Source organism: Malania oleifera, chromosome 7, assembly GCF_029873635.1.
Source record: "Malania oleifera isolate guangnan ecotype guangnan chromosome 7, ASM2987363v1, whole genome shotgun sequence".
NCBI lineage: Eukaryota > Viridiplantae > Streptophyta > Magnoliopsida > Santalales > Ximeniaceae > Malania > Malania oleifera.
The window spans coordinates 5,034,758-5,106,846 of NC_080423.1; the positions used below are offsets into that span (position 1 = coordinate 5,034,758).

The 72,089-nt window shown below is 36.8% G+C and overlaps 2 protein-coding genes across 5 annotated transcripts; one reads left to right on the forward strand and one right to left on the reverse strand.

Moving 5' to 3' along the window:
- Positions 1–23,298: 23,298 nt before the first annotated feature.
- On the forward strand, positions 23,299–43,888 carry LOC131160660 (uncharacterized). Its single transcript, XM_058116513.1, has 8 exons — positions 23,299–23,858; positions 23,957–24,073; positions 25,280–25,506; positions 25,594–25,805; positions 25,922–26,024; positions 26,697–27,067; positions 37,755–38,253; positions 42,628–43,888. Exons 1-8 carry the CDS (start codon positions 23,696–23,698, stop codon positions 43,768–43,770), a joined length of 2,835 nt encoding a protein of 944 aa, XP_057972496.1. The 5' UTR covers positions 23,299–23,695; the 3' UTR covers positions 43,771–43,888.
- Positions 43,816–56,166, reverse strand: LOC131160661 (probable glucan 1,3-beta-glucosidase A). Of its 4 annotated transcripts, XM_058116515.1 has the most exons (11): positions 55,894–56,166; positions 55,494–55,748; positions 55,233–55,348; positions 55,011–55,130; positions 49,394–49,579; positions 48,607–48,765; positions 47,933–48,102; positions 47,687–47,842; positions 44,942–45,294; positions 44,332–44,511; positions 43,816–44,145 (listed from the first exon to the last, which is right to left on the reverse strand). In XM_058116515.1, the coding sequence occupies exons 2-11, from the start codon at positions 55,567–55,569 to the stop codon at positions 44,060–44,062; spliced, it is 1,602 nt and encodes a 533-aa protein (XP_057972498.1). In that variant the 5' UTR covers positions 55,570–55,748; positions 55,894–56,166; the 3' UTR covers positions 43,816–44,059. The 4 variants fall into 4 exon arrangements, with proteins under 4 accessions (XP_057972498.1, XP_057972499.1, XP_057972497.1 ...); XM_058116516.1 differs by having other exon boundaries at positions 48,607–48,747; positions 55,494–56,166; XM_058116514.1 differs by having other exon boundaries at positions 55,494–56,166.
- Between the last annotated feature and the right edge of the window lie 15,923 nt (positions 56,167–72,089).

Sequence of the window (72,089 nt, forward strand, 5' to 3'; positions counted from 1 at the left end):
CCATACAGACTCTTATTCAACCTGCAAACAAGTTCTTCTTTGCCTTTCTCTACAAAACCTTCAGGTTGGTGCATGTATATCTCCTCATCTAGATCACCATGAAGGAAAGCAGTTTTTACATCTAACTGTTTGAGGTGTAAATTCTCTACTGCAACAATGCTCAAAATTGTCTTAATGGTTGTGTGTTTCACAACTGGTGAGAAGATTTCTGAGTAGTCAATACCTTCTATTTGTTGGAAACCTTTGATCACGAGTCTTGCTTTGTATTCTCGAACCATTATGCTCTTCTTTTATGCGGTACACCCATTTGTTTTGAAGAGCTTCTTTTCCCTTGGGCAACCTAGCTAGCTCCCAAGTCCTGTTGTCAGTGAATGATTTCAGCTCATCTTTCATAGCAAGTTCTCACTTGCTAGTCTCATCCACCTGACATGCTTCGTTATAGCACTCTGGTTCACCTGCATCAGTTAATAACAAGTAATCCATTTATCTCTTATTTGGTATATGCGGTCAGGAAGACCTCCTCAGAGTCGGAGTAGGAGTTTGTGGTGCTTCAGAGCACTCCTCTGTGATAGATTCCTCTATTTGGGAATTATCAATAGTCTGTTGTGCCACGTTGCTGTTAGTGAAATCATCTAACTCTACAATATCAGGGTTATATAGTGCGAGATTACTTGAGGATGTTGCATCTTTGTACATAACCTTTTCATTGAAAACAACATCTCGACTTCTAATTATTTTCTTGTTTTGATCATCCCAGATGCGGTAACCAAACTCATCTTCACCATATCCAAGAAATGTGCATTTTTGAGATTTTGGATCAAGCTTGCTCGTAGCCTGATCACTTATATGTACATAAGCAATGCAACCGAAAACTTTTAAATGTGAAACTTTTTGCTCCATGTCTCCTCCAGTAACTAGAACTGCAATGGTACTGATGGACTTTGGTTGATAAGATAAGCATTTGTGTTGATAGCTTCTGCCCAAAACTACTTTGGTAAACTTGCTTGTAATCGCATACTTCTGGCTCTCTCAGTCAAGGTTCTGTTCATTCGTTCTACTACACCATTGTGTTGGTGTACCTGGCATGGTTCTTTCAAGTCTAATCCCATTCTCATAGCAAAACCTTTTGAATTCTCTATCTTCATATTCACCACCATTGTTTGATCTCAGTTTTTTGATTTTCAAGCCTGTTTCATTTTCCACCATGACCTTCCATTTCCTGAAAACATTATACACTTCAGATTTATGTCTTAATAAATAAACCCATACATTCCTAGAATGGTCGTCAATAAAGGCTACGAAATAGGATTTCCCGCCAATGGATGAAACTGGGCTCGGTCCCTAAACATTGGTGTGCACCAGCTCTAACTTTTCTTTCCTTGGAGTTCTACCGAATGTCTAAAACCTGACTCTTTTTTGTTTGCTAAAGATGCAGCTTTCACATTGGTCAATATTAGCTGACTAGAGACTTGGTATCTTTCCTTTTGAGTTCATGATTTTCAAACCTTTCTCACTCATGTGACCGAGTCTCTAGTGCCATAGGTTTGAATCTTCATTCCTTGCAGCAACTGAAATTGACATGCAAGCATCTGAAGTCATATAGAGACAACCAATTTTCTTACCACGCAAGCATGTCATTGCTCCTTTGGAAATTTTCCAACTTTCGCCACAAAAGGTTGTAGTGTAACCTTCGCTTGCAAGCTGTCCAACAGATATTAAATTTTTCTTGAGATCAAGGATATATCTGACATTAGTCAAACTCCAAGTGGTACCTATCAAATTTTTTTTTGCTTCTCATTTTCCTGCAATTTCAAATGGTTTGTCATCACCAAGATAAACATTGCCAAGATTACCCGGTACATACCTGTTAAGCATTTCTTTGTCGCCTATTGCGTGAAACGAGGCTCCAGAGTCTAATACCCAAGATTCTCCCTTTCTTTCCAAAGAGCATAACAGTGCATCTCCTTCTCCTAAGGAAGAGGCGACATTTGCTTCAGTTTTATTTTCTAGCTTCTTCTTCTAGGATCGACATTGATTTTTGTAGTGGCCAATCTTGCCACAATTCCAACACTCGATCTGCTTTTTGTTCTGAGTGTTGTTCGAAATTCCTGGAGCTCTTGATTTGGACCGTTTGCTTCTTGATCTTCCACGATTTTTATTTCTATTTTGATTTCTGCCCTTGGTCTGTTTCTCACCTTGTGTGACCAAGGCACGCCATTGGATGCTAACAGTTGGCTTTCTAAGGGTGTCAGTATCCTGTAGTGAAGCCATCACTTCTTCCAAATTCAAGGTTTCCTTACCAACAAGCAATGCTGTGACAAGACTATCATAAGAAGGTGGTAGAGATGCTAGGAGAAGAAGTGTTTTATCTTCTTCTTCAACTTTTACACCAAGACTCATTAGCTGGGTCATGATCTTGTTGTAATCATTTTTGTGATCAATAATATTTACCCCTTCTTCCATTTTTAGCTGATAGAATTTCTTCTTCAAAAATAGTTTGTTTGTTAGATATTTTGACATGTATCTTTGTCCTAATTTATTCCATAGCTCAACAGGTGATGATTCATCTAAAACAAAATATTTAACTTCATTTGATAGACATAAACGAATAATACTAACCTTTTTCCTTTTTATCTCTGCCCAATCATCATCATTGATATTTTCTAATTTCTTCCCAATTAGCGGCTTGATCAAGTCACGTTGAATCAAGATATCCTTGACTGTACTCTGCCATAAACGGAAATTATTCCGACCATCAAATTTCTCCACGCCGAACTTAGATAAATTCTCCATTATAAAATAGCAACTTAGAGACTGATTTTGGAAAAATCGACTGCACCAATGCGTCCAGAACGGTCAAAATAGCTAGGAATAGGTCTGACCCGATATGTGTGGGCTCCACAGATGACGTGGAAGGTAGGCCCCACTGGTGACGTGGCAGGTGGGCCCTTGGTGATGTGGTAAAAATGTTGCAAATTCTGGGCATGACAGCAAACACACCTCTACACACACTTCTCCGGTGCAAAAAAGAGCTCCAAAGCAATTATTGTCAAAAAAGTAAGATGTGACTTTTTTATTATTATTAAAAAAAACCTCCTTTGTTGTTTAATAATAATAAAAACTTCCTTGACTTGTAGGGGAAGATTTCAATTGTCTTCCTTTTCACCTTTCTCCATCACAGCTCAGTAAAAAAAAAAATGGAGGTTTTCGTAGGGCCTCACCAAGCAACCACTCTTGCGGCTGAGAGATCTGACACGATCAACATGATCAATAGCTGCACGCGATCTTCGTAGGGAAGCAACTTAAAGGAGCTAGTATGGTGGCGCGTAAAAATATTCCCTTCACACCTCTGCAATGTGGTTTGCAGTCGCAGCTCCGACTTGATGTCGCCAAACCCCGAACCCGAAGGTAAGCTCAAATCACGCTCCTCACCCTTTCAAGCTCTAATACCAGTTGTTAGGGAAAGGGGATAATAACAGCAACACAAACACAACACAATCAGAACACACAGAACACAAAGGAGATTACGTGGTTCGGCCAAACTCAACCTACATCCACGGGAGAGGGAGGAGAGAGAGAGAGAGAGAGAGAGAGAGAGAGAGAGAGAGAGAGAGAGAGAGAGAGAGAGAGAGAGAGAGAGAGAGAGGCACACTATATTATCAAGAAGAATACAGTGGAGGAGGAGAACATGGTCTCACTCAACTCTCAGCACAAATCTCTCTGCCTCACACACAGCTCTTTCTTCTTCTTCTGTCTGTATAACTTTTCTCAAACACTCACACACGGCTATACAAAGCAGTGTACATATATCAGAGAGGAACGTTGGGATGGAGCAGCAATAAAAGAAATATGCATGCTCGAGGCTGTGTATGCAGCACGACGCTGTAACTACCAAGCAGAATAAATGCACCCACATGGGTGGGTCAACTGATGAGTACTCCATGTTTTATGTTTTTCAACTATTTTACCCCCTTTTTTCTCCAAAACTCTTTTCGTTTAGGTCGACACACTGGAGAAAATTTGATGTCGATAGTTCCTCATGTTCTTCATCAAATTATTCTAATGTAATTTCATTTTAGACTTCCAATTTTTGTTTCATTTAAATTATAGAAAATACTATAAAAATCAAAGATAATGAGAGACATGGAGAAATTATAGTTGGTAGTATGACAAAGGATGCTTCTAGTTTTGAACTAGAGTATGAAGAGATAATTTAAGAAATCGAAAAGCTTAAATTAGAAATTAAGGCTCAAGGGTGAGATTAAATATCTCTAGTCAAAGCTCAACGACTAGGCACATTTTTTTGCTCAAAAGTATGTGAAAACCTAAGAATAATATCAATAAAATTGAGTGTGCATTTGGTTTAGCAATTGTTAACTTTGGTGTATTCCCAAGAGGGGGGGTGAATTGGAATTTTAAAACTTATTCCTAAGTTAAACCAGATGTTAGCAGGTCAGTCTATGCAATCCCAAATGCGCAGATTAATATAATATGAGGAAATTTAAACCATACACATCATTCACAATAAAACATACACGTGCAATAAATAAATTGCAGAAATGTAAAGAACACGCATGATATGTTATCGGGGTTCGGCCAACTGTGCCTACGTCCCCACCTCTAGCTCGCAAGCCCAAGGATTCCACTAATGGCTCACTTAACGGGTGGAGTGGCACCTAATACAAACAGGTCAATTAGTATAGGGCTGACCTCAACCTTTACAAACTCTCCTTGCGGGGCGGAGAAGGCCTTAGGTCAAATTCACAGGGCTGACCCCAACCTAATCCTTCCGGGCTACATCAAACCCCCTCAAGCCACGCCTGGAAATACAACAGTATTTTTCACAATCAAATGGTACAGTGATTATGCTTTCATGTAAAGCATATATGCACCCAAATGCGCGCAATATAATCAATGCACCTCAATGATGTATGAACTATAAACTCGGTGCTCTACGTGTGCAATCGACACTCAGAATATTGACTTTATCTAATCAAGCACAAGAGTGTATATCAAACAAGCTATTCTTTGAAAACCAGATAAACTATATCTCAATCTCAGATTAGGGTTTCAAAGATGTTAGCAATAATATTTAAACAAAATCAAAAATATTTTCTTCAATGTAGTAAGCACAAGAGTTGTTTGAAATCTAACTTTGAAAAATATTTTTGCACACAAAAGAATAAGCCCAAATGAGTATTGCAATGATAATGCAAACTCACTTAGCTATATAATTTTTCCCAACCAAAGATTTATCAAATGAAATCGGGGGAAAAATCAAGCTAAACCCTTAATATGAAAATCACAAGCACAAGAGCAAGTGAGGGTTTTTAGCAAGATGGAATAATCAATAAAACACTCACACAACTATATTTCTCAAAAGAATTGATGTATTATGAGTGTATGGGCATGGAATAAACAAAATAGGGTTTTGGAAATTTGAGACATTTTTTTGTCTAATCCAATTTGCTAATCCTTTTTAATCTAAGCAAACGAACCCCTATATATAGAGAAAGGGTAAATTATGACCGTTGGGGGACACACATGGTATTCTTAAATTTGTTTAAAAAGGTTTAGCAAAATTAACTATGTTTACTTAATTTTAACCCCAGTAGAAAACAATTTTACCCGTGAGATTCGGGTGGCTGAACCAAGGTTCGGTCGCCCGAATAGACTCATCTTGAAAAGCCCATTTTAAACAGTTCGGTCGCCCGTGTGTAGGTTCGATTGGCTGAACGAAAGTCAGTAGCATTTGCAGAGCGATTTGGGTGCCCGGTGCAAAGTTCGGTCGCTCGAGGCTTGATTTGAACTAAGTGGTTCGACTGCCCGAGTTGGTGAAAAGTACCCTAATAGAGGTTCGGTCGCCCGAGGGCGATAGGTTCATTCTTGGTTTAGTAGCTAAAACCCAAGTCAAACTGCTGACTTTCCAGCAGTTCGGGCGCCCGAGGAGTTTTGAACTCCTGAGGTTCAGTCGCCCGACCTCTCACATACTTGCCTATTATGTTCAATTTTAATTTCAATTTGATCCCCTAATTGAGCAAGTGATTATGGGGACTTTATTACATGCAAGTCTTAGGACCTAGGATCTTTCTAAGGCCTTTTTTTAAATGCTCCAAAACACCTGACGTCGGTCGACCGAATCCCTAAGGTCTCTAAGGTCTTGAGTTTTATAGTTCCTACATGCATGCAATGCAAATTATCACAGACCTTTTTGAAATGAAATTATTACAGACCCAATAACATTACAGCAAATAATAAATGTGTCGAGGTCTTCACTTCTCTTCAGGTTACCGCGTGCCATTATATGAACTTGTCAATGAGAACCTACACACAAACTTGGCAACCATTAAATACCAAGAGTATTTGTCATTATCAAAATCGGGTATGACCTATCAAGTCAACAGCAGTCAACAGCAATTTTAAGAGCTTTTGGATGATGCGTTCAATATTAATTTAAGGAAAAAAAGTAATAACTTTCCCTAAAGTTTGACAAAAAAATAGGGACCTTCCCTGAAGTTCCGAAAATTCTATAGAATTTTTGTCAACGTTGGATTTTGTCCAAGGTGTCGATGAAGAGGGAATGATGGTCCCCAAATGAGAAAGAGGTTTTGAAGATAAAGGGGGAAAAAAATAAAATCACATGACATGAAATTGTCACTTTTTTTTTAAAAAAAAAAAAATCACATGGACAAAACAAAGAAAAAAACCCTAAAAAAAAAAAAAAAGGTATGCAAAAATCAGATTTAGAATTTGGAAGTACATTTTGATGGGTGATCTTGGGCCTTCTCAACCCCAAAAGTTAGCTCATAGGGTGAGACTTTCTTTCACACTTAATAACTGACCATCAACCCCTTCCACAACTAATGTGGAATAACCCCAACAATCTCCCCCTCACACATAGGGTTTTAAATCGGCGGCCCCACACGTACTTGGCATCCCAGGAAGAATGTTGAACCATGGGCTCTGATACCACTTTTTGGGAAAGCAACAAGACAACTAGCGCAGTGGATAAATCTTTCCCAAAAATTAAATCTGTGACAAGCAAAAATAATCAACCAACAATAATAATAAATCACACACCACAATAGGAACACCACGATTTTTAACGTGGCAAACCCTTCTAATGTGAAAAGTAAAAACCACAGGTCCTATAAGACCCAATAAAATTTCCATTATAACAGAGGCAAAATTTATAGCAATACAATCACAAAAAATGCTCACAAACTTAGAGCGAGAAGGATTCTCAAAAGAATCGCGACAAAATAAGAATGAGCAAAAGAAGTCACCCGAACGCAGTTATTGTCAATACTACAAAATAAGGTTGTCCAAAGCTCTAAAACAGATCTCCACCGTCCGGATCGAAGGTCAACAAATCCCTAAGGTGCTCTCCAAATTTTAGCAAAATCAGATCACAACTTACCTTCCGATCATCGAGTTGATAAAGACTACATAACACACTATTGTTGCCTCACACGCTGCCACACACACTTCTTTTTGACTGTTGCGGTGCTTTAATTTTTTTTTTCCTTGTAGCATGTAATGACCCCAAAAATGTATATACGATTAAAGCATAATAATAATAAGAAAATAAAAATGGTCATTAAGTTAATATCAATATGAAGGTGTTTCTTTTGTAGGATCCTTGATTCCATGATTGATATCTAATAAAGACCTTATCTAAGTGAGTGCTCAGAGACCATTGTGACTCAGTCGCTCTCTCAAGGTTGGCTTAACCAAAATGAAATTTTATAAGATAAACAGAGTAGACACAGAAGATGTAATGATTTCAAAATAATAATAATTAATTAATTAAGTAAGTAAGTAAATTAATTAAAAACTAATGGGAGTGTTAGTAAGCACTTCCATTTTTTTTGTTTTCCCCTCATGTATCCCTATCCTCATTCCATAACTCCCATCCCAAGTCAATCCCATGCTCATTCATTCATTTTAAAAAAAATTATAATTTCACCTCTCTTCCCACACTTTTATAAATTCCATTTTATTCTCCAAATTTTCCTACAAATAGGAAGCTCTCAACCTTCATTTTTCATAAAAAATTTTCAAAGGAAGAGAATAATTAATGAGTGAAAGAATTAATAGTGGATGAAAAAAATTTGTTATACTTAAAATTCTCACTCACCCACTCTTTCCGATCTTATTTTTAGAGATACTCATTGTGACCGTCTCACAAGGTTAAGTAAGAGTAAGTAAATTTTGATTATATTAGTTATTTTTCATAAAATTTTTCCGAGTTTATTTTTACGCATATTTAATTATACCATTTTTATCTTTAATATATATGGGTATGTTTTTAAGTTAAGAAATATTCTAAATTCTTTGGCTATTTTACATCATTAATTTTTATTTAAGAAAATATTTTTAACACAAAAATCATGTGACATGAGTTTATTTTTACGTTGTATATTTCACGAAAATATGAGTAAAGATGACATGAATTTATTTTTACGTTGCGTATTTCACAAAAATATGAGTAAAAATGAGATCTTCATGAAATTATTTTAATTACATAAATTATATAATAAGATGTTTTCAAAACTCCCGATAAATCAGATGATACAGAAAATAACGAATGCTCAATACCATAGCCTAAAGTTTAAACGGATCATAGTGCACCCACATTATTTACAGAGTAATTATACATGATAGTGAATTTTTTCTGAGTGCACACCTGGTTCCAAGTCAGGACTTAATAGTGAAAATCTCACTTAATGATGATGTACGTTGATTTAATTTGGCCGATCAGTCAGCTAAGTCTAGTTTTTTAACCGCACAACTTAATCATGGGAGTAAATATGACTTACGATTGACAGGCCTAAGGAAGGTTTTTATAGTATATGTATATACATATATAATTACGTGTACAGAGCTATTGCTGATTTAAAAGAAAAGTATATGTTTATGTGAACATGACCATTTTTATGCCTAAATGATGATCTGAAGGAAATATATAAGGAAAAATATACATATATATAATTAAGTATTATAATTATATTTTTAAAGTTAACAAGTTCAATTTAACAGTTGCAGTATATCGTTATGAATTTTTATTGTTATAGTTTATGTTAAAAGTTTTATACAAAAATTTTTAAATTTACATTTATTTTAAATGCAGTCTTGAAGTTTCAATATTAAATGTTATTTCACGAAATTCTAATATTATAAAAGTTCATTTTGGTCACACACTAATAATAATCTTATTTACTTACTAAGTGTCGTCTCACCTTAATCATTATTTACATTTCAGATAATTGTGAAGAGCGTACCAGAAATCTAACTTAGCAAGTGCATGGGCAGGAATAGAAAGAATAGAGTAAAATAAAAATTTAGCATAATACAATTTTAGAATATGTTTGCGTATTTTAGAATTTTAAAAATGTTAGTTTTAATAGTTGAAATATATATTTGTAATAAAGCTAATTAGTGCTCTAGTAATAAAAATAATTTAGATTTATTTGCTTCCACTGAAAAATTTATATTTAGGAACCCACTTGGGTTCGAGTCCTTACATTGCAGTACTCCACACTGTCACCTCCTTTTAATTGCCCTAATGGGCTTTGTGACGACCCGAAAATTTCATTGCTCTGATACAACCTGTAATAAATATTTTCATATAACGGAAGACCTCAAATACAAATTACTTGAGTACCAATCTACCTCATCATGACAATAATATTTTTCAGTAGCATAATTAATATCCCTAAAATTATGGACTCATCAAAACATAATTTATTTAATATCTATTCTAAATAGAACCTTCTATCCCACTCATGCTTCTGCTGCGCTACTCTGACTTTGACTAATCTCCTCATGGCATCTGAAAAATGTTATGTAATCATGGGGTGAAACACTTCTCAGTAAGACGGAATATATTATCATTAGTGTATGGCAGATGAGTTTTTACATAAGAAAAACATAACTATTAATTTAACTTTAACAGCAAAAAAGCATTCATATACCATAACTCATACCTATTCAATTTTAAATACCTATTTTCTACTCAAACATAATTTAACTTAATAGATAATCTTGTTATCATAAATCTACATATATATATATATATATATATATATATATATACATGCAAAAAAGAATTTCCTTGATGGAACTATCATATATCATCATGTATAATCCCTCATGATTGAATTGTGCAGCTTGAATGCCGGACTTAACCATGGCTAGCCTACCAAGCTAAGTCAAAATTATGATGTCTATAGTACGATTGCCCACCTAACCTGGTTTGGACCTAGTGGATAACTTACTCCTGTAATACATCACTTCAAGGGCCAATCGATTGTCATCCGCCTACACTTTCCTGATAGTGTGGCTGCACTGCATGTAATACTAGCTATGGTACCGTGTCTTGAATCATAACTAATCTATTAGGGTTCTGCTACCATATAATACAATTCATATAATAAAATTGTAAAATGATCTTATTTTCATAAGTCTGTATAATATCTAACATGTTCACAATTCTGTATAAAATATGTCATATCATATCTCTGTATAAAACTGTCATTTCGTAACTTAGCATAAGTCGTTTGAACTCGACATAAAGCCGTCTTAACTCAGCATAAAGCCTTTTAAATTCGACATAAATTCGTCTGAACTGTCATTTCCTTACTATTTAAAAATCATCATGTTTAATCATACAATAATAATTATTCTCATGCCACACGATTTGACTGATAAATCAAAATATAATAACTGCCTGAGAAAAATATATTTTGCTGTAAACAAAGGTATGATTAATTTCACCTATTTAATTTAATTCCATTACATTTCAAGAAAACCCGATATACTCTAATCCCTGCCGTTTAATTTAATTCCAAATCATTCCCAATAATATGATAAAAACAAATCCTTACAGTTTAATTTAATTCCAAAATATTCACAAAAATATGATATAATTAAATTCCTGCAATTTAATTTAATTTCAAAATATTCCCAAAAATCTGATATAATTAAATCTCTACAGTTTAATTTAACTTGGGCATATTTTTAAAATAAAATCTAAACATAGATATAATTAATTTCATATACTCAATTTAAATCGGGCATATTTTAATTAACATAAATCTAATTAAATTCACGTACTCAAATTTAATCGGAATATTTTTAAAATAAACCTGACATAATTTATTCCCCTTACCTTAGCCTTGGAGTGGTACCCTACGACACCCAAACGATGAAATCACTCCGGTTAAAATGTTCAGGCGTGGAGTTAGGACCTGAAAGTGATGTTCGTTTTTTGATTTGGCCAAAAAATGGAGAGAAATTGAAAAGAGAGAGAGAGAGAGAGAGAATTCATGGCCAAATAAAAGGGGGGGGGGGGAGATTTGATTTCCAATTGATACTTCAGGATGCTTCCTGAAGTATCCTTATATATATAATATCATAATATTATATTATATTATATTATTTAATTAATTAATTTTTATTTATTTATTTTTTGGATTACACTTACAGGCATATTATTTTTGGGGTCGTTATATTCTCCCCTACTTATAAAAATTTCGTTCTCAAAATTTACTACATATAACTTTGAATAAAATCCTTTGTGAACCCAGTAAGTTTGAGTTGAACCCGTAAATATTTCTATCAATAACTAGTAACTAACATGAACCCATGGATTACACATCCTATCCTAATACCCCTTGTCTCAGCACCAACACTCAACAACTTTAAATCTCATTTCTAGTTCCCCAAAGATCTAACTCCGACATAACCTTTCTCTCTCAATAGATAATATATTCTGAATCATTCTTTAAAAAGTGGTACCTACAAAATTCAGTAATCAAGTTGCAATATGGTTAGGATCCTTAGCAACCACTCCCCTATCATCCTTTAGTTCCAAAATAAACTTCCTTCTTCTCCTACCACCAAGAACTCTATGGATGAGTCTTAGAGTCACAATACCCGTCCCTAAATCAATTCATTCCTGACTCCTGCCTCCAACTTATCTCATGAGCAAGTTTCTAACTTCCGAAGTATCTAGGTTCTTAAAATTACTTTATCATATTTAAAGTGAACATATTCCTACTGAGTACTCACAATAAACGCATACTCAGTTTTGCATTTTGGCCAATTAAACATGGTCCTTCATCTAGAATGTAGCATTAACTTTAAAAGAAAGGAATGCTCAAGCAGTACATTAGACTTCACAGCAAGGAATCTTATTAGTAATACCACGACAACCAAGAATCTAATAATTCTTAGCATATTTTCTAAGCCTAAATCCCCAATAACTTTGTGATTGCTTTTAAAACCTTGCAACATAGAACTCCACAAGGAAACCTCAACGACAATCTTATCCTACGATAAAACAAAGGTGGGTACCAATCTTGAAAAAAACTCTTGTATTATCCATGAAGACAATAGGAAACTCATCATCATAAGCGGGACTCAAACCTAATTTATTATTGTCCTATAATGAGATATTATATTCCTGCATGCACACAAGCCTATAGATCCAAACCTAAATTAATTAAAATTTAATTCACAACCTAACATGAACATTTTCATTTATTCTATGCACATGCATCTTTGACTCTACTACTCACTAGAATACATCACCAAAATCTCATTACACCTACTACATGAGTCCAAACCTCAAACAGCCATAAGCTCTGTACATCCACTTTTCTTGACCTTGTTATGGGTGGAAGCCTTATACAATAGGCCAAACCCAACTTAAGTGACCTCCAAAACTTAAACAAAAGTTGTCAAATATTTCCCTAGTACAATTGGTTGATCTGCAAAATGACTCTTAACCAAGACCTTACCATCGACTTCCAATTTAACTTCTGAAACAAAAGGATATGGTAAACCTCCATAATAATTGCTTCATTTCAAAACTATAGATTTAAAGAAATATGAGAAAACTTACCAAGACTAGTGTATCCTAGACTTCCTTTATGCTGCATCACCTCCATAAAAATTTTTGGAAACCCCGAGTACAAAAAATAACTATTAGACATGGCAATATTCCTACATCCAATGATACAGGATCAATATCCAACAACTTTGATTCTCAATTACCATCCCTCGAAACTAATGTATGCGGACCTTCATAGATCCATACTTAAAAGATAAGGAAACTAAATTAAGAAACCCAATTAAACAAAAATATCAATTTCCTAAATAACTTAAATTATTGCTTCCTAAGCAATAGTATCCTAGAATTCTAAAGATTTGCCCCCAATGAAATCATCATAAATAAATAACCGAATATACTGTTAACATTAGGAAATTAATAATAATTTCTTGATAACAAACTGCATTATTTTTCCACTATCAGAAAGAATTCAACCTCAAACTTTAAAATGCAAAACATGAATAACAAAGACCACAACTATTTTTCTTCTTTAACTAACTCAACATGTTGTGAGTTGAACCCCAAATGCAGTGGTGCAACAATTTCAGTAGCAACTTCCTCAACCACCTTTTCTCATTGATTGACCTCTTTGGAATGAACCCAAAAGGAAGGCTTCCCTTCTAACTAGCAATGCTTCAATATAAAATGATACCCATTCAGAACCACTAAATTTTCCAAATTGCCCCCTATTGTTCACCAAATCTTAAACAACCAGATATGACCTCCTTCATACCTCAGGATGACTGTTTGCAAATTAAGCCACAACTACATACCTCTTCTCCAAACCCACAATCGCCAGCAATTCTTGCAAGAATTTTTGCTATTCATTTGTAAACACAAATCTATAGGCTTACCATTCTAATTTTCTTTTGTCCCATCCAAATCTTTATCTTGCTAACTTTTTGTAATGAGTACTTCCCTTCAATTTTCAAAAGCGGAGGCAAATACTCACAAACCCCTCTATCCACCAAATAAGGGAATCCAACTCCATTAGCTGCAAATCTGGGTTTTCTCCTCCAAGCAAACAAAAAACCCTATCCAAACTCTTCCACTTGCAAATTGAAGGTTTCTTAGTTGGCTCACCAAGGCTTGGGTCCTTAACTATCAAAAACAATATTTATAAAAACTAACTATCCCAAGTTCAGTAAAAAGTGGGTAAGTCGGGTATTGATCCATGAAGACTTGAAGCGCAATTATTAAACCACTTCCAATTTAGTTTACTAAAGCCTTGTTATGAAAAAGAAGTGAAAGATGGTATTTTGCAATGGTGATTATCTAACAACTACTGGAAAGCATGTAATCAAAAGCAAATAAATCTAAACTACTGGAAAGCAAGTAAATTTCTAAGTTACCCTATGTAGAGACCCGAAGAATTATACTAATTAAATAATAAAATAAAATAGAGAAAAGAAAATTTTCCAAAGGGACTCAACAGGGTCTCGCCAACGAGAAGCCTTCTTGGGCTCATCGACGTGTACTTGTGTCTCGTCAACGAGAACTTACTGAAAGGGTTTTAGCAGAGCCTGAAGTTCATTGACGAGGGTTACGAGTTCGTCGACGAACTCCCTTCATGGACTCGTCTTCATGGACTCATCGACGAGGTGACGTGTCTCGTTGACAAATCCGCATTTTATAAATACGCTTAACTCGGATTTTAGTGAAAATTTTCATGCAGCAATCTTCTCTCTCTCTCTCTCTTTAAAATCGTCTCCTCTACCTTTTCTCTAGATTTCCGGCTTCGATCTTCGCCGTTTCGACGATTGAAAGCCGCCATGTTACTCCTAGGAAGATTCTTTTCAAGTCTGCTAGAGTAGATTGTTGGTTAGGCCAACTTGGGCACCATTCCAAAACCAGGGTAAGTTGATTATTTGGGTATTTTTAGTATTACCACGTTTATTTGAGCCTAGATTTTATATGGTATGAGGATATACTGGAGTTTTGTGAAGTAACATTGCGGTGTTGTATTTTTAGGATTAGGGTAATTTTAGGACCCTGCAGGTATGGGTTGAGGACCCCAGCGGGTATCTTTCTAAGAGCTTAGGTAAATTATAGTTTAGAAATGTTGGATATGTGGAGTTGGGGAAAATATGAATGTGATAATTATCATGGTAGATTCAGTTGTGTGACTGGGAATTATATGAGTGTTATTTCAGGGTGTTGAAAATTATGAACACCGCATGCGTGAGATTATTAAATAATATCTAGAGCTAGATAGTCTGGTAAGGGGAATACATGTTAAGCCTGCGTTATTAGACATTTTACCAGTATAACATAATATTTGATCAGAGCATGAAAATTATATAGCTTTACAGAATATATTTATATGGAATTTTATTTAGTTGTGTGGCATGAGAATTATTGAAATATTATACATTATTCAAACAGAGTACAGAATTATGCTTATATATAGTTTCTACAAAAATATGTTATACAGTTTTATAGAAACATGATTATATAGCCTACAGAGTTATGAAACATAGCTTATACAGTTTTATATACAGAGCTACAACTATATAGAATTATACAGGACTACAGTTTATATGATATACAGTAGGTTACAAAATTATGATTATGTAGTATATTTCAGAACATGATTGCACAATGTTTTACAGAGTTGATTATACAATGTTTTTATTACCATGATTATACAGAAATATATAGAACCATGATTATACAGAATTTTATAGAACCATGATATACAAACATATAATTGTGATGTACAAAAATAAATATAATACAGAGCATAGAGCCATGATATATAGAATTACAGAATTACAAAATATACAGATATACAGTTATTACAGCATCATGGCTATACAGTTGATACACAATCATGGTTATTACAGAAATATAGAATCATGGTAAAACTGTTAGATTTATATAGAGATATTAATATATAGTATCAGACCCCAATGGAACACAACAGTTTACACAGTACGGTATCGTTGCGATACAGTATAGATAGTGCAACCATACGTCTTAGATAGAGTATGGTACAACCGATTGTGCCCTCAGGTAGAGTTGTGAGCTCTCTGGCGTCTGGACCAGGTGGAACGGGCCTTTCATGCTACAGGAATCTAGATATGCATACAGTTAGGCTAGCACTAGAGGGCTAACCAGTGTTTACCCTCACCTACGAACCGCACAACCTAGTCATGAGGGGGTAAGTCATGACATATAGCTATCTAAGGGGAAGTTTACAGATTTATGTTTATGTATAGTACATACAGAAAGAAAATATTACTTATTATAGATAGAAGTATATACATTTGAATAGATAACTCAGAAATTTTCGTATTCTAAATGACATAAGCATGTGTTATACAGATGTTTTTCTTGATGCATATCGTATACAATATTAATTAAATGATATGTTCCCAATTAACTCATATGTCACACACTGGTAATAACATGTTTCTCCTTACTGAGAGGTGTCTCACCCCAACATTATTAAACATTTCAGGTAATCCAGAGAGGCGAGTCTGTGGAACCCACAGTATTTTTGGGACTTTTGGGAAGTGTTATGTATATATGTGTATGGGTATAGTTAGGTATATAGTACTTTGGTATTTTATTTTGGAATATGATGGATATGTATGTACTTCTACTGCTTAGGTATTATATGAAATGCACAGGATACCACGGTCCCACTCTAGGTCGTGATGACGATAGCTATGCTTATGCAAGGTATTAGGAATTATATTAATATAGAGAAAAAAAAATTGATGAAAATTTCTAGTCATTACGCCCTGCTCCTACAAAGCAATACTATGATTTGAATCAGATGCTGGACACCATGCTTCTAACTACGCTTATCCAGATTTCCATAGAAGTACTAACCCGAGCGGGCCAAAGCGGGAGAGGGGTCATCGAGGGCGCACAGGGTAGCAAGGGTGCACCAAACATCCAGAGTACGATCGGGAATCGGAGTATACCCTGTCTCAACGATAACGAACACCTCCGTAGTTTCATAACCGACTATTTCCCTCTGACTGATATGTAGCACTGCTTATCCTTATCTGCAATCTTTCATAAAAAACACAACAAGTAAATGGGAAGTAGTAAATTGAAATCGGTAAATGAAAGCATGAGTAAAAAGATCATCCCTCTATCATTCCAAACATCTGTCACTAACGCTAGAAGTACAAGAGGAAATCCTAATATACACGGTTGTCATACGAATGTCGCCAGTTGTCACAGGCTGTTGGATAGTCCACACACGAACTAAAACTACTCTACTCTTACTCTAACTTGGCTCTTAATGACTTCCTAGGTCTGTCACTCACCTAAGAGAGACCAAAGAGGAACCCAGAGCTTGTGTTCGTAGCGAATACTTATAAGCCCTAGGGTTTAGAAGGTTTGTTTTACAAATTAAAAAGGTTTGCAGCAAATCTCGCGCAGAAGATTGTCCTTGTTAACCAAGTCACCATTCTTTCACTCTTGTGCGCACCCTAGTGGATCTCGCAGGAGGTCAGGGATTCGAATCTTTAATATCTTTGACTTCGTCTCGCCTTAGGGTCTTGATGGTCGAGCTAATAGTCGAGACTTGCAGTATCTCAAACTTCAAGAAATCTCAGTATCTCGACATGGTCGCCCCAAAAGGTCTCTTGGTTGAACACTTGGTCAAGACTCTCGATACTTTTGAATTCTAGTTCTATTTCAGTATCTTGATGTGGTCACTCCAAGGTGTCACTTGGTCGCGCACTTGGTCGAACCTTCCAAAATTCTGATCTCAATCTGAACCTTGGAGTTTGCAGTGGAAGACTAAGTCGCCCCTATGGTTTGCTGGTCATGCCACATGGTCGAGCATCATCTTCATGTCTATTCATGATCTGACGCTTCTGGAGCTTGGTTGAAAGACTGAATTCGAGTTTGAATCCTCCAAATCCTCCTTGATTTCTTGTAATGCCAAACTCCATGGTTTTAACCTATTTTTCCTGAAAAGACAAACAAACCTTGCATAGCTTTGAACAATGATAACTCTAGGTAAATACATAATAAAATGAGGATAAACAAAGGTAAATGAGGGTCTAAAATCATGTATTTTAGGGACTCATCAATTCTCTTTCAATCTAACACTATTTTGTGAAAGTTTTGCTTCCATACTATACATGTGTGCTCATTTATTTGAATTCTAATTCCATACATTAAAGAACTTTGATGGTTTTCAACCAAAATTTTCTTTAGCTTATCAACTTAATATACTAGATTATCTTTTTAAACAGATGCAAGAATTGTAACTTCCAAATCTGAGATGACTGACCCGACTAATCATAGGACGAGTCTTAAGACACCTTATGCATCGTAGTCTCTTTTACATGTTGATATTCCCTTGGGTGTTGCATGTATTTCTATGGGCTAGTAATATGATTTCCTATTGCAAGATCTTCTCACACTCACCTGAATTAATTATTTCCGTATCCTTCTGTGTGTGGCCCCATTTAATTAAAATTAATCCCATTATTTTTGCCTCGTTTTTTTTAACCAATTAAAAAGATCCTCACTCTTTGAAATTCTAAATTCATCGGATGTTTGACTCATGGGCTATAAAAGTATCTTCTATTCCTCCTTTCCTCGAACAAAATCTACATTTACTTTCGTGACATTTTTATTACAGACTAGAATTGAATTTTGACCATATACTTTCCTTAGGAAGTGATGCAAAGTCCCATGGCTAACTTATGGAAATATGGAAAGATTGAATATTTTCTTTAAGCACAAGAAACACGAGAGATAGTAATTGATGCGAACCTCAAACGACACGCGTTGAGACCCAGCAAACAATGTTGGAATGCTTGCCCAAGAAAGCTAAAATTCAGATTTTGATAGGAAACTCCGACCCAACGTTTATAAGTGAAACGTGAACCGTAAGTATAAAGTAACAAACCCCGACCCAATGATTATAAATTAATCATGAACCAAAGGTATAAAATTTGAACGCCACAAGGAAGAATCCTTGATAAGTTCGCAAGTTCTCTAAATAATCAAAGAAGAAACAAATCCTCACTTTTCTTGATTTCTATTCCATCAATAATTTAGCTCTTACAATGGCTATATATATAGCTAGCATGGGGGACAAGGATAATAAACACTTAACAATTCCCATACAGACATGGGAGACAAAAACATTAAATACATAGCAATTCCCATACAAACATGGGAGACAAGGACATTAAATATACCAACTTACTAGACACATTTAATGACTCTCACAACTTACTAAAATCCCATGCAAGTTAAGTTGTCTTACAAATTACAAATTAAATGTAAAGACAAAAGGTCAAATCTCCTAATTGACTAGCACACCATTAATAAGGAGATTACAGCCACTAAGCAAGATTAGTTTCATCCAAAACATGGATTAAATTTATTAAGCCTTCATCCTTGTTTGGGCCAAGCTTGGAGTATCCCATTTTTGAATAAGCTCAAATATCTTGAATTAGCCCATGAAGTGCTTCTTTGATCTTTTTGGATCTCGCTCTAGTGATGGGCCCAATAGGAACATGCAATGGATCTTTTGATGGTGTTTGTTGATTCTCATCATTAATATACACCAAAGAACTATAACTTTTCATAAAACCTTAGGATAACCAGTATCCCCAAGAACTTCACCATTAAAGAACGCTGCACTACATTCTTTTTCAGCATCTCTAATGACATTCATTCCCAGAATGATTACTGCAATTACGTATGTGTTGCTTTTAAAAGGAAAATAAAATATAAAATACCCCTTTTGGTTCTCCAGTGATGATATCACTGTTCGAACACTCTAATGTGTCTTTAAAAAGCCCAAGGGGTCGATCTAGAATCCTAAGTTTGTGAAAATCATGATGATGATGATGGTGATGAGGATGAAGTGGTGAAGGCAATTAGTTAGAAAACTTTGTGCTTGTATTATCGACCTAAAAAATCTAGAGTTTTAGAAAAGGGATCGGACTTGTATTACCAGTATTTGGAAATGGTGAGTGAAAATAGTGAGCTTGAAAGGTGGCATTGGAGTTGAAAAGTACGATGAAATGCATGAGTTTTAAAAATTCTAAGGCTTCATCATTGGCCTATTAAAATTAGGAAAAACACTAAAAGGAACACAATATTTTTTGGGATTTTTGAAAGCCTTTTTTGAGAAAAGAAAAACAAATAAAACATGGTTCGTTCGATCTAATTTTATTGGTTAGAACAATAATCCTTCAATTCTTGAAGGTTAAAAACATCTACCACTCCTAGGAATAAGGGGGAGAACACACTATATAGTAAAATTTTTCCCTTTATTCTATCATAAACTATAATCAGATTATGAGAACCAATAGACAAAAACTCCTATTTTTTGGAATTTTTCATATTTTCTATTTTTTAAAATTTTCAATAATGACAAGATAAAATACACACTAAAATCCACATAAACACACACACACACACACACACAGATATATATATATATATATATATTATCAAATACCTATACATACATTATATATGCCCACACACACATAATTATCTGCATAAATAGATATATACCGTACCTATACATAACTATTTACAAAAATACACCCATACATATATACCATACCTACATATACATCATTTACATGAATACATACACACGCGTGCGCGCTATACACATTTATAATTATTTTTATGAAAAATATATACATATACATACACATGTATAAATACAAATACACACACACACAAATACACTTACGTCAAGGAGGTGATGGGGGGGAATTTGGGGATTATAGTGGGTTGAGGGAGACTTGAGGGCATGGGGGAGACATGGGAGCAGAAGTAGCATGAAAGAAAAGGAAAAAGAAATGATCGGCACCCAAAACGGTGTCGTTCTACTTAAACTAGGCATGTGAGTGAATTTAACTTTTTCTATTTTTTAAATAAAAAAAATAGTACCATTTTGGTGGAGACTTGTGCATGTGTGCACATGGTCTCCCACGTGCTATAACATGCAGCCATGCCCCAGCCTTAAAATATTTAATTTTTAATTTTTTTGAAATTATTTTAATTTTCAAATATTAAAATAATATATTATTATATTATTTTTTAAAATATATTTTATTAAATTAAAGAAAAGGTATGTGGGTTCTACAAAAAATTTTCAAAAATTTTAAGAATATTCAATAAAGCTAAAAAAAAAATATATCGAAAGACTAGAATTTTGTCTTGATTTTTGTGTAAACATTATAATTAACCTCTCATCATCATGTAGAACTGTTCTAAATCACCAAATATAGTCAAATTGGACAAAAAGAGAGCCACAAATTCACAAATGATTAACTTTCACCTCAAATTTTGTTTAGAAAAGGAAAGGAAATTTATTATGGGACACCATCTTACCATTTTAGACTGCTCTGGGTCACTGGGAATAGCCAAAATTGATTGAAAAAAAGACCAAAAAGTAAGAAATGACAAAATTTTACCTCAATTTGCACACATGCTTAAAGTAAAAATCATTGTTATACCTTGTCTTATCATTTTGGACTACCTTGAATCACTCAGTGCAGTCAGATGTGGTAAAAAGGGCAGAAAAGCCCATAATGATAGAAATTTTGCCTTTACTTGTGTGTTCAAAGTTAAAATTATTGTCAAACTTTTTTTCTGTCATTTTGGATTGCTTTGAATCACTAGTGCATTCAAAATTGACAAAAAAGAGGGCAAAAAAAGTCAAAATGACAAGATTTACCTTAATTTGCATGTCCAAAGCCAAAATCACTCTTGGATTTTTTTCCTACCATTTTGGCCTAATCTGAATCACCTAACGCAGTCAAGATTGGCAAAAAGAGAAAATCCTGGAATGACAAGGGTTTTACCTCGATTTGCATGCTTAGAGTCAAAATAACTATCAGACCTTCACTTACCATTTCGAACCACCTTAAATCACCCCGTGCAGTTAGAATTGATAGAAAGATAGTAGAAAAGTTCAAAATGACAGAAGTTTCATCTCAAATTATGTGCACAATGTCAAAATTGTTGTTGGACCGTACTTTATCATTTTGAATTGTCCCAGATCACCCACTATAGTCAAAATATCAATAACAAAGTAGAAAAGTCAAACAAAAAGTAAAAATTATGAAAAAGTATAAGAACTTGCCAATCTCCATTTTGGTCATTCGATCAAAATGGTCATCGACAAAAGTGTAACACAATCAACAAACATGACAATAGTTGATGTTAATGAAACAAAATTAACAAATGGCCACTAAAATTGAATATTAATCAATGAAACAAAACAAACAAATCCAATACACTCAATAAGAACTCATTAGATCTCTTCAAAATAGACTACTCACATGCTTAACAAATCCACAAAAATAAGTTTTAAAATCTTGAAAAGTATTCATCCAAGTTTAAGAGATACCAGCTCAATAAGAAGCCTTAGACAACAAAGAAGAACCTATGCTAATGACGACAAGAATCATCGACTCATCTTTACATAAATTTGTATAGAGCAGAAAATTTGAAAGGAATATGCACTAATTTTAGAAACAATGAAACCCTATAAATTTCACTGAAGGGGGAAAACGACAGGGGAAAGGGGTACGGTTTCAACCTCTTACTCTCTCTTCTTGAACCAGAAAAATGAAAAACACGAAAAGGAAAACAAGGAAAAAGGGGATTTGGGGAAATATGCGATTAAAAGTATTTAAGGACAAAAACTATCTTTTTTGCAATCACTTTTGTTTGTCTTTGATTAAAAAAATAGTTAAAAAAAAAAAAAAAGGCAGCAATGTAAATTGGTCGCCTATGTTATTGTTAAAACTTTTGTCAGAGGTTCAGTGATGAAACTTTTTGTCATAAAAATTCATTCATTTTATGTCATTTCAAAAATACTTTTAGCGACAGTTAAATAACTACAGGGACGACAAATTTTGTCGCCAAAAGATAGTAAATATATTTTGTGATTAAACCATCAGGTGGCAAAATTGGCAATCACTATTACCTTTAACTACAGCTTTCATAGTTCGTCGCTAAAATCAGCTACTAAACCCCACTTTTTTGTATATGTATGTATATTAATTAAATAAAACTCACAATTATTTTCAATCATCTTTATTTCTCAATTAAATCTTGTCCAAATAGTAATCAATAAATTAAGATAAAGACAAATAATATCTGAAATTGTATATAGGCTATGAATTTACCTTTACCCTCCTTTTATTTTTTTAAGGTATAACAATTTGTGAAACATTAATCCTATTATTTTCTACCTCTTCTATAAAATAGTAAAATGATAAAATAATTTTTAATTTAAAATTTTAATTTATTTATTAATTTATATGCGCACATAATGATAGGTTGATATTTTTTTTAGGTAGGTCAGTATCTATATAAGTTTGGCTTTCCATGGATTCCCTTTTAATTTTGTTGTGCCTACTTCCCCTCAAAAGCAACTTTTGGATGCATCATTGGCCTAACTCACGAACCGCCACTCGCCCGCCATCCTATTCATGTGTGCGTCGCAGACCGTTCGGTTGACTCGCTCCCCCGTGACCCGATCTCTACCAAATGTCAACAAAAAAACGTCCATAAACTACCTTCAACCCGGTTCAGATACCCCCTTGGACTGCACCTAACGGTCATCTGAAGCCCGGTAGTTGGAGAGAGAGAGAGAGAGAGAGAGAGAGAGAGAGAGAGAGGGTAATCAACGAATTATATCAAAAGCTTCAACATTTCAACGTTGTTGCTGTCTATCTATACCTTCTCTTCAAATCTTCAACCACCGGAGATGTCCTGTTCCTTCCATTATCACTCAACTCGTCTCTTAATCACCTGTATGCTTCTATCGGGATGCCCAAACTTCCCACCATTTTCACTCCAAATAATAATGGGATCGCTGTATCTTCCAATTCCATCTATCAAACTCTTGTTCATAGACACGATGAGAATACAGAGGGCAGAGAGGGGTTTGCAGGCGCAGTTTCGCATTTTTTGCGTCGGTTCATGTCCGGAAGTACTTTCTTTTGACCTCTCGTTTTTGTTCGAACTCGGGTTTTGTTTTTGTGGAGGGGTATTTGAGATGGGTTTGCATTTTTTCTTTGGAATCTACAGAGAAAATTGATGGAGGGTCACGGACCGAAGAAGAAGAGAAGGTTTACTCTTGGTTATATGCGTTAGCCCAGACACAGAAAGAGTTGGCTTTTGAGTATGTTCAATCGACGGAAAGGGGTGAGTGTTCATTGCTCTGTTAGTTTGAATTATTTGGTGCTGGTGATGTCTTTGTAAAGAATTCCATTGGTTTAGATGGTTGTAATGGTTTGGGGATTCCGCAAGTTGATTGGAGCGTTTTAGTATAACTGAATGCATATTATTTGTTTGATGAAATGTCTGACTGCATGCTCTGTTCACAAACAGCATACTCTTCACAATGAGAAATAATCTGGATAAGAGCCCCATTAAGATTTCTTTGGCCTTGTCTTATTCCAGCACTTCACCATCTTCAGAAAATATCAGAACTTAGTTCAGCTCATGATTTACACAAAATGAATAAGCTGGAGAAATACACCTTTATCGTTTAATCTGCATAATCAGTCAGTTGTAACTTTTAACAAGGAGTCAGTCCCACAATTTTCTCAACCTACTGCTCTATTTGTACTGAAAACATGAGGAGCGTAGAAAGTTTTAATTCAGTAAGTTTGGATGGTTTCTTCCAAGTAAACCTCACTCAACCATGACAAATCCAAGATCCGTTATTACCAAAGGATATATGCCATCCCTTGGACGTGCTTCATTTCTTGAGAATTTTGGCTCCACTCTCTTTAATATTTATCTAGACTTTGAGAATTTTATTTGCCCCTCCTATTTACATGCCACAAATATGTAGGACACTGAGCCATTTTGATGCACGTCCAGCTCAACACGCATGCCCACTGATGTTCCAAAACTTGTTTTAATCCTTAAAACAGTGTCTACATTATTTGCTTAGAAAGTGCAGAAGACAGAACAAGAAGCCAAACCATGGGTAAACCCTTGTCGGAGACTAATTTAGAACTTAGAAGAATTGGATCGAGGGATTGTTGGATGAGTTGGGTCCTTAACCCAAATGCGTTTAGTTTAACTAGTAGTTATTATATACTTATGTGTGGTGAGTTTAACTTCTTGTTGGCTTATCTGTATTTGGGATTTGTTAGTAATATGTATGTTTTAGGGTTTCATTTGTAATTTCATGTATCTTTAGGGGTCTGTGTGTAATTTCTTCTAATTTAGGATTTCTTGTAAATAGGGTGAGAAAGTAATGTAAGAGTTGATTAATTTGAATGGAGAAGTGAATTTGATGAATTTGAATTGAGAAGTGAAGTTGAACCATGGAGACCCTTGTTGGAGGCTAATTTAGAAGAGTTGAGTTGACCTGACTCATCCTGCTGCTTTGTGCAGGATTGAGCTTCACAGAAGCTGAGAGGAGACTGAAGGAAAATGGTCCAAATGTTCCTCATGAATATTCTTTCCCAAGATGGTGGCATCTTCTGTGGAATGCCTTTTTTCATCCTTTTAACATTATTCTGATTGTCTTGTCAGCACTTTCATACATAACCAGTGATGGTCCAAATGGATGCATCATGCTTGTATTGGTTTTTATCAGTGTCTCCCTTCGATTTTACCAGGTAGTACTTGCTTAGGTTTTTTGATATTATGTACCATACACTGATTTTTTACATTTGGTCTGTTTATGATTATCGCAATCCTTTCAGGAATTCAGCAGCTCGAAAGCTGCCATGAAACTTTCAGAATTTGTAAGACGCCCAAACAAAGTTCAAAGGTGTGCTGGTAGAGTTGTTCAGACTGAATTAATTGTTCAGGTTGATCAAAGAGATATTGTTCCTGGAGACATTATTATTTTCCAACCAGGAGACCTGTTTCCTGGTGATGTGAGGCTATTAACGTCAAAAAACCTTGTTGTAAGGTATGATAATTTGAAATCTTTCTATTCTATGGGTCAGTAGTGAAATCTTTCATTCCACTTCTTTCCATCAAGAGCCAATTATAGGACCAATGATTACATCTTGCTTCCTTTAACAGCCAGTCCTCGTTAACTGGGGAGTCGGGAACAATGGAGAAAACGGCCGATACTACAGAAAATCAAAGCACTCCCCTGCTAGATTTAAAGAATATCTGCTTCATGGTTGGTACAATTATTCCTTGGAGGGTACCTCAATTATTTTGGTACCATAGCTTTTTTACTACAGAGAACAGTCCCATGCCAGAAGCAATAAATTTATCATTTAAGAGTTTTTTGCTACTTATAATATCCAAAATTTCGGGAATTGTTTGGTAAAATGTAATAAGTAAAATGGGGAAAATTCGAGAATGAGTTTGACGGGGTAAAAGCATTGGGTTTTGCAAGTCAGAATCATTTGCAGTTAGTCAACCTAATGTTGATGCATTGAATTCCTTTGCATTCTAAACATTTGATTGCTGAAGTCTAAGTGGAAGATAAGTGCAAAATAAGTAGGAGGTAAAATATTCTGGATGTCTTTTTTACTTATGATTATCACTGCCCATATCAGAATAAGTAGAACAATTTCATTTATGCAACACAAAAACATATGTTGAAGTTTGAACCTAGGAGACCTCCTACTTGGTTTATAGTCGCAGAACCAAGAAATAAACTACGGTTGTTTTATCATGGGAAATTTATGATTTATGCATGTCATATGCTTTTTTTTTTTTTTTTCTTTTTTTTTTTTGTTTTCAAGTTTTGAACAGCTTCACTCAACTCATTAAAGTTCCTTTGTTATTTTACAATTCATTACCTTGTAAGACTAAATATTTGGGTTTTGATTCAACTTATCAGGGAACAAGTGTGGTGTCAGGTAGTGGTACTGGTCTAGTTGTTTCCACTGGATCCAAGACTTATATGAGCACAATGTTTTCAACTATAGGAAGGCAGAAACCACCAGATGACTTTGAGAGGGGCGTTCGCCGTATATCCTATGTGCTTATCCCTGTTATGCTAGTAGCTGTCACTATCATTGTCTTAACTGATTACCTTACTTCTTATGCTCTGACTGAGAGCATTCTTTTTGGGATTTCGGTTGCAAGTGCACTCACTCCTCAGATGCTACCCCTCATTGTGAACACAAGTCTTGCAAAAGGAGCACTCGCAATGGCTAGAGACAGATGCATAGTCAAAAGTGTAAATGCCATAAGAGACATGGGATCCATGTAAGTTTGAAGAGCAGTTATATTTTTTGCATCTAAGATACTCTCCTGCAATGTAAGTTTAAACTATACATTTTAGGCAACACTTGACCTACATGAGAGCCAGTTCTGCTCAAAATCTCATGATGGACATAGTCAGTTGATTTACTTAACAACCAGCTTGATTGGTAGATTTCACCCATTCAGTTTCTTTATAATGCTTGAATAAAAAATTTAAAGAGCACAACATAAAGCTGACTTTGCAAGCATGATGTACTAAAATATAGTGTGCTAGGTAATTTGTGCTAATCCCATTCTCTTACCAGAAGCTGCCATGGAAAAGTTTTAGTGGGAATCTAAGAAACTATATGCACATAAATGTAAGTCTTTAACTCTTAGAGCATATATTAGGTAGTAGTTAATTAATAAGCTTATGAACATTTTCTTATCCCTCATTTATCAAAATTTTCAGTGAAGAAATCATCTTATTTTATCTAAAACCTGCAATAATACATATACCACCAAAAGTACCTTTCTATTATCTATAGAGTAGGTGTTGGAAAGTTTCGAATCTGTTTAGTCAACTTTCCTATTTTTTCTAAGAGAATCTCAGCTGTAAATGTGTGAATATCCTAGAATATTTAGTTTCCTTAGAAGTTAGCATCTTTGATTCTTTCCTTCTATTCTTTTGCTGTACATTTATTTATACAGACCGGTACCTATGTTACGATAAATGAGAATTTTTTTTTTTCCACAAGAAGCTATCTCATTCTAAATGGTATTAGAGCAAGGTCCAGCTCTTGGCCTTGTGTAAACCTTAGTTTCCCTAGGCGGCTCCAATCAGACCCTAATCTCTATAGGGTTTTCTTTTGTTCAACTCTACCCTAATCTCTTCTGTTGCTGTAGACATGACTGAAACGAAACCTGAAACCAGGCCTACCCATTCTAAACCTTACTCTGTCCAAATTACCAATATACGATTGAACGAGGCCAACTTCCTGCGGTGGTCACAATCTATCAGGATGTATATTCGTGGAAGAGGGAAGATAGGGTACTTGACTAGTGAAGCTAAGGAGCTTGAGAAGACATACTCATCTTATGCTATATGAGATGCTGAAAATTCCATGGTGATGGCATGGCTTGTGAATGTTATGGATGAAGAGATTAGTGCTAATTACATGTGCTATTCTACTGCAAAGGAACTCAGGGACAATGTGAGTCAGATGTACTATGACCTTGGGAATTACTCTCAAATTTATGAACTACAGCAGAAGATCAGCAATACTTATAAAGGAGACGGCAGTGTAATAATGTATTTCAATGTTCTTAAGGGCCTATGGCAAGATCTGGATTTATTCAATGATTATGAATGGAAAAATCCTGCTGATTGCAATCCCAATAAGAAGATGATGGAGAATGCAAGAATTTTTAAATTCTTGGCTGGACTTAATGATGAGTTTGATGAAGTAAGGGGAAGAGTCCTAGGGAGACAGCCTCTACGCCCATTCGGGGAAGTATTTTCTGAAGTACGACGAGAAGATTGTCGAAGGAGTGTGATGATGAAGAAAAAGGAGCATGAGACTCAGGAAAATTTTGCTCTACTTGCTGCCAATAATCTTGCTCCTCATGCTGCTGGCAATACAAATTTGGCTACTGCCAATATTTCTACACAGCAGCCTTACTCTAATCAAAGGAGATTGGAAGGTAAGCCTCAAGTATGGTGTGACTATTGCAATAAGCCATGCCACACTTGAGAAAATGGCTAGAAACTCCATGGAAAGCCAGCAAATTGGAGGAGCAACAAATCTGGACCCTCTAGTAGCAATCATGCAGTCCCTAAAGTCAATGAAGCTAATTTCCTAAGTGCTGAGCAGGTGGATTATCTTCTTCAACTACTGAAATCTACTTTTGCCTCTAGTCTTCCTAGGTTCATTGGCCCAAACAGGTGCTAACTCTAGTGCCTACCCTTGTTGCTTAAATCTTGCACCGTGGATTATTGATTACGGTGCATCTGATCACATGACCAGTACCTCACAATTGTTTCAATCTTATTCTCCTTGTTCTGGTAATAAAAAATTAGAATTGCAAATGGAAGTCTTTCATCCATTGCTGGAACAGGTTCTGTCCAAATCTCCGAAAAAATAGAACTCAAATCTGTCCTTCACGTCCTTAAACTTACTTGTAACCTGTTGTCTGTTAGTAAACTCTCACGGTATTCTAATTGTTGTGTCATTTTCTTTGATTCCCATTGTGAATTTCAGGACTAGCTCTCAAGGAGGATGATTGGTAGTGCTAGGATGATTGATCGACTCTACTACTTCAATGAGACTTTATTCAACAATAAACAAGCTCAGGGTTTGAGTAGTAGTACTAGTTTTGTTTCTGTACATGAACAAATAATGCTTTGGCATCTTAGACTAGGACATCCTAGTTTTCTCTATTTAAGACATTTGTTTCCTAGCTTATTTAAAAAACTGAATTGCAATTCTCTTCATTTTGATGTTTGCCACATATCCAAAAGTCACCGAAGCACCTATCAATCAAAAGCTTATCATTCTTCCAAACCTTTTTATTAAATTCATAGTGATGTTTGGGGTCCCTCAAAAATCACTACTACTTCTGGTAAGAAATGGTTTGTTAGATTTATTGATGATCATACACATTTGTGTTGGGTGTACTTATTAAGTGACAAATCTGAGGTTGAAAATTTTTTTCAGGTTTTTTATAATATGGTTGAAACCCAATTCCAAACAAAAAAAAAGTATCCTTAGAACTGATAATGGTACTGAATATTTTAACAAATGTTTAGGAACGTTTCTTTCAACAAAGGGTATTCAACATCAATCTACTTGTCATGACACCCCACAAAAAAATGGCATTGCTGAGAGAAACAATCGCCATTTGTTAGAGGTTGCACGGGCCCTAATGTTTTCAATGCAAGTTCCTAAATATCTATGGGGTGATGCGATTTTAACTGCATGTTATCTTATTAATAGGATGCCTGCTCAAGTGCTAAAATACATCACTCCCTTAGATTGCCTAAAAAAAACTATTTTCTACATGTCAGATAACATCAGACTTGCCACTAAAAGTGTTTGGATGCACAATTTTTGTTCATATACCTACCAATCTTCGATCCAAGCTTGATCCTATGGCAGAAAAATGTGTTTTCCTTGGATATGCTCCTAATAAAAAAGGGTACAAATGTTTTAACCCTTTGACTAGAAAAATTCATATCAGTATGGATGTTGTTTTTATTGAAAACCAGCCCTTTTTTGGCCATAACTATCTTTAGGGGGAGAAAAAGGAAACTGAAGATGAGTTATGGCAAACCTCTAAGCCTTTTCCAAATGTTTTCCTTGACATTGACATCCACTCTTTAAAGGGTCAGGAAACCGATGCTTTAATTGGCGAAAATAATGGAAATCCTAGTCTACCTATACAAGGCATACCCGATTCACAAATAGGAGGAGAAGTACTATCAAATATTCCCTCATCTGAGCTTCGTGTTTATACCAGAAGAAGAAATCATCAGAATAATAGAGCTTTTTCTACAAATCCAGAGCAAGACCAATCATCATCACCTACACAAATTGGTCCTCCTTCATATACTCCATGTAATTTTTCTTCTTCAGATCCTTGTTTTGATGAGTCTTCTAATCTTGACCTGCCCATTGCCCTTAGGAAAGGAGTTAGTACATGTACCACACATCCTATTTCGAACCATCTATCCTATCATAGACTCTCCGATTCTCATAAGGCATTTACTTCAAATGTTTCTCATCTGTTTATTCCAAGAACCATTCAGGAAGCACTAGATCACCCGGAATGGAGATTAGCTATTCAAGAAGAGATGGATGCACTAATTGCTAATGACACTTGGGAAATTGGTGACCTACCGGAGGGGAAGAAGACTATTGGCTGTAAATGGGTATTTACAGTAAAATTCAAGGCTAATAGGAGTATAAAAAGGTACAAAGCAAGACTTGTGGCGAAGGGGTTCACTCAAACATATGGAATTGACTGCCAGGAAACATTTGCTCTTGTAGCCAAGATGAACTCAATTAGTGTGTTGCTCTCTCTAGCAGCTCACTCTAACTGGCCCTTATATCAACTAGATGTGAAGAATGCCTTCTTAAATGGAGACTTAGAGGAGGAAGTCTTTATGGATCTACCGCCAGGATTTGAAGGGAAAGGTGGCAAAGGCAAGGTGTGTAGATTGAGGAAATCATTGTATGGACTTAAAGAATCTCCTAGAGCTTGGTTTGAACGCTTTGGGAAGGTAGTAAAGAGTCATGGCTATAGCCAAGGTCAAGCCGATCATACTATATTCTATAGACACACGAGTGAAGGTAAAATGGCTATCCTTATTGTCTATGTAGATGATATAATTCTGACAGGTGATGATAGCAATGAGCTAGAGAGGTTAAAGAAGACCCTTGCTCAAGAATTTGAGATCAAAGACTTAGGAAACTTGAAGTATTTTCTTGGTATGGAATTTGCAAGGTCAAAGAAAGGAGTTTTTGTTTTCCAACGCAAGTATGTGCTTGATTTACTTGGAGAAATAGGTCTGCTAGGGTGCAAAGCAATAGAAACATCTATAGAGCCGAACATAAAACTCCAACTAGCTAAGGCTGAAGAAGTGATCAACAGAGAGCAATACCAAAGATTGTGTTAAAATGTCAACCTAGAATATCTTTGTAAATAAAAAACAAATTAGGAAAGTGAGTAATTAGTGAGTAATTATGGGGGATTTGATTTCATTTAATAGGAAATTATTTCCTTGATTAGAATAGGTTATTGTATTATATATTGGATTGTACGTAAGAACAAAAGTATGAAAGAAATACTTTTTCCAATCTTTTCTTCTTTCATGGTATCAGAGCTAGGGTTTCTTAAACCCAGCTAAAACAATGGCTGACAGCAGAGACTCTATCTCCTCTGCAAACATCACCGATGATTCGGAGGTTACGTCCGGTGGGAGTACGAACGATAACACAGTTTTTCCATTCTCACTGGAAAAATTAAACAGAAAAAATTTCCGTGAATGGGCTCAGTCCATTAAACTAGTAATTGAGGGAAAAGGAAAGCTTGGTTACCTTACTGGTGAGCAAAGGAAACCAGATCCATCCGACGCCGTCGCCTTGCAAAGATGGAGGTCCGAAAATTCCATGGTCACGGCTTGGCTCGTCAATTCAATGCAACCATCAATCGGAAAAATTTATTTGTTTTTGCCGATGGCGAAGGAGGTCTGGGAAGCAGTACGTGAGACGTCCTCCGATGGCGAAAGTTACTCTCAAATCTTCGACATCAAAACCCAATTGTGGCAGATGAGGCAAGGCGAGAGAGGGATTATCGAGTATTTCATGGAGATGAGTCATCTCTGGCAGGAGCTCAATCTGAGCATCGACGAAGAGTGGGAGTGCTCCGGCGATAGCGCGCGAAACCGAAGGAGGCTCGAAAACGAGAGGGTTTTCGAGTTTCTTGCCGGCCTGAATCAAGAGCTCGACGACGTGAGGGGACAGATCCTTGGCCGGTGCCCTCTCCCTTCAACCCGAGAAGTTTTCGCAGAGGTCAGGCGTGAGGAGAATAGGAGACGGGTAATGTTGTGACCCCAAAATGATTCTGCTGGGCTGGACCCGGCTGCACGTGGATCTGCCCAAAAATTAGATGGGCCGCACGCTGGGCCGGACGCATCAGCTCTTACATTAAAGGGCCCAGGAGGACCTAGTCAACGGCCACAAAGAGGTATGGTGTGAACATTGTCGAAAAACAAGTCATTCAAAAAATACCTGCTGGGAGATTCATGGAAAACCGGCAGACTGGAAACCGAGACAATACCACAAAAATCGTGGGTACCAGGCCAACACTGGCGGGTTAAATGAAAGATCACAAGGAGAGAACAATGATATCCCATCTGGCAGTGTATTCAGTCCTGAACAGTTGGATCAGTTATATAAGATGTTTTCATCAATGCAAACATCAAGTCAGTCTTCCTCTGGTTCTCTGGCTCATCGAGGTAATCATCTGACAGCTTTAAAAACCATATCTTATTACAAATGCCCTTGGATAATTGATTCGGGTGCGTCCGATCATATGACTGGATCATATCAATATTTTTCATCCTACTCCCCATATGCTGGGAATTTGAAGGTAAAAATTGCAGATGGATCTCTCTCACCAGTTGCTGGAAAAGGAAGTATTCGCATATCTGATTCCCTAACTTTACAATCAGTCTTACATGTCCCCAAGTTATCCTGCAATCTGTTATCTATCATTCAATTAACAAAAGACTCAAATTGTTCCGCTAAATTTGTTTCCTCCCATTGTGTTTTTCAGGACCTATCATCGGGGAAGACGATTGGCACTGCTAAAGCATATGAGGGACTCTACTACTTTGAGGAGGCAAGTTTGAGTGAATTATGTAATACTACAATTTGTGATTCTGCATCTACTTCTAAAAATAGTGAACTGTTGTTATGGCATTCACGGATGGGCCATCCCAATTTTCAATATTTAAAAACGTTTGTTTCCTTCTCTTTGTTCAAATAAAATGGCTTCTGAGTTTCAATGTGAAGTATGTAAGCTTGCTAAACATCGTCGTACTTCGTTTCCATCATCCATATACAAACCATCTCGTCCATTTGCTATGTTTCACAGTGATGTATGGGGTCCCTCACGTTCCCTTAATCGCACCAATACAAAATGGTTTGTGACCTTTATCGATGACCATACTTGTCTTTGTTGGGTCTACTTACTAAAAGACAAAACTGAAGTCCGTTCCATTTTTATCAATTTTCATACCATGATTCATACACAGTTCCAGACTCATATTCAGATCCTACGTACTGATAATGGTACGGAATATTTCAATACCATCCTGGGAACTTATCTTCAAGATCATGGGATTGTTCATCAAAGTTCTTGTGTGGATACCCCTCAACAAAATGGGGTTGCTTAATGAAAAAATAGACATATACTTGAAGTCGCCTAGGCTTTAATGTTTACTACCCATATGAAACATTATTTTTGGGGCGATGCCATCTTAACAGCCACACATCTCATTAATCGAATGCCAAGTCGAGCACTCTCATTTGTCACTCCTCTACAGAAATTTCAGGAAAACTTTCCTACCTCTCGACTCCCTTCTAGTTTCCCACTGAAAATTTTTGGCTGTACTGCGTTTGTTCATATCCATGCACACCACCGCGATAAATTGGATCCTCGTGCCATTATATGTGTTTTCATTGGTTATTCACCTACCAAAAAAGGCTACAAATGCTATGATCCTGTCTCAAAACGAATGTTCGTTAGTCTTGATGTCACCTTTTTTGAAACCACTCCTTATTTCTCAAAGCCCTCTCTTCAGGGGGAGAAATGGAGGAGTGAAGATCATTTCTTTGATCCTTTTACTATTGAATCTGCGGTTACTCCAGTTACTTCATTCCCTGACCCATCTATTAAGTCCTCCATTACAGTACTTCCTGATCTGCCAAACACAACTGAACACTTACCCTCAGGGGGAGATGCAGGAGATCAAAACAACACAGACATACTGGTTTACTCAAGAAAGCCAAAAACAAAGGAGAAGGAGAACCTCATATCTGAAGCACCAAGAGCGTTGGACCCGGTGATGGCTCCGAATAATCATGATCTGGTAATTGAGTCTTCTTCTGACAATTCTGCACCTGATGATATCAATCTACCTATTGCAATCAGAAAACAAACCAGGTAATGTACTCAATATCCTTGGTCGAAATACATGTCTTATAAAAGCTTGTCTACAGGATATTGTGCATTTGTCTCTAATCTAGACAAGACGAAAGTACCAAAAAACATTCAGGAAGCTCTAGAAATACCAGAATGGAGAGAGGCAGTCTTGGAAGAAATGCGAGCCCTAGAAAAAAATGGAACTTGGAAGTTGACAGATCTACCGAAAGGGAAGAAGCCAGTAGGTTGTAAATGGGTTTTCACAGTGAAATGTAAATCGGATGGAACAGTTGAAAGATATAAAGCCAGACTTGTTGCAAAAGGCTTTACACAGACCTACGGCATTGACTATACTGAGACATTTGCACCAGTGGCAAACTTAAATACAGTTCGGGTTCTCTTGTCCCTGGCAGCCAATTTAGATTGGCCACTACAACATCTTGATATCAAAAATGCTTTCTTAAATGGAGAATTAGAAGAGGAAGTTTACATGACTATACCACTAGGATTCAGTAGAACAGGTGAAGAAAACAAAGTGTGTAAACTAAAGAAATCGTTATATGGCCTCAAACAATCTCCAAGAGCGTGGTTCGATAGATTTGCAAAGGTACTAAAGAATCAAGGGTATCGATAAGGGCAATCAGACCATACACTATTCTTCTAACAGTCTGAAGGAGGCAAGAAAACAATTCTAATAGTGTATGTTAATGATATAATTCTTACTGGTGATGATACTGTAGAAATGGAGAAATTGAAGAAGGTTTTGGCTATTGAATTTGAAGTTAAAGACTTGGGACAGATGCGGTATTTCTTGAGCATGGAAGTGGCAAGAACAAAAAAGGGGATTAGTGTTTCTCAGCGAAAGTATGTTACTGACCTCCTAGTTGAAACTGGCATGCTAAGGTGCAAACCTAGCGAAACCCCGATAGAAACAGTAAAGAGGGTTGAAGATTGTGGAAAACCAGTAGAAAAGGAGAGGTATCAAAGATTGGTTGGCAAACTGATCTACCTATCACATACTAGACCAGATATTGCATTTGCAGTTAGTGTGGTAAGTCAACACATGCACTCACCAAAGGAAGTTCACTTCGATGCCGTATATAAGATCCTTAGATACCTCAAGGGATCCTCAGGAAGAGGACTCTTCTTCAAGAAATGTGAGAGCAAGGAAATAGAGATCTTTACAGATGCAGATTGGACAGGATCAGTGGAAGATAGAAGGTCCACCACAGGATATTGTACATTCGTCTGGGGAAATCTCGTGACTTGGAGAAGCAAAAAACAGAATGTGGTGGCTCGTAGTAATGCTAAAGCTGAATTCAGGGCAATCGCGCAAGGGATTTGTGAAGGATTGTGGTTACGAAAATTATTGGAGGAATTACGGGTACCGGTGAACCTTCCTACCAAACTCTACAGTGACAATAAGGCAGCTATTAGCATCTCTCTTAATCCAGTCCAACATGACAGGACTAAACATGTGGAGGTAGACAGACACTTCATCAAAGAAAAAATTGAAGAAGGAATTATATGTATGACTTATGTACCAACCAAGGAATAAACTGCAGATATTCTCACTAAAGGCTTGGGACGACAGAGTTTTGATGATCTTATTAACAAGTTGGAGATGATTAATATTTATGATCCAACTTGAGGGGGGTGTTAAAATGTCAACCTAGAATATCTTTGTAAATAAAAAACAAATTAGGAAAGTGAGTAATTAGTGAGTAATTATGGGGGATTTGATTTCATTTAATAGGAAATTATTTCCTTGATTAGAATAGGTTATTGTATTATATATTGGATTGTACGTAAGAACAAAAGTATGAAAGAAATACTTTTTCCAATCTTTTCTTCTTTCAGTAGGGAAACTCCTTTATCTCTCTCATATACACGTCCTAACATTGCCTTTGCAACAAGCGTGGTAAGTCAATTTATGCACTCACCATGATCCGAGCATTTTGATGCTGTGTACAAGATTTTAAAGTACCTAAAAGGGACTCCAGGTAAAGGTTTATTATTTGGAGGACATGGGAATTTACAGGTTGAAGTATACACTGATGCAGATTGGGCTGGAAGTACCATTGATAGAAGATCAACTTCTGGCTATTGCACCTTTGTTGGAGGAAACTTAGTAACATGGCGCAGCAAAGAACAAAATGTGGTGGCAAGGAGTAGTGCAGAGGCAGAATTTAGGGTTGTTGCTCATGGAATTTGTGAAGCACTATGGATCAAAAGGTTGCTGGAAGAATTAAGGATTACTAATTCACTACCAATAAAACTGTATTGTGACAATAAAGCTGCAATAGATATCGCTCAAAATTCAGTTCTTTATGATAGAACTAAACATGTGGAGGTAGACAAGCATTTTATCAAGGAGAAAATAGATGAGGGAGTAATCTGTCTGCCATATATCTCGACAACTGAGCAAGTAGCAGACATACTGACAAAGGGACTGCCGAAGAAACAGTTTGAAAACTTCATTAGCAAGCTAGCCATGGAAGATATCTTCAAGCCAGCTTGAGGGGGAGTGTTGGAAAGTTTCAAATTTGTTTAGTCAACTTTCCTATTTTTTCTAAGAGAATCTCAGCTGTAAATGTGTGAATATCATAGAATATTTAGTTTCCTTAGAAGTTAGCATCTTTGATTCTTTCCTTCTTGGTTCTTTCTTTCGATTCTTCTGCTGTACATCTATTTATACAAACCTGTACATATGTTACGATAAATGAGAATTTTTTTTTTCCACAAGAAGCTTTCTCATTCTAGAGTAGGATACACATGTAGTCAATCAAGGTGGACAGATCTTGACTTAATGCAACTACAAGACATTTATTGCAATGCATAAGTAAATGAAGACACGATCAGTAAGACACCAACCTAAGAAAAAGGAAGAAGGAATTTAAAACATTTTTCCTGGTTAATACATCCTTAGTTCATCAACTGTTTCATTCTAAAATCCAGGAATTTAGTTACTTGTTTAAAAAGTTTTATCTTTTCATTACAGGGATATCTTATGCATTGATAAGACTGGGACACTCACCATGGACCATGCTATCATGGTTAGTCATCTTGACAGCTGGGCCTTACCACAGGAAAAGGTTTTGCGCTTTGCCTTCCTTAATGCTTACTTCAAGATTGAACAGAAGTATCCTCTAGATGATGCAATTTTGGCATATGTATATACAAATGGATACAGGTTTCAGCCATCTAAGTGGAAAAAGTTAGATGAGATTCCTTTTGATTTTATCCGAAGAAGAGTCTCTGTTATCTTGGAAACAGAATCAAATTCGAAGGAAAAAAACCATCAATTCCTTGATAGATTCTTGATAACCAAGGGAGCCTTAGAAGAAGTTATGAATATATGTTGTTTTATTGAGCATGTTGATACAGGTGCAGTCATAACTTTCTCTTCAGAAGACCGTCAGAGGATACTGAATATAGCAGAAGATTTAAGCAATGATGGATTACGTGTTATTGGAGTTGCAATAAAGAGACTAAAAATGGTGTGTGTGAATCTCATTTTGTCTTGTTTATTATTATATTTTTTACTTCAATATTTATCATCTCTTTATATCTACAAATTGTTGCCCAGTTTCATAGCATTTTATTTAGCTTTAAATAATGCATTTTACCTTCTCTATACCATAGTTACCATAAAACACTAACACCCTAGCAAATAACGTATTGGTACGAACATTCCAAAACATGGTAAATTTTCATCCCGAAACGCTAAACCTAAAGATCCAAAGTTTTAGTTCAATATTTTTCATATAAAATAACTTTTTCTTAGGTAAAAGTGGGGATCATCACACTTTAATTCTATTTCTATCATTATTAATCTATTCCATAACAAAAAATCTCTACATTTAGAAATAGCTCAACATCCTCTCCAAAAACCATATATATATATATATATATATATATATACAAGCCATTATACTTTTTTCACCAATATAACTAATTAAGTATACCCCTAACGTTCTGCATTTTGAACCATGTGCACTTATATATATACAAGCCATTATACTTTTTTCACCAAGATAACTAATTAAGTAAACCCCTAACGTTCCGCATTTTGAACCATGTGCACTTCCACGATCACATTCCTGTTCCACAAACCAAAACTTTCCACTTTCTAGGTAACATTGATCTGTACTATATATTAAAGCCCAAACAGTGCTAAGAATTTTCTGGACAAAAAAATGAGACAAGATGTTCCTAAAAAGTATTATGTTTTATCAATTAAATAAATTTCATTTAGATAGATTAAGATTTGAACATGAAAACACAACTCAAATTATTGCTAAATTTTTTATTGCTAAAAAATAAATTAAATAATATATCAAAATGTAGTTGATCCCTTGAATAGACTTCTTAATAAATCATTAATGCAAAGTCTAAGAACCAAATAAAGTGAACCTTTCTTCACCTACTTTATCCAGTTTACAGTGGAGTAGTACAATTTTTTATTTATTTAACTTAAATTCATAACTTAACAAATCAAACTAATGAAAATTATGAATCACTATCCTCAATTGGTCATGGTTCAAGTGGCAGAGTATTTAACCATAGTTTTATAAAGAATACCTTAATAAAAGTAATTAAATTAGAATAATTTTCAAATTAAGTATGCCTCAATTTATAACGTCAATGCTTAAGAAAAAAGAAAATTATGAAAGTTCTATTCAAAGAAACTTTCTGAAATTACAATTTACTTGGTCTTAAGTAGAATGAAACTTACTAAGTAACCACCATTGCTTTTACTTTCTTATTACATATCATGTAGCATGATACTCAGTAACTTCTTGATGTTGGACAATTATTAGAATTTAGATATAGAGAGAGAATTAGAAGAATGTTGGGAATAAGGAACAAATTTCCGAAACCTGTGAGAAACAAAATAAAGGAAAAAATAACGCCAAAGAAAATCAATCTCACGCACAAGACAATATTTACGTGGTTCGGCAATTTTGCCTACGTCCACGGAGTTGCAGGGATTTTAATATTATCAGGAAGAAAACACAGAGAGTGCGGCGATACAATGCCCTCCCTCTCGCTCTCTCGCAGGTACAACCACACCAACCCTAATCACCCGAAAGCAATCCCTTTTATATGTTGCGCCTAGGGTTCCGTTCCGAATGGGCTCCAAAAATTTTTCCCGGGGGCCACGCTCCATGGACTAAGCCTTAGGATAGAAATCTCTAATTAAATAGGGGTCGGGTCGGCACACAAATTAAAACACAACTAGGCTCCGCAAAAGCCCAACAAAGAAGACAAAAGAAAGAAGAAGAGAAGCGGCAGCAGCAGAAGGAAGACAGAACGGACAGAGAAGAGAAGCAGAATCAGAAGGGAACAGAACACTGATGAGAAAGGAAGAAGGAGAAGAATGCAAGAACCTGCGGGAGATAGGAGACAGAGAGGGAAACTGTTGTAGTCTGAATTCAAGAAATTACAAAAATAACCCCAAAGTACTTGAATACACAAAATAAACCTAAATTGACTAAACTTCTAAAATAACAAGAGCTTGCTATGACTTTTGAGAGTCATGGTGGAGAAACTATATTCAAAAACTTGAATGTAAACATTTGTTTATTAGGCTTCACATCAAGACCTGCGGATAATTTCACAATGTCTATATTTTGAAAGCCACCAATACAAAATAAATACCAAAATGCTCCATCATGGATAGACACAATCAATAAATTTCGCTATAGGTGTTTTTGAACCAACCACAATAGTTGAAAGAATAAAATAAATCAAAATCAACAAACATACAAAAGAAAATACCAAAAAACTTTCAGGATACAATAACATGGCAATATTGAACTATAATGCGCATGTGTACCTACCTAAAACCAATATGAGTCCCTTTCTACAAAGATGAAAGCCTAAGTTATTAACACCCTCGGGTATAGAAACAGAAAGCATTTTAATGGAAGAGCCAATAAAGGTTTCCTTTTGTGTCTAGGCATTAGATAAAATATTTGTTGAGAGAGAACTGATTCTCTCTCTCTCTCTCTCTCCATAAAACTGTCTCTAGAAATTACATCATTAACAGTTGAGCATCGATAAGCATCAGCAGCTAGTTTGCTGTGAGAAACTTCAAGAAAATTGAGTCTGCTGTTAAACCAACCTCAGCAAGTGTGAAACGAACTTGAAGCTCCATTGTTGTGTGTGTGCAGGAACTGTGTGAGTGAAATCTGGGTGGAAGGGAAGTATGTGTTAGTGCCATTTTGGGGAGTGCAAGTGTGGGTGCCAGGTTCCACATTGTGAGTGCAGATCCAATATAGTGTGGCTTATGTGATTTGTCCTCAACTGTATGATAATATTGTGAGGACTGGTATAAGTGTAAGGTGCTGGGAACCTCATTTATTTGCATACATAAATAAAGTTATATTTTGGCTTGGTTCTACCACTCATGGTTTTAGGATAGCAGTCTGCATAATAGTAACTACCACAGTGTAGCACTGACATGTGACAAGTAACATACGCTGCATTGGTGAATTCATTTATTAGATTATCAGACACGTTAAAACTTATAGATTCCATATGTTTTTGACTCCAAAATCATGCATACTATTGTCTTAAATGATTATTACCATAATTTCAAGTTACACAAAGCACATGATAAACTTGTTGAATGGTCATATTGGTTATTTTGTCGCTAAAGGGATAAAATCATTTTAGCTGCTGCTAGTTCACCATATTATTGAGGTATAAATCTAATATAAGCTAAAAAAAATCATAAAATGATGAAACTCAAACAATGGAACATATTTATATTTTATAGCATAATCACAGGAAAGTATAAACATCTAATCAAAGAATAAGCAATATGGAGCAAAGACTAAAGACTACCTGGCTTCAAATTTAAGTTTCAATCCAATTCTTTTAGCAATTGAGGGATGTAGATGCATGTTAACCAGTAGAAAAAAAGAACTTCTAAATATGATTTTTTTTTTCTCTCCTACATAACAGACAATTTGTTTATCTTGAATTAATTTGAGTTAAATTCTTGACTATTCAATCGTAAGTATGATGCATGTAGTTCAATTCCACCTCAAGTTTTAAAAACTTGAAATGTTTTAAGATATTCACCACCAGTCTGGAGGCATAACAACCAGTAGCCAACAGTAATGGTTTGTAACAGACCATAATGGCCATATGACAACTTAGTGGACCGTGTTGGGTGATACAGATGTGAATCGGGACACTTGTGAGATATCATCCTGTAATGGTATCAAAAGGCACTGATACAGTTACATCACTGTAACGGCCAATTTTTAAAACCATGCTTACTTTTAATTCTCTACATCATTCATATTTATGCATCTACGCTTGTAGTTTGTAGTAACGTGTATGCATGTGCAAGTAATTTGCATTTCTTCGCTCTGTTACAAGCTTGTACCATTAATTTCCAATTTTCCATGCCTAAATTTGCCTCAAAGTCACATAAATTTGTGAAACTTCTTCAGGAATCAGGATCCTACTCTCTGAACAGTACAAAAAGTCATTTACATAAATTATATGCACTAAGTCTAGATATCTTCAACAGCTATGTAACCACAGACTTCCACCATGTACATTGATTCTTATGATTTTTGTGAATGCTTGTATAATAGTAAGGATTTATGTCTGCAGAAAAAATTGTCTTTGGAAAGTAGAATGAATGCAGTAATGGCCACTTTCTGATCAGAATTCTTTGTCCCAAGAGCTTACTTTCACTTGAAATACTTTTGGACAATTCTCATCTGAACATGCAGGGGAATAAAGGAGTGGAAATTTTGTTCCAATTCACCAATTCAAACTGAATGGGGTACAACCTGTGCAGGGAAATTCATTCTACTTGATATTTTTTCTTATCTTTTGTTTTGCAGAAAGATGGACAAGTGGCTAATGATGAGACACTTGAGGCAGACATGGTATTCCTTGGCCTCATAACCTTCTTCGATCCACCCAAGGACTCTGCAAAGCAAGCTCTATGGCAACTGGCTGAGAAAGGAGTGAAAGCAAAAGTATTGACAGGTGATTCTCTCTCTCTCGCAATAAAGGTCTGCAAGGAAGTTGGCATAAAAACCGACCACGTGATCACAGGACCCGACCTTGAGCTTCTTAATCAGGATTCCTTTCATGGCAGTGTTAGAAGAGCAACCGTACTGGCTAGGCTCACCCCAACTCAGAAACTTCGGGTGGTACAGTCGTTACAAACTGCTGGGAACCATGTGGTTGGGTTCTTGGGAGATGGCATAAATGACTCACTGGCATTGGATGCTGCCAATGTAGGAATATCAATCGATTCAGGTGCATCAGTTGCAAAAGACTGTGCTGACATTGTCCTACTTGAAAAGGACCTCAACGTCCTCGTTGCTGGAGTTGAGCAGGGCCGAATTACTTTTGCAAACACAATGAAGTACATAAAAATGTCGGTTGTTGCCAATATAGGAAGTGTTCTTTCACTTCTTGTGGCAATTGTGTTCCTCCAATTTGAGCCCTTGACTCCGGGGCAGCTCCTTGTACAGAGCTTCTTGTATAATGTGGGCCAAATCGCAATTCCTTGGGACAAAATGGAAGAAGATTATGTGAAAATGCCACAGAGATGGTCCCTGAAAGGTTTATACATGTTTATTTTATGGAATGGACCAGTGTGTTCTCTCTGCGATGTAAGCACCCTCTTGTTTCTTTGGTTCTATTACAGTATCAGCACTCCGCTGGATAGAACATTCGTCCACTCTGCTTTGTTTGTCCAAGGACTTCTCATGCAAACCTTAATTATTCACCTGATTCGGACTGAGAAAATCCCCTTCATTCAGGAGGTTGCCTCATGGCCAGTGATTTGCTCTACAATAGTGATTTCTGTGATTGGAATCACAATTCCATTCACACCAGTTGGGAAAGTCATGAGATTTATGCCGCTGCCCTTGTCATATTTTGGGTTTTTGGTTGTGCTTTTTCTTGGGTATTTTTCAGTTGGCCAGGTGGTTAAGAGACTGTACATTATGATCTATAAAAGTTGGATTTAGATGACTGATTGTGTCCCATGAGAATAACATTCAGTGTACAAAAGAAGCAAAAACAGGAGTAGGTTTTCCTGGGTATTTCATTAATTATGAGTGTAATAAATATAGCCTCGCCATTTTTTACAGGATCCTCACTTTTTTGTGGATACTCCATGCATTAACAACATTATTTGGCTCACTTTCAAATTTACAAATTATGAATGTAATGGCTAAGCAGCAAAGAACAAAGAAGAGCCACAACAGTATTGCCTCATCCGCTTTGGATCCTGAGGCAACTCCCATCGGCAGCTTGTCAAAATATGCGAAGCAGACAGAAACAGCTACATGCCAATCCAAGCAATAGTAAATTGCTGAAAATTTGCCTTTTTGGCATTTTACCTGCATGAGTATGTTTCATCAGCTGTTAGATAAGAGAAATACCAGGGTAAAAATTTGCACTCTTATAAATTTGATCCAAGAAGAAAAAACAAAAACGAAAGTAGTAAAGAAATTTAGGAGACTAGCTTTGTGTGTACAGGCACAGGCATGATTCTAAATAGATAATATATAAACCTAAACTTTTACCCAGTTGGAGATAATTGTTCTGAATATTCCACTCAAAATCCCAGTGCTTTCTATCATTTTTAAGCGTCCAGTAAGCCCACCCAAAGGAAGCCTCATCATAAACCTCTAGCTGGGCCCTACCAAAATCTTGATAATCGATCTGGGATCCATATGTCACATTCCATTCATTCACCCATTCCCCTGAAACAAATCCAATTTATGATCATCATCATCATTAAAACATGGCAATAGAGAAGGGAACACAGTCTAGCATGTATACTACAGCTAGCATCCGCAATAAAAAAAAAAAAAAAAAAAGCAAAGAATAAGCCAGAGGGAAAAATATCCCCACCCCCAACCTTCCCCCCACTTTCTATTATCATTATTTTTTCCCAAAAGATAGGTATGAACTAAAGTTAATTTGTTTAATGGGGTCTAGTATTCACTAATGAACCAAAATTTCTTTGTTTGACATGCAAGAATGGAATTGGTCTTTATATTTTCCATATTTGCCATAATAATTTTCATTTCATTCCATTCCTAGTCCATTCCATTCCAGCGTAGCAAACAATGGGTAAGGGAAGAAGTACAATATTTTCCAGAAGGAGACAACACAGAGATCTTGTCTCACCAATAAATAAAAGTGGACCATTTGCACTATTCAGGGCCCGTAGTTGAGCTTGCCTGCTCTTGAATATGAACTCGATATTATCTGTAGAGTTCATATTAATGAAGAAATTGTCAAAGAGATTGTAGTAATGCAAATCCACCACTATGTTGTAGGACCCTACATTAGCCTGATAAAGTTCTGAAGGATCTGCATTGCCTATTCTTTGGCAAATTATAACATAAGCTGTTGGCGAGTGCTTTCGGACAATTTCATAGCCTTGCTTGTAATATGAAACCAAGATATCCAGCGGAACTGTGGCAGCAGAAGGTTCATTTAGAAGCTCAATTCCCAGCAGAGCAGGATGGTCTGCATACCTGCAAATGAATCCACAGGGATAAACTTCACCAACACTAATGAGATTCACACCAAGGATATTCATTTCAAAGGCAACAAAATAGCGTTTTCCAAAGAGAAAGAATGTGGACATATTCTTCAAAGTATTGATTTAGGACTTGTTCAGCTTGCCATTTAACAAAAAACTACCTATGATCTTTGTGCACAAGTGCACTGGTGTATGTGTCTGTGAGCATGTGCATGGGGGAGAGAGATAGAGACATAAAGAGAGTAGGTAATCAAAAGTCATCAATTGCAGCATGCTTACACAAAAAACCTGTGGGTCTGATGGTGGATTCATGAAATTAGAACAAGCCATAAAAATGCTACAATATACAAATAAAAGCAGTACCTCAATGATAGTTGATGGAACTGTTCTAGCCATAGATGCTACTAGGAGAGTGTTGAGAGTGTTCACAACAGATTTTTATTTTTTTTCTGGCAGCATCGGATGGAGACACTTTTTAGTAGTAGTCAAAATGGTTTTGCTTTTTTGTTTTGGGTTAGGAAAAATAACACCTTTTTTTTTTTTTTTTTTTTGTGGTCCAACTCACTGGGGGATCAAGGCACCCCCGACACTGATTGACAAAAGGCGAAAAGCAGTTTATATATGTTTCCTTTTCCTAGTACTGCCGATGGAATTCTAATAACACCTACTTGTAAGAAGCATAGTTTTCAAAATCATATGATTATTGATTCAATTGGATTGAATCTTGTAGGTGAATTGAACTACAATGGGATTGACCACAACATCATAAAATTCTATATTCAGACCTTATAATTCAAGGTTTACTTCATACGGTTTAGGACTCAATTACAGTTCAAGTCCAACTAAAAACAAATCAATTTGTTTCCAGAAAAACTCAACTATTGAAAAGCCCACGATTCACCATTTTGATATGAAAACACCTTAAAATCTTTTTCAAGGGTCTCTAGAATTTAAAATTAAAATTAAAAACAAAACAAAACAAAATACAAAAAGAAAACAAAAAAAATTAATGGCTTGGAGGACCTGGGGTGTACCCTGGAGGATCGCTCCGATGCCTAAGTAAAGGACTAATAAGAGGCTTTAAATTGCAACAGTAGAAAGAGTGAGTATGAGGGAGATGTCTTACCTCTTCTCCAAGTCCTTTTTTATAGTGGTTGAGGTTGACCCTTCATTGATCCGGTTATTAGTGAGTGTGCCAATATGCTTAGGGGGTTATAGGTAACTTAAGGGAGGTTATGCAAGACATCAACAGTAGCTATCTTGTAACCGTACCATTAAGCTTAGGGGGTTATAGGTAACTTAAGGGAGGTTATGTAAGACATCAGTAGTAGCTATCTTGTAACCATACCATTAAGCTTAGGAGGGTTATAGGTAACTTAAGGGTGGTTTCGTGAGACATAAAAAGTTTGTCTTATAACTGTCCAACCCTATGAGCGTTCCTATCAATAATTTTGGTTGTATCAATTCTTCCCCCCCCCCCCCCCCAAAAAAAATACTCTCGAATATTTGAAATAAATTTCTCTTATTTGAGATTAGTAATAAATTTTTGGGTAGGTCTACGGGGCCTCACAAGCTCTACTCATCAGATGGCCCAATACAGGTGAGTCGTGCTCACTTCTCTATGCCTCATGAGCCATGCTCATTAAGTGCGCAAGTTTTTAGAGCCTCGGGAGCTGTGTTTATCAGATGGACCATTATGGGTGAGCCGTGCTCACTCCTTTGTGCCTTATGCGTTGTGTTCATTAAGTGGGCAGGTCTTTAGGGCCTCATGAGTTGTGCTCATCAAGTGGGCATGTCTTTAGGGCCTCATGAGCAGTGCTCATCAGATGAGCCATTATTGGTGAGTCGTGCTCATTCACTTATTGCCTCATGAACTATGCTTATCAAATGGGCTGGTGTTTAGGGCCTCATGAGCAGTGCTCATCTGTTGGGCCAATCTTCAGGCAACAACAAATTTTATGATTTGATTTGACTCTGATTCCCAATTCACATAGCTAGTTAAGGTTTGAGATCTCAATTTGACAACTATAGTAAAATGAGGTTACTTTTGAATATAAAAAGTGACCTAATTTCCATTTTTATACCTTGTTTGATGACAGCACACTCAAATGCTATAAAATGTTGACTCATTTTGATTTTATGAGAATGAGGCATCCAAACACAGCATAATCATAGAGCACCTAATTCTCTAGTTCTGTCAAAAAATATTGTCTCTTGTCGCATGTGTTATTTATCATTTGTTTATCTCTCCGCATGCAACCCAAGTGTTAAGGTTTGAGATACATTGTTGGCCTACAACCTAACAGAGTAACAGCTTAATCTTTCAGGTAAAGTGGTGATCTAACTATATCCTCCCCAACAATCCAACAACATGTCTACAATACCTGGAAGCCAAAAAGTCGATAACATCCAAAGTTTTTGAGATGTAATCTGATGATGTGGACCAGTCTGTTGAACCATCTCTACTGGCACTGTGTTCCATCCCATTCTGGGAGCCAGGAGCAGCATGAAGATCAATTATGCATTTTATATTATAGGCTCTGCACCACAATTTTCAGGTACGGATTAAAAGGACGTAAAACCTTTAAACTGCCAAAAATCGGAACAGAAAGGAGAAAAGCAAGACCTACTGTGCCCATGAGAATGCATTATCTAGAGCAGTCAAACTTCCCCCAATAAAAGGAGCTCGAGGACTGGGATCAAAAGCAATCCACCAGCCAACAGGGATCCTCACAGCATTTATTCCATGTTTGTGTAGGAATTCGAAATCGTCTACAGTAATAAAGCTGTTTCTATGCCTCTGCAGTATCAAAAGGCCAAAATACTCCTTAGCACAAGGCCAAGATTAATAAAAAAAGTCCAATGGTGGTTCCTCTTTTTGATAATCAACAAAATATACAAAGAAGATAAACTCTTGACTCACTAAGTAACTTGGTTGAAGTTAAAGTCCATATAATTTCCATCAAATAAATAAAAGAATTAACAAAAAACAAAATCATTCTTGATTGTTGACTACACACCCTAAGGCAAGACTTGTAATCAGAATTTTTGGATCATGTTACCAGTGCTCACAGCTTACAGAAGAAACACAGGCATATTATATATTATATAAATAAATACAATGCCTGCTTTCAAATCCCTAGAATTTATTTTAGTGAATTTTTTTAGTTTTTTGAAAATCTTTGTATATAGAGAGCTGGAAATAATGTACATTGCAGATTTTAATTCTATTATAAAATAAAAATGCAAAAGCAGTTACCAAGTTGGAAAAAAAAAATAGATGTCATGGGAAATTTAGAGTTACCTTAAGAACTTTTGTGGCCTTATCATGTCCATATCCATTTGCAAGCTGGTAATCTCCATGCAAGTTATTTGCTACAATTATCATTTCAAATGTGGCGGCATTATCATCCCATCCTGGTTTCCCTGGATAGTCTGCTGTGAGCTGATTTCCCATTGTGGCCTAAACAAATAAGTATAATGCTACCATTTTTATTATTAAAGAATTTTTAAGTTAAATATGGAGGCATTTTGTCACAATAATCTCCAATGCCAACTTGGTGGATCCCTTGTAGTTTCAGTAAAGGCATAGTGGCTGCATGCACAGGCAATTGTACCTCCAAGCAATAAAAAGGGCAGGAGGTTAGTCATACCCCTATTCTATGCAACCAGCCAGACAAACAGCCACCAAATAAGATGGCATCATCTCTCATAACTCATTCTTCTAGACAGGACATTCCGTACTATTATTTATTTAAAAGAACTTTATATTTTCCCAATCAATTCCCAAATAATTCCTTCAGCCCACTGATTGTCAGAACAGAAATATGCTGCTGTTCAAAAATCACAGACTTATTACCGATCCATGGAGAGGCTACAAGCCTACAAATATTGGGCAATTCAGAATGTTCAAATCTATACTTCGAACAACATAGAAATACAACCACACTGCATAGGCTTGTCATCCCTAGGAAAATGAAACTTTTATGCACCAATTTGTAATACCCTTATATTAATTCACACTATTAAAGAGTTAATTTACTTCTTTTTCTTAGAATAAAAAAAAGAAAAAAAATACAGGAGAATCATACCTGCAGATAGGTCCCACTCTTGAGTTTTACGTGAACTCTACCATTGTTATTTCTTTCAATGTAAAATGTTTCTGTTGCAGATGGTGATCCTGCTGATGCAGAAACATAACCTCCTTCACCATCATATGTTAGAAACTGGCCTTGAGAGGTGCGAAACTGAAATTGAGAATCAGAAACTCTCCATAGCTGCGTAACAAAAAGTACATCTGAAAGATTCAGTATCTCTCATAAGACATAGCTCAGCTCACAAGCTCAGAATGCCATGTTTAAAACAATAAATGGAAGGATATCATCATATTTGTTTAGAAAAACCAAAAAAGCAAGTGTTATTTTTTTAATAAATCATGTGAAGTTAAAATAATTATCAACCTGAGAACCTTATTGATAGCAATCATTCAAAAGAAGAAAACAGAACCAAAAACATACAGCTAGCAAGCTTCACATTTGATGTGACGCATCCATGAATCTGCTACATACAGTGACAATGGGCATAAACAATAGACTGATGCAGCAAAAGTTGAAGTAGGAATATTCTGCTATATATAATGAATAACTGAAAGTAATACTATTATATCATGTCTTATTGCACTTACTGATATACTAATATCTCAGTATAGCTTCTGCTTCAATTCAAAAATCCCCTCTATCCTTCCATAAGTAAAGAAAAATTACAAGGATAGGTAAAAAAAAAAACACTTGAAGGCTAGTCCATTTTAACAAACTTTAATTTAATAATAACTTACAAAAAACTCCAAGTTTACAGCTTCTTCTCCTTTTTTAACAGCACCATCTACCTAAACAACCATTAATTGAAAAACTAAGTTGAAAACCAGACACTAGGGAATTTAATATGGCCAATGATAGGATATTATACAAATTGCATACCTCAAATGGCTGCAAAAACTTAAAAGACTTAATTGAGTCAGGTTTAGTTGAGAAGTGTTAGGAACCTGTGAGCATCCAGATCAAAGTGACACCAAGATTTTAACGTGGTTCGGTCAATAACGACTTACGTCCACGGAGCACACACCAAATATTCACTATCGTCGGAAAATATTACAATTCTCTCTCTCTCTCTCTCTCTCTCTCTCTCTCTCTCTCTCTCTCTCTCTCTCTCTCTCTCTTCCTCCCTTCTTCCTCTCTGCTCTCTTTGAGCTTCTCACACTTCTGCACACACTCTGTGCTATATTTTACAGCTTCCACAGTCCTCTATTTATAGGGCTTGGAATTTAAATCATAATTAAATAAAATCAATTACAAATGGAAGTTATAAAAAAGAGATTAATGGAGAGATAAATTCCACTACATTTTTGACTCAGCTCCTAGCTTGCAACGTGTCTCCAGCTGTCTTCTGGCTCCAGCTCTAACAATCTCCCACTTGGAGACAGAGACGCCTCCTGAACCAATATCATGAATAAATGATGTGCTCAAAATATGTGTCTTCAAGCACGAAGACCAACTGAAGTTAAACACAACTTCAGCTTCTCTGTAGTCACCATCTTCCTGTCTGCTCGATTCTTGCGGACTAATCTGATGGCTGTCATCTTCACAACTGGTGTAAAAATACTGGTATAGTCAATCCCTTCCTTCTGCTCAAAGCCTTTGACTACCAACTGAGACTTGTACCTTCTGGAACCGTCATGCTCCTCTTCGATTCTGTACACCCGTTTGTTGTGAAGGCCTTTGGGCAACTTCCACATTCTGTTGGAGGTGAGGGACTTCATCTCATCCTTCATCGCAAGCTCCCACTTGCTCGTATCTGCCACCTGACATGCTTCGTCATAGCATTCAGGCTCTCCTCCATCTGTAGGAAGTATGTAATGAATATACCTTCTATTTGGTACATGGGACCGAGTATATCTCCTAAGCTCCGGGGCTGAAGTAGGAGACGGTAGTGCGACGATCTACTCCACTGGTTCCTCCACCTGAGGATTCTCAGTATTCTGCTGATGTGTTCCGACACATTCTGAGTGGACCAGTTCTAGTCCCTTCTTCTTTGGGCCATGGATGTATCTGAAAACTAACCTTCTTCTGTTTCCTGACTATACAATCCTCATACATGATAACCTGCACTGACTGTAGACCACTCAATTTTTCCTTTTAGTACATCACTCTAAGTCCCTTCTCGCTCATGTGACCAAGTCATTGGTACCAGATGTTGCTGCCGTCATTTCTTGCAGCAACTGAAATAGACATGGAGGCATTGGAGGTTAAAAAAAGTGTTCCGCTTTTCTTACCTCGTGCAATCGTTAGTACACCCTTTTAAACTTTCCATTCATCGCCAATGAATTTCGTCGTGTATCCCTCATCTGCCAGCTGACCAACTGAGATCAAATTTTTTCTCAAGTCTGGAATATACCTAACATCCTTTAGCTTCCATACTGACCCGTTTATATTGATCTTCACAACTCCCTTGCCGGTTATGTTGCAAGGTTGACCATTGCCAAGGTACACCTTACCAAAATTACCTGGTGTGTACTCCTCTAGGCAATCTCTGCAACATGTGGCATGAAATGAGGCCCCGGAATCTAAGACCCAAGACTCCTGCTTGCTCTCCAAAGAGCAGATCAACATCTCATCATTCTCGGAAGCAATATTTGCTTCTGTCTTTGCACTCGTCTCGAATTCTTTCTTCTGACTCCTGCACTGGTTCTTGTAATGACCAGCCTTTCCACAGTTCCAGCACTCAATAACTTTTGTGCTCTGGGAACCTGTGTCCTGAGTACCTCTAGGATTTCCGGATTTAGACCGTCTGTGCCTAGATCTATCGCGGTTGTTTGATCGTCCATGCCTGTTTCCTCTGCCTCGAATCTCCATGTTCAAGGCTGAACTCGAAGTAGAGTCATGGTTCGACTGCATTCTTATTTCCTCCGTCAAAATCATGCTGACGCCTTCATCGTATACAAGCTTCAATTTTCTTGCGGAGCTACTGATGGCAATAACGACACCATTCCAACTTTCAGGCAACTGACTGAGAATCAGTAGGGTCTGAATCTCATTATCAAACGTTATCCCGACTGAGGCGAGTTGATCAGACAACTCATTGAAATTATTCAAATGCCTGCTGAAACTCTCACCTGCAGACATGTTTATCGTAAATAGTCTTTTCATGAGATGTACCTTGTTTGCAGCTGAAGGCTGCTCGTACATATTAGAGAGCGCATCCATCAGAGACTTAGTGAATGTTATATGCTTGATATTGAACGCCACAGATTTCGACAACATCATTCTGATGGCTCTGAGGGCTTTTCGATCAAGCAACTCCCACTCCTCCTCGTTTATGGATGTTGGCTTACCCTTCAACAGTAAGTGCAATTTCTTCCCAAACAAATAATCTTCTATCTACATCTTCCAAAAACCGAAATTGTTCCCGTTGAACATTTCAATTTTTGAGCTCTTTTCATTTGACATCTCGATTCGCTAATCTAGAGATGGAATTAGCTCAAATGAATAGCGCTGTTGGATCCAGAATGATCGAAAACCCTAGAAATGGTTCAAGTTGCTCGAAAAACGGACCCAAAACGACTCTGAAAATTCAGTCAAAGTTTGGTCAAACTTGGTCAAACTTGCTGACGTGGCACTGCTGACATGGCCCACTTGTTGACGTGGCTGGGTGGGGCCCACTTGATGACGTGTCAGTGGGGACCTACTGACGTGGCAAAGCTAGCGTGGCCGGTTCTGAAATGGCGGGTCGGATTCGGGTCGTGAAGCCGAACCTCGGGTTAACCCGGGCCTGAGTCACCTACTGGGTCGGGTCTGGGTGTGAACCGGGTCGGGTTGAGACAGATCGGGCGAAGAAGACGCGTGCGGCGCGTGGCCGGCAGGTGGAGAGGCATCTTTCTCCGACAAGGCACGTGTGGCCGCGTGGGCCTTTTTCTGAACTCCGTTGGAGCTCCGGCTGGCACCCTTCTCTTCGTCTCGGCGAGCTGAATGTGATGGTGGCCTCAAAACGTAGTTTTGATCAACTGGACAGAGCTCTGATTTCAAGATCACTTCCGATCTGGCTTTTTTGCTCCAACCGGGCTCTGATACCACTTGTTAGGAACCTGTGAACATCCAGATCAAAGTGACACCAAGATTTTAACGTGGTTTGGTCAATAACGAATTACGTCCATGAAACACACACCAAATATTCACTATCGCCGAAAAATATTACAATTCTCTCTCTCTCTCTCTCTCTCTCTTCCTCCCTTCTACCTCTCTACTCTCTCTGACCTTCTCACACTTCTGCACACACTCTGTGCTGTATTTTACATCTTCCACAGCCCTCTATTTATAGGGCTTGGAATTTAAATCATAATTAAATAAAATCAATTACAAATGGAAGTTATAAAAGAGAGATTAATGGAGAGATAAATTCCACCGCGTTTCTGACTCAGCTCCTAGCTTGCAATGCGTCTCCAGCTGTCTTCTGGCTCCAGCTCTAACAAGAAGTGCTCCTCAAGTTCAATTAGCCAAGGACCACATCCTACTTGAAAAGGGCATGAACTAGAATGTTGAACCTAAGATATTAAGTCATCCATTTCATGCATATTTCCCTTAATCTATATGAAATTCTCATGCAGCATATTGCAAAGTATCTGAGCCATTTGGGCCTATTCCAGATTTCTCTTGGCACATTCTTTCACCCTTCTTTCTAAAAGATCCTTATAATTAGATGGAACTTTGAGGTTCACTTATTTTATCACTTTCTAGCATGTTGCCATGTCTACATTGAGCACGGTACAAGGTTTTTTCACCCTAGACTGACTTATTAGGCAAAGTAGCCGGAGCCCAACACATTAGATGTACTTTTTACAATGGTGAGGAGTTGCACATCACAGACTTTAGATCAATTCGATGCATCAACATTTCTCAACATTACAACACCATAGACTTTTATGACTTTTTCCAAACCAACCAGTTATAATCAATTTACTGTTCATTGTCACTTTACAAGCCAAATGAACAAATCCATAATTTTAGGGGGGGCAAGCCTGAATGCGTCACTTGCTTCAATCCACAACCATGATGACTTGGACCAAAGCAAAAGCCTTTAGTTGGCCACAGTAGGTCCAGTTTGGGAATATTTTGCAGGTGGGAGAGTGAGCCAAATTTTTAATTTCAAATGCATCTAATTTACCAAAATATCTCCCTTGAGTTGCCAAAACCACAATCTTGTACATGTAAAGCGTACTTCTGAGATCTAGTAAAGAAAATGCAAGACATAGCATTTGATCGACTATGGTATTTGGAACTGATTACATGCCATGCTAGACTCTGCTGAAATTGCCATCTCACACTGCAGTTGAAGGCTGGTAAAGAAATGCATCATTTCTGAAGTAGTTTTCTGGTTAAAGTGCACATGTGAAATTTTAAATCATCTCCAATTGCAATTGATTAAATTTTTCAGCATTTTTTACTTCTCTATGGTTAAAATACTTAGAGATCTAAACATAGAAGCTACAAACATAAAATTTGATACTTCAGCTTATAAAATTTTTTACTTAACAACAATTAAATGGAGCCTTAACCAAACCCGTAGCTTTGTTATGAATATTTCACGCACACTTAGTAACAGATAACAACAAAGACAGAATTATTAAACAAGGATTAACAGAATGGTAACGCATCTCACTCTGAAGGTTTCCCATGACAAAGGAACATCCCTGTCCGCTGTCACATTCGTGCCACCTCCATTCTCTGCACACACGTATTTCTGCAACGTCACAGACTTGAGTTGAACCTCAGTTCCATCCTGCATTTCAATTTCCACGAATGGATTAACTAAATCAATCACAAGAAACCCACATAGTCCCAAATGATAAAAGCAACAACAATTTTGAAACTAGAAGCTCACAAGCATGTCTCCATTAGGAATATCGTCGAACAGAGAGGGCTTAATCCAGCCTTCCACCACCAACCACCCACCCAAGTTCACTGCTCTAACTTTAGAATACCCATGCAATCCCACCACTTGAATCAAACAAATGAAACGTTAAACGAATTAGCAAGTAGGTATTTTTTTCTTCTTGTATAAAGTTATCAACATCCTCACAGATGCAGCATTTCCAAGCAACAAACGAAGAACAAATTGAGAGCAAAGATAAACAGCGTTCACCTGAGTGTGCTGTGGAGAAGATAAGCCAACAAGACATTAGAAATGCACAGACCCATTTGCAGAAAACAAGTTCCATGTAAAAATATTGCAGTCTCAATCACATCAACAAACCAAAACTACAGCGTTTATTCAAATCCCTCAAGCCCACCAAGGGGAAAAAAAAATCCAGTTCAGAGAATCTCAGCAATTCCTTCCTTCTCACTAAATTAATTCCAAATGGAGCCTTGTAAACTAGCACAAAGATCTTGAGTTTTCCTGCATTGTTGTTTCCAAAATATAATAGAGATTTGGGTTTGTTAAAAAAAGACACATTCATAGAAAAGGTAGACAGTAGAAGGAAAGAACAATTAATATTCTGGACTCTGAGAAAAGAGAGAGCAAAAGACGAAAAAGTGTTCACATGTATTCTTTTAGAGGATTGAAAAGGGAGGGAAACGGCGACTTTTCTTGGAGATTCTGGGGTCGTTTCGCGTTTGGGTTTGATTGGTTAAAAAGAAAAAAAGGTAAGAAACCGCGAAAAGGGCCAAGAGAAGACGGTTCCACCACCTTATCAGCTCATCAGCGTCTTCTTTGCTTCTTGCCTCTTGCCTCAGCTTTCCTTAGCTTAATTTCGTTTGCATTTGAGAAATCACCGAACGAAAGGAAGTGGGGACAAGGAGGGAGCTAACCCAAACAGTTAACGGTAACAATTTAGACCTGCCCATGTTTTGGAGTTTTTTTCCATTTTTGAATATTAAATAATGATTTATTGAGAACTTTTTTTTTTCCCATTTATGCATCACAAATCTTGTTGATGGTTCAGCGAGATTTTAAGCAAAACTCGCTGAAAGAGGTCTCCGGTGAATGACGCATGGCACTTAAAACTCGCTGAATGGTCCAGCGAACTTGCAAAAAGCAAAGAGCAGTGGCAGAGAGGAGAGGACAGTAGCAGCAGACCTAGAGATCGAACTCACAACAAGCGACCGTTGGAGGGAGGAAGGACGAACATTGGGAAGGAAGGTATAAAAAAGGGGAGATGATATATGTATTTTGCTTACCCTAAACACCTATATTATTTCATTGAAAATTGTTAGTTTCATTCAAGGATTCGGTGGTTTGATTGGAAGATTTGTTATTTGGATTCATAATTTGTTATTTGGAATCTGCATCCGGAAACCCCCAATCCGAGGTTAGGGTTTCATTCCATTATTTGTATTTGACTCAATTGAATTTGTTATATATTTAATGTATAATTGTTATCGGTTCATTTGCTGTTATTTAATCTAAGGTTAGGGTTGAATATGTTTATTGAATTTTACTTAATTGAATTCGTTTTAGTTTTTAGTTTTTAGTTTTCTGTTAATTTGCTGTTAGTTTTAAATATATTTTTGTTCAAATTTGGAAAGAACTAATTAAATTGGATATTTGTGAATTATGATTGTGATTGTGTCAAACAAACTTATATTTTTTTCAATTTTTTTTTGTTTTTACCAAACCCAAAATCTGTACTGCTGTATTAACATGAACCCCAAATCTTCATGTTGGAGTTGGCAATATCTACCAAGGTTTGGAAACAGAGTTGAGTTGGGTTGGAGAGGGAAGTAGAGAACAGATGAGACTTGAAATGAGGATGGTAGGCTTTTGGTAAACCATGACATGAGAAATAGAATTTGGCCCTTTTAACCCTCAAACCCTAATCATGCATTTTCAGTCATTTTCATTGTGGAATTTATGCTAATGGACGGCTCTGATTTTTTTACAAATTAAATAATAGAGTTAATAAATTATTTTTGGAAATATCAGATAAAAATATTGATTGAAAACAAAATTGCCATAAATATTTATGTAAAAGTAAAATATTTGGTTAATTTAACTTGGTTTTGTTTAAGTGTCATTTCCATAAATATGTGTTTTTAATGCATTTTAAATGCAACTTGTTGATTATAAACATGCCTAATTAATATTTTATGGAGGAATTTTTTTTCCAAGCAACAAAAAAAACTAATATGGATATTAAGTGCATCATAGAAAATGGAATTTACTATTAACTTTGTAATCTTAAAATTCATCTTTTTTGGATCAAGAATTTTATTTGCGGAAAGAGAAAGACAGGAAAGTAAAGGGAAAAAAAACACATTTTCCCTTGTATTTTCCTTTTCTATTAAATATTATAAATTAATATTAAAATAGTATAAAATGTATAAAGTATATATATTTTTAAATATATGTATAAATTTTATTTTATATGAGTTGCATAATATGAAAATTATAAAATTTCAATTACACTGATCATTAATAGTATTAAAAACACTCAAATTCGAAATTCAAGTAGTTTAAACTTGGCTTATACTCAATCAAGTTGAATCGAATTATAGAGCAAATAGAGTCCGAGTAGTTAGCTAGTAAGCTTGACACACTTACACTCCAAAATATAATTGTTCTACTTATCAAAGTAAAATGACCTTCAACTCCTACTTAATTTCTCTACAATATTTCCTTCAAGTAAAAATAAAATTTAGAATCATGGGGCATACATATAGTGTGTGCATACGGGTAGTTAGAACTAAAAACTATATTAAGCAAACTGTCAATATAGTTTCAAATTTTAAAATAAATAAATATGACATGATCATAATAAATATGTTGTTATAATATATATTATTAACAAATTAATTTGGTGATGGTATTATTTCAAAAAAAATATTGTCACGATAGTTTTACTTCTTAAAATTCCAAAGTATTTCTTTTACAAAGGTTTTGTTAGAAAACTAAAGCTTGAGTTTTTAATTTATAATAAATGTATGCTCAAGTTAATTTGAAAGTTTTCTCTAAACTTAAAAGAAGAAAAAAAAACTTTGATTCTCTAAAATCTCAAAAAATAGGTGTTATATCATGTGCTTATATATATATATATATATATATACACAATTTTGTTTTTCGTAGGTCTTTACTATTTCCTGAGGGTCCATCTAAATGGCAAGAAACTCAAGCAGTGTTCCAGTGACTGTGTTGTTGTATATTAAGAGGAAAATTATTACCGGAGTAGAAGGTGTTAATTATAGTACTAAGTCGGTTCGACTAATTCGAATTGGCAATAGAACTAAAATAAATAAATTGTACGCGAAGATATACAAATATTTGCATATTGATCCAAACCAATATGCATTGCGGGTGATCGCAAGATACCCTATACAAGGGTTCAATGACATAGTACTCTATGAGGTTGTTCTCGTAACAAATGACTATGGTCTACGCATTGTGTTGGATGCACACTGTGCGGGCGCAACATTTATAACTGTGTAGTTATATGTGGAAACCATTCCTCAAATGGGTGTCATTGCGGATAGGCAGACGAAGACGTCTACCGAGCATGTGATTGAAGTGGAGGAAGACACCCAACACACATGTCATTATAAAATGACTGCGTCTGGTTGTATTGAACCATACACAAGTGCGGAGGTTGGTGGGACGCCTGCTGTGGCTTTCAATGAAGGTCCGGGATCGTTGTTTGAGCCGCCAACTTATGAAAGACCTGCTTTTCACACGGATGAATAGGGAGATCACAATGAAGTTCCCGCTAAAAGTCCAAGATTGTTGTTTGTCATTGCGAACGTTGCGCTAGATAAGGGGATGAGTATTACGAACGATATTAATTTAGAAGATGAAGAAACATTGTAACACCCCGACCCCGAGGGGGGCCTGGGATATTAACTTTTTACTACTAATTTACAGCGGAAGCAAATAAACTCAATTTTATTCAAACCAGAGCGCTAATTATTCATGTTACAATCATTTATTTCAAAAGAAGAAAATTACACAAACGTAAATATCTGAAATCATACTATATTTCTAATTAATCTTTATTTTTTTCTAATCCCCACCCGCATGCTTGCTAAGCCTGCTTGCTAAGCCTGATTTCCGACATGTCCTTCAGAGTTATCTGAAATAAAATATGATTGGGGTGAGACGACGCTCAGTAAGTAAATAAGATTATTATTAGTGTGTGGTCAAAATGAGCTTTTAAAGAATTTCGTAAAATAATATTTAATACTATAATTTCAAGACTGCTTTTAGAATAAACATAACTTTAAAGATTTCTGCATAAAACTTTTGTCATCAATTTCAACAGTAAATTTTTACAATCATATACTATAACTGCTAAATTAAACTTTTAACTTTAAACTGTAAAAATATTTAATGATAAACATATACTTTTCCTTATACGTGTTCCTTAGATCGTCATTTAAGTACCAAAATGATCCTTTTCACGTAAACTTACACTTTTCCTTCAAATCATCAGTAACTTTGTACACGTAATTAAATGTGTATAAACATATATTATAAAAACCCACCCTTAGGCCTGTTTGCCGTAAGTCATGTTTACCCCCATGACTGGGTTGTGCGGTCCGAAGACTGGACTTAGCTGGCTGGCCGACCAAACTAAATCAACGTACGTAAACTTTAAGTGAGATTTTCCTTATTAAGTCCTGGACTTAAACCAGGTGTGCACTCAGGAGAAATCCACTAACATAAATAACCACTCTGTAAACAGTGTGGGTGCACTCTGATCCGTATAAACTTTAAGCTGCGGTACCGAGCATCTGTAACTTTGAACTTTCGTTGCCATAAGGGGTTTGAAAATCATCTTATTATCATTTATGCAATTTAAAATAATATCGTGAAAATCTTATCTTTACTCATATTCACATAAAAAATGTAACGTAGAAATAAACTCATGCCACACAATTTTTGTGTTAAAAATATATATATAATTTTATTTTTGAATAGAAAGAAATGCTGAAAATTTACCCGAGGGGATTGGAACATTTCTTAACCCAAAAATAGATGCAAGTATATTAAAGATAGAACTGGTATAATTAAATATGCGTGAAAATAAACTCATGAAAATTTTGTGGAACTAATTGACATAATTAAAATTTACGTACAAAATAAACTCGGGTATGAATTTAAAATAAAAAGAAACTAACATAATCAAAATTTACTTACAAATAAACTCGGGTATAAATTTTGAATAAAAATACTAACATAATCAAATTTACTTACCTTCTTCTTTTACCGTGTGCTACGAACACAATAGTTATCTTTAAGAAATGAGATCGGAAAAAGTGGGTGATTGAGAATTTATTCAAAAATTCTCTCTCCACCACAAATTCTTTCACTCACTAATCCTTCTCTTCCTTGGAAAATTGTTGTGAAAAATGAAGGTTGAGAGCTCCCTATTTATAGGAAAATTTTGGGGAAGAAATAGAATTTATAAAAATGAGGGGAGATGGGTGAAATTATTATTATTTTTTTTTTTAAATTAAAGAATGGGCAAGGGATGGGCAAGGTATGGGTTGAGTATGGGATGGGGATGGAGGCCATGTGGGAGTGCTTGCCACCATTCCCACTAAATAAATTTTTAATTAACTACTTACCTAATTAATTAATCAATTAGTTAATTAATTATTTTATTATTTTATTATTTTTCTTAATCATTATTGTCATTATTATTATCATTGTTATTACTTATAAACTATTTTAAGTATTTATTTATTTTATTATTTATTTTTGAACAAGAATTAAATTTAAATTTTAAAAACTCATGTGGGCCCCACATGGTCTTGTGGGCCCCACACAACTTCGAGACCCGAATGGATCCTACGTAACTCGAATAACTCTTATACGATTTTATGCATCCTACATAGCTTTGAGACTTGTGAAAACCTCCATACGGCTTCGGGACTTATGTGGGCCCCACACAGTCTTGTGGGCCCCGCATAGGATACCTATATTATTATTATTTTATCATATATCTCTACAAATTATATCAGTTAAAACATTATTTTATGTACTTATTTACGTATATAAACAGTGTCTTGTGGCTCCGGGACTCATGTGGACCCCACATAGTATTGTGGGCCCCACATATGATACCTATATTATTATTATCTTATTATGTATTTCGACAAATTATGTCTGTCAAAACACTATTTTATGTATATATACTTATTTACGTGTACAAATAGTGTCTATCCTGTTTATCCTATGAAATTCCATTTTGACCAGGCCGACCTCCACGGAGCGACTGAGCCGCAATGGTCTCTGAGCACTCGCTAAGACAAGGTCTTTCTTAGGCATCAAATATGGAATCAAGGATCCTACAGAAAAATACTTATATATTGATATTAACTAAATGACCATTTTTATTATTTTATTATTTTTTTTCTTTAATCATATATATATATATATATATATATATATATTTTTTTTTTTGGGTCATCACAAACATACGAGTAGGAAACCGTTGAAAGGATAAATGAGTTCACCGATGATGTGAACCCACCCTACCCCGCACCCCCCGTGAAACGAATGATGTCATCTACAACGCTCAGTTTATGGACGAACCTCCAATGTACACTTAAATTGACGTAAATGTTGCAGATTTGTCACATGAAAAGGAGCTTCCTATACAAGTGACTCGTTGGGATGAATCTTCCGAGCTGGGTATGCTCTTTGGGTCGAAAGATCAATTGATAGCTGCAGTACGAATTTATCACGCTCGAACCCGCCATGACTTCTACGTTGTTATTGCAATTGGTGTATTCCCAAAAGGGGGGTGAATTGGAGATTTTAAATTTTCTTCCTAGGTTAAATCGGATAACAATAGTATTGCACAACCTAGGGTCTATCTAATCAATCACAATTCTCACAATTATTTAAAACATGTATGTAAAGCATTTAATACAGAAATAATCAAACATACATAAGCTGAATTTGAAGTGCTGAAAATAAAATGTGTAAAGAAGAGAATGACACAAAATATGATATCAAGGTTTGGCCAATGCTGCCTACGTTCCTGCCTTAAGCTCACAAGTAAGAGGATTCCACTAATTGCTTGCTTACGGGATGGAGTGACACCAATTACAACACCCTCTCCTTATTGGGCAAGGGAAACCCCAGGTCAGATTCACAAGGCTGACCCCCAACCTTTACAACCACACCATAGAAAGGTGCCCCTGATTTTCTTAACCGGGTCTAAACCATCATGTGCTCTCCTAACCGGGTCTAAGCAAATCTGGTGCACGTTACAGGCCAATGCAATCCTCTTCCAGCGATCACACGCCGAGAATACAACAATGATAATAAAAGTTTTGTGTACAAGTAGAAATGCTTCTATACTAAGCAGATATATACAAATTAAAGTTCAATAATACAGTCACACAAGATATGAATTTAAGCTCAAGTGAGTATGGGTTATTTTCTCTCAAAAGTATTTTCTAATTAAAACCCGAGAGTGTGAAAAATAATTTTCTCAAAAGAATATGAGAGACCTTTCAAGCAAAGATATTATATATAAAAATATGCTTAAGGTTCTCCTTTTAATATCTCGAGGATTTTCCCAAAATGATTTTTCAAATAATGTTCAAGGGAAGTTAGGGTTATGGCTTAAAAATATTTTTGCAAGCTAACACAAAATGAGCCTTTGAATCTTGTAATGGATGTGCAAGATTCACTACCAATAAAAAGGATTTCTCCACTAATATATTTATCAACGAAGAAACATGGAGAAACACTAAGCTAATTCTCACAAAATGATTTTCAAAAGGAAGTAAGAGTGAGAGTGAATGCATTAACAAAATATGCCCAAAATAAAGATTCTTTCAATAATCCCTTAAATTGATTTGCTAGCAAGGGAGTGAAAGAACAAACAAATGCTCTCTGAAAATGATTTTCAAAAAGAGTATAAGAGAGTATATAAATTTAGCACAAAAAAAAATATTGGGAGATATTAAATCTAAGCATTAGTTCAAAATTTTTGTTATGAAAGGGTATTTATAGGGTTTTTAAAATCTGGCCGTTTAAGGGACACGTAGGGTATTCTTAGAAAAGTTTAATTAAAAAATAACTATATTTAACCACTGAAAAATTACTGAACCCAAGAGGTTCGATTGACTGTGGGCATCTCTGGTCGACCGAACAGACACAGTGATTTTGAAATTTATTTTGGGTTTGGTTGGCTATGAAAAATAACCGGTCGGCTGGCCAAGGAGATTTTCTAAGCTTTCATAGATTCAGTTGCCCGGTCTTTAAGGCCAGTTTGGCAGTTCATGAAGGTCGGTCGGCTTAGGCAAATTTCAATTAAATGGCCGATTGGCTGAGGCATAATAAACAGGCCAGAATACAAGGTCGTTCGGTCGAGGTGATTATAATGCTATAGGGCCGGTCGATCGAGGCTTTTTAATTAAGCCAAAAAATGCAACTTCAGTCAACAGAAGTCTTTGTCAAATTCATTTTAACCCTAATCGATTAGTTATTAAGAAAAGATTTTTCTGTAAAAAGTGTTGGCCCCTAGGGTTTGTCTGCTGTCATTTGAGCTTTCATTCATACCATGCATGTCATGCATTATTACAAACCAAAATATAAAAACAAAAAGTAATTTACAAAGTAAATTTGTCTTCATTTTTTTGCTCTTTAAGCTTCATGGAAAACGCCAACATGTATGTACTTTAGGTCCTTCATGGCTTCCATTTCCCTTTTGCCTCAAGCCCTCATGTGTGCAAAAGTGTAAACTTGTTCACATGCTAAATACACACATAAGTAACTTGTACTTTGTCAGCATCAAAACAGAAATTGAACTCAAAAAGTCTTGTGTAGTCTAATCCAGTGTTATGGGTTGCTAAGTATAAGGAGTTTAATTGCAAATAGAGAGTACGTGCAATGTTTTGGAAAAAAAAATTTGTTTATTAGAAATCACTCAATATGGTGATTCGCACACGTGTTTGAATGAACTTCTCTCGCAAGACCATAACCAAATCATATAGTCCCTAATTGATGGAAAGATAGTGAATATGATCAGGGGAGATGCGTCTACATTAATCACCACATTGAAAGAGTTCATAGATCGTTGCTTCGGCTATTCAATCTCATATAAGAAGGTCTGGTTGGGAAAACATAAGGCAATTTGTAAGAACCTGAACCGTGATATATGGAATAATAAGTAAAGAGAAGGGTAGAATTGTAAATTGAGCAGGCATCGTCGATGAAGCCAGAGTTCGACCATGATGGCCTTATGTTGCTCGGTGACAAATTTCAGAGTCTCGTCGATGAGGAGAAGTTGAGAGGTTTCGAAAAATTGGGAATCTTAGGCTCATCGACGAGGTCACCGTCTCGTCGATGAGTTATCTTCAGTGTCTCGTCGACGAAGATGCCATCTTGTCGACGAGGGCGGCTGAGTCAAAGGGTTATAAATATCAGTTTACATTACTTCTCAGCTAAGAAATTTAAAAATATCTCTCTATCTCTCTAGGAACTCAAAATACTCTCTCTCTCTCTCTCTCTCTCTCTCTCTCTCTCTCTCTCTCTCTCTCTCTCTCTCTCTCTAGATTTCTTCATCATACATTGCGGGAATCATCAATCCGACGTTACCACGAGGATCAGGGAAGGATTCTCTACAAGATTTACGGATCAGATCTTCGTTCAGGGCATTTTCGAGTTTTGGCTCGAAATCAAGGTTAGGCTCGGTTTCCAATTCTGATCCAATAGTCATGTAGAGAATAAGATTGTAAGTATCTTCTGTACTGTGCTTTATAGGTTTTGGGAACTCAATTTGCTGTTTAGGGGTAGTAAAGTTTGGGATTTGTCATTTGAGAAAAGGTAAGGGGATTCTGTTTATGTCGGTTATTTTTGAAATCGGACTCAGTATAACTATGGTTCACGGTCCTATGTGCGTTTTGGTTACTCATTTGGGGGAATCTGATAGGTAAAATTATAGGTTTTTCATGTTACAGTTTTTGGAAGGGGGCGATGGGCTGCATGATGGGGATCAACTATCCCTAAGCATAACATTCGCTGAGATGGTGTCACGTGGATACATTCGCTAGGATGAAGGCAACTGCACACCTTTACAAAAAAATGTATAACTTCATCTACAGAGGCCCAAATAACCCGATTCCAATTGGGCTAGAAAGAAAACTCCCATACCTTTCTTTGGATATAGGGAAAACCATGAATTTCAAATTATACACGACCTGGTAGCCCAATAACAGTACCCATTTGTCCAGAAATTATTCATCACATGGACAGCTGTACACCTTCACCAAATATGCCATAACTTTCTCAAAAAAAGTCCAAATGGAGTGGTTCAAAGTGTGTTGCAAAGAATACTTCCATATATTTAATTTGGTATATGGTAGGTGAGATAATTCAAAGTATTGAACATCTAGAATGCCGAAGACTGAGACTATTTGTTTTGAAAATTCTACATTTTTAACTTTTTGGTTTCACTTTATCATTTTCCATTCAAAGCTTATTATATTTTATTTACTTATGGTTGGAGGGTTGTTCCAACATATCTATATATATCTGGGCATGTAAGTTATTAGGTACATCAAGTATTTTTAATCGAATCAAGATTTATTGCTTTGTGCTTAAGCTTAAAGCTTGTTCCCTCTTTGTGAGTGAGTGGTGAGAGACCACATCCCTTCTCCTTTGGAGATTGAGTGGCGAGAGGCCACGAGATTATCATTCTCCATTTTTCATCTTACCATTCCAGTAGCTGTTGTGTGAGATTATTACTTCAACAATCAAGCTAATCAATCACAACCCTAAGAAGCGCTGAGAATCACCATTCGGGATATTGAGTAAGGTTCGAGTGTGCATTGTTCATCATTCCGAATAATTTCAGTAAGCTCGTTTCAATCACTTCCAAAATAAACCCTAGATAGCCAATATGATATTTATCTTCCATTAGCCTTTTCAAAATATCCATTGCATGTCCTTGAATAATCTATGCAGACAAACTCTTTAAAGTCCAAAAGATTTTCATACTTAAATGCTTGATTGTGTCTTATTCTAAGGATATATAATTTTCATGTTTAGGCTTAATTCTAAGGCTTGAATTTACCATCTTTCAAGTAATTATATTATCCTACTTGATTAGGTCTTTAAGGACAAGTCTACATGAATCCTATAACTTTTTGAATTTTCCACAACCTATAGTTTTCGCATATAATTTATATTGGTCATTGTGGTTAATTAAATTTTCATCTTAAAGTGTATCTAGTGTGTGCACATTTGTGAGAGGGTCTTTGGTAGGACTAGGGTTCCTAGAATTGTCCTACATCACTGCATCCCTGGTTTTGTTGGAAAACCGTAAATATATTGTGATATATATTGTGTTATAGGGATGGTCGTGCCTTGACTTGTTTAAACTGTATATGTTTGGAAAATCATGATTTTAGATTACCAAATGGGTGTGGTTTGTTTGGTTATATGAGCATGCATGGTTGTGTTTTCTTGAAATGCAATAAGAACTGGGTTTCGAATTGTTCCAAGTACTGAAAGCGTGTCCGGCTTTATATCCGAGAGCATGAGCCTTACCAGCAGATCACCGAAGGGTGTGGATCCACCAGTTGTACTGGTATGATGCCATGGGAGTCTAGGACTATGCCATGTGTTGGGGACGCCGTGTAATGCAGGCTGGCTTCGGGCCAAAGGGTGTGGCGACACCAGGTTGCTTGATCATGTTTGTGTGCGTATATGCACTGTATTGAAACTATTTTGTGAAAATATTGGAATTGTATTGAACTATGTATGTTTTGTGTCATGATAACACTCAAATGCCACACACTAATATAACCTAGATCTGCCTTACTGAAAGGTGTCTCACCCCTGTTGTACGTACATATTTTTCAGGTCCTTCGAGTAACCAAAACTAGCATCCTAGTGTTGGGATCATAGTGGTTGGTATACTGTGAGAGGTACTTGGGTAAGTACTAGGATTGTACTGGGTGGTCTTTTGTGGTTTTAATTGATACCCGGGCTGTATTTTGTATTAGGGATCCTAGTTCTTTTGTATAGACTCTAGTATGGTATGAAATATGTATAAAATGACCTTTTTCCTCTGTTGAAAAGGTTTGTACATGGAAGTGTATAGGGTGTCTGGGAACCCCACGGGATCAGACCCTCATTCATTGTGCTGTATCATTAATATCTTTGTGTGATATATGACAGGTTAGGTTACTAATTCACCCCTGGGTCCCATTACCGGGTTCGGGGTATGACAGCTTGGTATCAGAGCTAACCGAGTTGTTAGGTCTTGTAGACTTGGTTAGGTATAGTTGTGTGAACATACTAGAGTATAGGATGTTGGAAATGAGTAGAGTAGGTCGAGGGTTGTTTTGTTGCTAGATAGGGACTCGTCGATGGTGTTCCATATTTTTCCCAAAATGACGATTTCAGTAAAATCATGGCAAACCATTGATGATATTCGTTTCAGTGTGATAGGACCGGCCTAAACCCATGAGGTGGTAGTTAACATGATTAGTTGTGGATAATTGTGTTAACGGTACGTGTTATAGAAGTATTAATAGGTTTCTATCATTTTTCAGAATGGAGCAGAAGGATAATGACCTAGGAAGTGGCTTCGAGGAGACTGCAAGTGATGAGTCTCCTTCTCTACCTCGAGGATTGATGAGGTAGGTTTTGCAGGAGATCAGTCGGAGTGTTAGGAAACGTGAACGCTCTTCTACTGCTGCAAGGTGCACTATTGATAGGTTCACACGCATGCACCCTCTGACGTTCTTAGGAAGACCTAGCCCAATGATAGGTGAGGACTGGGTGGAGAAAACCGGGAGGATTCTGGAAGTCTTGCACTACACAGATAGGCAAGAGTCCTCTGTGCTACCTTCCAGCTATCTGGGGAGGTAGGGCGATGGTGGGCTGCGGTGAGTCTACTGAAAAAGCAGAGAGCCTATCCTATGGAGATGATATGGAGCCATTTCAATGAGGTTTTCTTTAAAAGATACTTTTTGACTTCCACACGCGACGCTAAGGAGGATGAGTTTTCTGCTCTGACTCATGGAAGTATGACGGTGCAGGGGCATGCGGCTCGGTACATAGAGTTATCCCGTTTCACACCATGTTTGATCTTGAACAAGAAGACTCGAAGGTTCGAGAAGGGTCCGAGAAAGGACATCCGTAGGTTAGTGGGTATGCTTCAGATTTGAGAATTTTCGGTCTTGGTGGATAAGGCCACTGTGATCGGGACTGATATTCGAGAGGATGAGGCAGATCGTGAGCCGATGAAGAGGCCAGTACCTTCTGGTTCTTAGTCTGGATCTCACCAGGGATCATGGAAGAAGAAGAACAAGGGCTCGAGTTACAATCAGAATACCAAGCATCAGAATTCTCAGGTGAGCTAGTCGGGTGATCGTTGTACCAGGTGCCACAAATGGCATAGCGATGAATGCCAACCGTTTTAAAGTAACTACTACAACTGTGGCTAGTCAAGTCACATGGCTCGGGATTTTCACGCACCAAAGAGGGGTACGCCTTCTTCGATTCAGAATTGGGGAAGTAATTAAGTATCCTAGGGAACTTATCAGGCGAACACAGCTTCGACAAGGTTGTACTCGCTTACTCCAATAGATGCTGAGCATATGGGGAATGTGGTGATAGGTACTATGATGTTACTTTTAAATAGAGTTGTGGTTTTATTTGATTCGGGTACGACCCACTCCTTTATATCTGTTAATTTTATGAAACTGTGTGGGGTGGAGACCCAAGTCATGGATGAAGGATTGTCTGTAGCTACACTATCTGGGAGTGTATCATTCTGTAGGAGGATGTTAGGAGACTGCCCAGTTGTAATTCATGGGAAGTTGCTACCGGCGAATCTTGTGGTGTACGATATGTCGGGGTTTGATGTCATATTAGGGATGGACTGGCTATTCTCCAGTTATGCTGTGATCGACTGTCGTAGGAAGGTAGTAGTGTTCAAACCTCTTTGGGAGCAGAAGTACGAGTTTGTAGGATCGTGTGTGCATTCGACGCCACAAGTTCTATCGGCACTACAGGCGAGGAGGTTACTCTTGGACGGATGTCAGGGGTACCTGGCTTGCGTGAGGGAACCTCCACGGGATGAGTTAAGGCTCGAGGATATTTGGACAGTCAACAAATTCCCGAATGTGTTTCTAGAAGATTTACCTAGTTTACCTCTAGACCGTGAGGTGGAGTTTGCGATAGAATTGCTTCCTGGCAAGGCATCGGTCTCTAAAGCTCCGTACTGGATGGCTCCAACCAAACTTCAAGAGTTGAAGGAGCAGTTGCAAAAATTACTGGATAGGGGTTTCATTCGACTTAGTGTTTCGCACTAGGGAGCTCCAGTTTTATTTGTGAAAAAGAAGGACAGGTCGATGTGCATGTGCATTGATTACCGTGAGATCAATAAGCTGACTGTGAAGAATCGTTATCCTTTGCCTCGTATCAATGATCTCTTTGACCAGCTACAGGGGACGCAAGTCTTTTCGAAGATCGACCCACAGTCAGGGTATCATCAGGTGAAGGTTAGATCTGAGGATGTTGCAAAGACTACTTTCTAAACCAGATATGGCCACTATGAGTTCTTAGTCATGCCTTTTAGGTTAACGAATGCTCTGACGGTGTTCATGGATCTTATGAACAAAGTTTTTCATGAGTACCTGAACCAGTTTGTAGTGGTGTTTATTGATGATATTCTGGTATACTCGAGGAGTTCGAAAGAGCATGAAAACCATTTGAGGTTGGAATTACAGATTATGCAGAAGAAGAAGTTGTATGCCAAGCTGAAGAAGTGTGAGTTCTAATTAAATTAGGTCGCATTTTTAGGCCATGTGGTGTCTAAAGGAGGTACCTCAGTTGATCCTAGTAATATCGAAGTTGTGGTCGAATGGGTGAGGCCGAAGAATGTGTAGGAGGTTCAAAGTTTTCTAGGACTGGCGGGTTATTATCGTCGGTTTGTGGAAGGGTTCCCTAAGTTGTCTAGTCCTCTAACACAATTGACCAAGAAGGGGGTGAAGTTCGAGTGGACCAGTGATTGCGAGCAGTGCTTTCGAGAGTTGAAGCACCAGCTGGTTACTAGTCTGGTTTTGACCATCCCTTCTGGGGATGGCGGCTTTGTGATTTATAGCGACACATCTTAAAAGGGTCTAGGATGTGTGCTTATGCAACAGGGTAAGGTAATAGTGTATGCTTCTCAGAAATTGAAGGAATATGAAAAGAATTACCCTATGCAAGATCTAGAGTTAGCTGCTGTTGTATATGCATTGAAGATATGGCAACACTACTTGTATAGTGTATAGTACGAGACCTTCACCGATCACAAAAGTCTCAAGTACTTTTTCACGCAGAAGGAGTTGAACATGAGGCAAAGACAGTGGCTTGAGTTGATTAAGTACTGCGATTGCACCATCAGTTATCACCCAGGGAAAGATAATGTGGTAGCTGATGCGTTGAGTCGGAAGTCAGAACATGCTACATTATCTGCAGTTCTAGCTCAGCATCACATCAGACGGGATCTGGAAAGCTTGGGTATAGATTTGGTGTTTGGTGATCATCAGGCTTTTATTGCTAGCTTGGTGGTCCAGCCGATCTTGTTTGAGCGTATTAAAACCGCGCAGGCTAATGATGCAGAGTTAGCTGAGATTGTGGAGAAAGGGCAGTAGGGGTTGGCTGCAGAATTTAACATCTCTGAGGGAGGTGTGTTGAGGTTTGGGACCAGGTTATGTGTTTTGAACGATGACGGAATCAGAAGGAAAATTTTGGAGGAAGTGCATCATTCTTTGTATACGGTACATCCGGGTAGTACGAAGATGTATCGAGATTTGCGCGAGACCTTCTGGTGGAGTGGTATTAAAAGGTAAATTGCTCAGTACGTGGAGCAGTGTCTAACGTGTCAGTAGGTGAAAGCTAAATATCAGAGACCGACAGGGCCATTACAGCCCTTAGCTATTCTGAAATGAAAATGGGAGCATATTTCCATGGATTTTGTGACCGGATTGCCGCCAGCACTTCACGGGCAAAATGCTAGCTAGGTGATCGTGGACAGGTTGACAAAATCTGCACACTTCTTACCGATGAAGGTTAGCTACCCTTTGAGTAGGCTAGTAGACATGTACGTGCATAAGATAGTTAGGATGCATGGGGTACCGGCGTCCATTGTGTCAAATCGAGACCCGAGGTTTACTTCTTGATTCTGGACGAGCTTGCAGGAAGCATTGGGGACGAAGCTTACTTTCAGTATAGCGTTCCACCCCCAAACTGATGGACAGTCGGAGAGGACAATACAAATTTTATGGGATATGTTATGGGCTTGTGTGTTAGACTTCGGTGGTAGGTGGATACAGTTTATGCCACTAGTAGAGTTTGCTTATAACAATAGCTTCCAGGCTAGTATTGGGATGGCACCGTTCGAGGCTATGTATGGTCGGAGGTGTCGATCTCCTCTGTATTGGGATGAGGTTGGTGAACGTCAGGTGTTAAGTCCTGAACTCGTGCAGCAGGCGTCTGAGAAGGTGGGTTTGATCCGGGATTATATTAGATTGGCTCATAGTCCGTAGAAGAGTTATGCAGATGTTTGCCATCAGGAATTAGAGTTCAAGGTGGGGGGTAAGGTATTTCTGAGGATCGCTCCGATGAAAGGGGTGATTAGATTCGGGAAGAAGGGCAAGCTGAGCCCAAGTTATATCAGACCATTTGAGGTTTTTGAACGAGTAGGTCCGGTAACCTATAGGATTGCACTACCCCCAGCACTCTCGAGGATCCATAAGGTGTTTCACGTATCCATGTTGAGGAAGT

Excerpts from the sequence above, each read along its gene's own strand:
- LOC131160660 (XM_058116513.1), top strand. The coding sequence starts at position 23,696 with ATGCCCAAACTTCCCACCATTTTCACTCCAAATAATAATGGGATCGCT. Across the intron at positions 23,859-23,956 it reads GCGTCGGTTCATGTCCGGAA|AGAAAATTGATGGAGGGTCA; the intron begins GTACTTTCTTTT and ends TGGAATCTACAG. Across the intron at positions 24,074-25,279 it reads TGTTCAATCGACGGAAAGGG|GATTGAGCTTCACAGAAGCT; the intron begins GTGAGTGTTCAT and ends TGCTTTGTGCAG.
- LOC131160661 (XM_058116515.1), bottom strand. The coding sequence starts at position 55,569 with ATGGAACTTGTTTTCTGCAAATGGGTCTGTGCATTTCTAATGTCTTGT. Across the intron at positions 55,349-55,493 it reads CTTCTCCACAGCACACTCAG|TGGTGGGATTGCATGGGTAT; the intron begins GTGAACGCTGTT and ends GTTTGATTCAAG. Across the intron at positions 44,146-44,331 it reads GAACAATTATCTCCAACTGG|GTAAAATGCCAAAAAGGCAA; the intron begins GTAAAAGTTTAG and ends ATACTCATGCAG.